The sequence below is a fragment of the Notechis scutatus genome, chromosome 2, assembly GCF_049901735.1.
Source record: "Notechis scutatus isolate UNSWTSFEM ecotype Mainland chromosome 2, rNotScu1.2, whole genome shotgun sequence".
Lineage (NCBI taxonomy): Eukaryota > Metazoa > Chordata > Lepidosauria > Squamata > Elapidae > Notechis > Notechis scutatus.
Genome location: NC_142010.1, coordinates 267,460,908 through 267,521,855, shown reverse-complemented (window position 1 = coordinate 267,521,855; position 60,948 = coordinate 267,460,908). Strand labels below are relative to the sequence as shown.

At 50.2% G+C, this 60,948-nt stretch overlaps 2 protein-coding genes across 3 annotated transcripts; one reads left to right on the top strand and one right to left on the bottom strand.

Moving 5' to 3' along the window:
- The first annotated feature begins 4,717 nt into the window (after positions 1-4,717).
- On the top strand, positions 4,718-17,871 carry SPATA31F1 (SPATA31 subfamily F member 1). The gene is made up of 2 exons (XM_087953945.1): positions 4,718-4,933; positions 6,466-17,871. Exons 1-2 carry the CDS (start codon positions 4,718-4,720, stop codon positions 17,869-17,871), a joined length of 11,622 nt encoding a protein of 3,873 aa, XP_087810071.1.
- Positions 17,872-20,691: 2,820 nt separating this feature from the next.
- Positions 20,692-36,072, bottom strand: LOC148132634 (uncharacterized). 2 transcript variants are annotated; one of them, XM_087954110.1, is made up of 7 exons: positions 36,007-36,072; positions 34,517-34,694; positions 33,153-33,233; positions 32,949-33,032; positions 25,665-25,772; positions 23,783-23,864; positions 20,692-20,875 (listed from the first exon to the last, which is right to left on the bottom strand). In XM_087954110.1, exons 1-7 carry the CDS (start codon positions 36,054-36,056, stop codon positions 20,844-20,846), a joined length of 615 nt encoding a protein of 204 aa, XP_087810236.1. In that variant the 5' UTR covers positions 36,057-36,072; the 3' UTR covers positions 20,692-20,843. The 2 variants fall into 2 exon arrangements, with proteins under 2 accessions (XP_087810236.1, XP_087810237.1); XM_087954111.1 differs by having other exon boundaries at positions 25,713-25,772.
- Positions 36,073-60,948: the final 24,876 nt, after the last annotated feature.

Sequence of the window (60,948 nt, the reverse complement as noted above, 5' to 3'; positions counted from 1 at the left end):
ACAACACAATCATTTTAGAATCACGGAGACAAGAAACTGCTGCTGTGCTTGTCAACACGCACGAGCAGAATCCAACCCCCTTTTGCTTTTAATGCGGCTCTTCCTCCCTTGGACCCACCTGGCCCCTCCTCTGAAGAAGACAGGTGTGCTCTCCGTCTTTGGCACAAATGCCCCCATGGATCCCCCTGGCCCGGGCAGAGGCTGCCAGTGCAGAAGGGGGAGGGCTGCTGGCAGGGGAAGGCAGCGCCTATCAGATGGCGAGGGGGCCTTGGTGCTCTCTGAGCTAGGTAACATCATCAGTGCTAATACTATCCCCTGATGAAGTTACCTAGATGGGTCATGAAACATCTGCAAGGAAACCGCCAAGCTCAGAGGGCCCCCGGGACCCCCTCATGTCAACCCTGAGCTACAAATATTTTCCTTTATTTAGATGGGGCGATGCCGGGCTTAGTGTTGCAGGCAGCAGTGGGATTCCAATTTTTTTTTTTTAAACAAGTTTTATTAATTTTTTCAAAACACACAAATCATCATTATCCATTACATGTTTAAACCTTTTTCCATTATAAATTTAACAAGTCAGATAAACTATAATTCTATTTTAAACCATTTCCATATAAACATACAAAAACCTCTTATCCAATTTCTCTTTATTTCTCTTTACTCTTATTCAATTTTATTATTATTATTTCATCTATTTCTTTCTGACTTAGTTACCATTATTCTCATTCTATATTTCTGCAAGGTTTTATTAATTCTCCCAAAAAAAAAAAAAAACATATACACACAACACATAAAACATAAAAAAATCTTTTGGAAAGTAACTTGGACCCAGGTATTTCTTTCTTCATGGACTTCAATTATATTCATGCTCATCTTACCTATCATTACTTATTTTATTTACCATTCTAAATCTTCTATATTAACTTCTCCACATATTTCACTCTTCTTAATTCTATCTTAATTAATCATCTTAATTTGAATCATTATATTTGTATCTTTTGTCCACTCTTTATTGTCCCTTTGTCTCATTCCTTTTAAAAAAAAAAAAAGAAGTTTCTCCTGAAATCACTAATCAGAGTATGATGCCTTTCTATCTCCCCCTAAATTAATCAAATAAACCTTTAAAATAGCACCCAATACCCAATCCGATTTTGCTTGGTACATTCTATCTAAATAGTACATCCAGAATAATTAAATACATAGTTAAACAATAGATCTGAATATTAAAAACAAATACTATAATAGAAATTTTATAATAACATCAATGCCATAATCTTATTAAACTCTTTAATTAAACCTCAATATTCTGAACCTCCCCTCATATTATTAAATTCTAAAACCAATCATTATTAAACATTTCACCATTTTAATCTCTTATCAACTCTTAAACCATTTAAGTTTTCTATTTCTAATACAATACTACAATATCATCTTATGTACCTTGCAAAATCTTTTGAAAAAATACTTTATCCTTTATCCCTAAAAAGATTCCTTTTTTCCCATTTAATTTCAAAACTTTGTAGCTTTTCTCCACTTTTTCCCTTCCTTTCTTCTCCCAACAAACCTTTCTACCCCCACTTCTTCTAGCCTCTGCCTTACTGGCTTCCCTTCTCTGTCGTGCTCCTTTTCCCTTTTGTTTACTATCATTATATTGATTTTGCACCTTATTTTTCCCTTTCTTAAGTGTTTTTTAAATCTTAAGTCCTTAGTTTCTCTTCCTTTCCCTCTTACTTCTTTCTTGGTCGATTTCTGAGATTTATTAAAAATGGCTTCCTTTCCTTCTTCTTCTTCTGCTGTTTTCATCTGTTGTAATGTTTGTTGATAGTTAATAAGCGCCATTTCTAAAAAAAAAGGAAGGCTTCTTTCAAACCAGCTTTACCATTTTTTTTGCTTGTTCATAATCTTTTCTCAGTTCCTCAATAGAAGGAGCCATTATAAATCTTTTCTTTTCTTTTCCCTTCTTTCTTCTTACAACAACCAGAATATTCCAAAGAAAAATAAAACAGTCCCAAAGTTATCAATCAGTCCAAACCAAGGCAGAGTTCTCACTTTCTCCTCCTGGGGTAGTATCAATCAGAGACAAAGAAAGTCCAAATCTGTTTCTTAAAGTCTTATTGCAATATATTTTAGTCTTCAAATCCTTAAGGCATCTCCTCCAACAATCTTAGCATACAAATATTTTTTTTTAGTCCTCTCTTCCCACTCATCGCTTAAAGCCAGTTTTCACCTAAAAAATAGGTTTCTTAATATTCACTTATTTATTCCATAGGAAAAGAGGGTAAGCTTTCCTTTCAGCACCATCAAACTGCCGCTTTTTCCTCTTCTAGAAGGTATCATTCAGAAAGTCATACTTTTCAGGAATTTTGTTAAATATGTCTTAGAGTCCTAGGAACCAAGAAAAACTTTCTCTTTTCAAAACTTTCTCCACTTCCTCCTGCGCATTCTTACCTGGCTGCCAGCTTCTTTGTGGCGGCCATTACGGACCCCGCCGCTGCACCGTCCTGGGAAAAGGGGTTCTGCCGGCCGGGAGGGGGTCTGCAACACCCCAAACCCTTCTCTGATCCCCCCTACCTTCAGCTGCCCCTGCAGGGGCCTAGCTCCGCACCCGTCCAGATCGGAGCCCCAAAAGCGGCTAGCGCAGCAGGATCGCGCAGCCGCGAATCCCTGCCGCTCGCTAACCGACAAACCGGAAGTGGTGGGATTCCAATTTTTTGACAACTGGTTCTGTGGGCGTGGCTAGGTGGGTGTGGCCATGTGACTGGCTTCTTTTTTTGGCAGCACTCCCACCCCCCACATTTTTGGGGCCTTCTGGGCCTCAGGGAAGCCTCCTGGATGAAGCGGTAACACAGCGAGGGGAATCCCGGCACAGCTGATCGTCAGAACAGCTGATCGTCGGGAGGGGGAAAAAAAGAAGAAATACCTTAAGGAGCGACCGGGAGGGGGAGAATGCAGTCAGCGACGTTGGGCATGCGCGATAAGGACTGACTGGGCGGGGAGGGGTGGGGTGGGGAGGGGAGGGGAGGGGCCAGCCAGGGGCATGATTTGTCAGTTCTCCCAACTGCGCAGAATCATAACAACCGATTCTATAGAACTGGTCTGAACCGGTAGAATCTAACCCCTGGTTGTAAGGGTCGATTTGGCTGCCTTATTAGAGCCAGGGCCCAAAACGGTGTCAGGACTGGAGGTCTCCTCTTCCTGGCCTTACCTTAAGGAGGAATCTCCAGTCAACCAGAGCCACCATCCCAGAATAGCCGGCTTTCTGGAGACCTCAATCACCCACCACAGAAGGACTTTAACCAAAGGCTCCTCCCTCTGGGATGATTCGAAAGGCTGAATTTGAACCCCAGGCCCTCTCTGATCCGAGGATTCTAAGAAGCCCCTTCGGCAGGGCCTGTTAATGGTATGAAGCTGCTTTTCTAAGTTAGGGGATTTGCCCACATGTGGACCAAGGGGGCATTCAAATTCTGGGCAATGTGCTCTTATCTGGCCTGGTCAATCTTTGCTGCTTCCAAGTTTCAGGTGAGGTCTGTAGGTGAGTAGAAGATGTGTTTATTCTCCTTCTCATCTCTGTTGGCCTTAAGTGATGTAAATCAGGGGTGTCCCAACTATGGCAACTTTAAGACCCACGGACTTCATCTCCCAGAATTCCCCAGCCATCCATGCTGAACCTTCCATAAGTCCAGGAGACAGTTTAGTAGACCTCAAGTTTGCCTTTACTTTGAGTTTGGATTTCCCTCTGTAAGGCTTTCAACCTCTAGTTCAGGGGTATCCAACCTTGGCAACTTTAAGACTTTTGGACTTCAAATATATATATATAATTTGTGCAAATATATACACTTAATCTATACATTGCTTATCTTAAATTCCTTCATTTTCCATCTGTCTTATTTGTAAATATGCACAAGAGATAGAATTGTATGAGACTGATGTCACAGAACTGTTAATGTAATGATTACCTTTTGTTTTTAAAAGACATAAAAGACTAATAAAGTTTATTTAAAAAAAAAAAGACTCGTGGAATTCAATTCCCAGAATCCCCCAGCTTCAATTCTGGGAATTGTAGTCCACAAATCTTAAAGTTGCCAAGGTTGGACACCCCTGACTTAATTCTGCGAATCAGGTGTGTTTCACTCATCAGCTCTCTTCCTGTCTTTAGCCAGTTCTCCAGCTCCAAACCTGCTCTGAAGTTGAGATGGAGGTAGATGTGAGGAAGCTGAGACGAGACTCACCCAGTGGTTACACCACGCTCTGAGTCCTAGCGGGCACGCTGTGCCAACCTTGGCTCTTCAGGAGGGACCTGCTGATCACGGCTGGCTAAGGATCGGCTCTGCACACGCCTGGAGCCCCTTCTCTTCCCGCCAGGGTGGTGTCCTCCACAAGCCATGTCTTCTGCTGCAGAGAACCCAGCTGCTTCCAAAGGTTCCTTCGGATTGTTGGTTCTAGAAACGAATGGAAAACAAATCCTTTGTGATGCAGTGTGGAATGCTCTTCGTGGCCAACGCAGGAGGAGAGGCATGGTGGAGAAGGGAGGCCCCCCAACACTCGAGGCAGTGGTGGGATTCAAATAATTTAACAACCGGTTCTCTGCCCTGAGGATTTCTTCCAACAACCGGTTCACCAAACTGCTCAGAAACTTAACAACCGGTTCGTTCCAACCGGTGCAAACTGGCTGAATCCCACCACTGGCTCGAGGGGTCTTCAGTTCGGGGTTGCAAAGATGGCTCCGCCTCCCCCCAGCTGCGTCCTTCTCCCCCTGGACGGCTGCTTCGCCGTGTGCAGCACCATCACTCTGGCTGTGCTTCTCTTCCTCGCTAAGAGGAGCCCGGGAGGACGCTCGGCCTGGGACAAAGGTTTTCTCCGGGCGTGGAAAAGAATTTTGCCTTTGGCCACGGAAGTGGAAGCCACCAGGGATCTCCCCCCCTGGACATGGCCGGTGAGTCCCTCGGCCCCCTTTAGGGCTGCCCCACTGAGCAGGCCCCGGGAGGGGGCCTTCCAGCATCGGCCTGGCTGTGTGGAGGAGATGCTGCAGCACGAGGCCTTAACAATGTCAAGGAATGGTACCCACCCCTGGGGAGAAAGGCCCGGCCAGCTGACTTTATTTGTAAGGGCTGATAGTAGCCAATTTCAGGTATGGAGTATTGGCTTGCATTCAGAGCGGGGGAATTAGAATTGAGGGCTTAGTAGCCCCTGCCACATGTTACGGTTTAACACTGCGGAAAAATAGCCAGCACTTCAGAGAGAGAGGGTGGGGGAGGGAGGGAGGGAGGGAGAATATGACAACGACAATAACAATAACAGAGTTGGAAGGGACCTCGGAGGTCTTCTAGTCCAACCCCCTGCTAAAGCAGGAGACCCTATGCCATTTCAGACAATAACATCTTTTTGAAAACTTTTAGTGATGGAGCCCCCACAACTTCTGGAGTCCAGCTGTTCCACTGGTGAATTGTTCTCCTTAATTCCAGATGACTTCCCACCTTGATGAGTTTCCATCCATTGCTTCTCGTCCTGCCTTCCGATGTTTTGGAGAAGAGCTTGACCCCTCCCCCTTCTTTGGGGCAGCCCCTCAGATATTGGAAGGCTGCCATCATGTCGCCCCTCATTCTTCTCTTCCTTAAACAAGGCGTACCCAATCCCTGCATCTGTTCCTCATATCTTTTAGTCCCCCTAATCATTTTGGTTGCTCTTCTCTGCACTCTTTCCACAGTCTCAACATTTTTTTAATATTGTGAGGGAGGGAGGAGGGAGGGAGGGAGGGAGGGAGGAGCCTCCTGTTCCTGGAGAAAATCTATCTAGGTGGCCACCCAAAGTCAACCCCAACTTAGTGGATCATCATCATCATCACAATCATCATTCCAGTGACCAGGATTGAGAAGGGTTTTCCACAAACACCCAGCCAGGGAAAGGAGAACATCCTGGTCAGCCTCCTCCCAGGGAGTAACTGCCTTTTCTCCTGTCTTCCTGGTAGGATCATGATCTGGAAAGCAGAGGTCCACCCCACGAGGCAGTGATTCACCGAGAGGAAGGTAAGCCAAGCCAACCCAAGCCAGCGCACCCTAAAAGTGCCAGAATTGCCCGATCTGGCAGGGAGATTCTGTTACGACGTTTATATTAGAGGCCCACCAGCCTTGCCCGGACTCCAGACACGCCATCTTCTGCAGGGCCTTAGAGCTGATGGAGGCTGCTGAGACCATCCCCACGGCTGAACCAAAGGACACGCTTCCTGCACCAGGCCTGGAGGTTCTCCAGAAAGGCTAAGAGTTTCTTAGCTGGGGGGAGGGTTGAGCCCAGGAGGTGACGTTCCTGGAGAAGCCAAACATGGGCGGTATTTACCTAGTTTGGGTCACGAATTGTCTTCAAGAAAACAACTAAGCCCAGAGAGCACCAAAGACCTCCTCCAACGGCATTTTCTTTGCCTGCGGGCACAGTTTGTGACACTGCAAGCCGTTGTGATACAACATCAGGCAGGAGCTACAATATCTCTCTAGCATTTCTTGTGGACCAAATTCCCTAAGGGACCTCTTAATCCTCTTCTTCCCTTGGGCAGGTACCACTGGCCGGGAAGAAGAGCCACAGCTCCGCCAGTCAACCTGGAAAGAGAGCGGTTGCCCTGCCACCACCATCCGCAGACTTCTGTGTGACAATGCCAGCTGTGTCTTATGCGCACATGCAGCCAGGGAGGCGGAGAAGGTGGTGCATATCCAAAGACTGGAGCCTGAGAACCTTGTGCTACGCAAACCATCCCTCCCCACCACCTCTTATGTGGAGCGCTCCAGCCTGCCCGCGGTTTCTGGTTTGCAGGGCAGCCCCATCTCCTCCCGGAGCAGGAATGAACCCCCTGAGATGGGGCCCCTCAAATACAGCCCAGCAGCCTCCCCTTTACTCAGGAAGAGGCAACGCTTTCCCAGAGATAGACCCCAGGAGAGGAAGCCTCTCCCTTCCCACTCTCCAGGTACAGACACCTTCCCAAAACATCACCCCAGGTGTCCTCACCTCCGGATGGCCAGTCGAGGGAAGAATAATTTTCGCACCCTTGATGAGCAGGAGGAAGATGAGCCCAGCAGTTCTTCAAGCGGGTCTGAACCGCCTTACCCCAGCAAGGCAGGATACGGCCCCTTTTCTGGGGTCTCCAGGGTTTACCGCCAGAAGGACCATCCGCTTTGGGGACACCAGAAAACCTTCCACCGCCATGAAGATGACGGGTCCTCCAGTGATCAGGATGCCTCTTCTAGCAGCGGAGAAGACCAGAGGGACAGGCCGCGTCTCCTTTCTGAAGAGGATTTTCTGACCGCCTCTCTGACTTCAGCTGGACCCGGCAGCTCCAAGAAGATGGTATTTGTGGCTATCGAGCTTCCGTTTGTATCTGAAGCGGTTCTGGAGAAGTTGGAACGACATTTGGTGGTGAAGAGGATGCAGAGCGCGATGGGGCTGCCCGTGGTCCTCCTCAGGTCCCTCAAGGCCTTTTTGCCATTTGCCCCCAGTCCCCTTATTCGGTGGCCCCTGAAGAGAGAAGTGGTGGTGGTGACCAGGCCTCAGGTCCTCCCATTTAAGAGTGTGGCCACCAGAAGGAGACTGGAGGAGCATGTGAGAAAGAGGGCTCACCTCAAGCACTGGCAGCTGCCCAGGAAGATCCAAGGGGCCCTCACGCACATGCAGACTGACTTTCACCCCGCTGTTCCTGGGGAGGGAGGGTCTGGTGGAGAAAAGCCTCCAAGCTCAACAAAGCGTCCCCATTTAGCCTCATCCCCAACTAGAGACGCAACCTTGGACGATCTTCCCCGTTCCAAGCCCAGATTCCGGGTTCACATCAGGAAGAAATTATTTCAAATTGCCCAGGAGGCCTTTCCTAAACGAGTGGAGGAGTCCCAGAAAATGAGCGCCTCAGAGGAGAAGAAAGTCGCCCTCCCAAAACTGATTGGATTATCCCAGAGGAGCCCCCAGGCCCGTGGGGGGCCGAGCCTGGGTCTTCGGAGGAAGGCGGACAGCGTGGAGATGAACATTAAGTGCAAGCGCATCCAACTCTTATGGCAGCTGCCTATTTTCTACTCCCAGTCCATGTCCAAGATGGCGCCCTTCAATCTGCCAGTGACTCCACCTCAGGGGTTTTGCCCCTCTGAGTTTGGCCACACACAGACCCCTTTTTTGCCCAGCTCTCAGCGGCAGCTCCTGGACTCCCATGTGCTCCGGAAGAAGGTCCAGCACCAGTGGGGGCAGCCCAAGCTTCTGCAACAATCCCTGGGGCTCTTCCTCTCAGCTGCACCGCCAGCGGCCCCCGTCAGCCCTGCCACCGCAAAGGGTCCCCGAGTGGACGTGAAAGTGGCCCCGAGAAGCACGTTGCCCTTTGTCCCCTCGGAAGCCAACAGGCAGCTGGAGGACCACATCAAGAGGAAGATCGTCGAGAGGCAGTGGGGTGGTCCCCAAAGGGTGATGAAGTCTCTCCAGATGTTCATGCCAATGCCCCCCAGTGGGGCGAAGGTGGCCAGTGGGAGCGAGAAGGAGAAGGCTGAAAAGAGGTCACCGTCTGGGAAGGACCCAGGTCTCGGCAAGCTCCCCCATGTCCTTCAGAAACACGTGGCCCAAAAAGCTCTTGAGATACACCTGGGAGGGGCTGGTCCATTTTCCACACTGCTTCAGGAAGCTTCTCTCCAAGACAGAGGAGGCGCCCTTCCCAGAGTTATCTCCCCTGGGTCAAGGACTTTGCAGCTGCGGCCCAAGGAGCTCCCCTTCATGGAGATGGTGGCCCTGGAGCATGTTGAACTCAGCATCAGGCACAAAGACTTGGCTCACAAGTGGGGGCTGGTCACTTGGTACCAAAAGTCCCTCTCTCACCTGTTCACAGGTGTTGAATTTCAGGTCCCCCCTCCTCCCTTACCCAGAAGGGCCCTTGGGTTGGACATCAGCTCCTCAGACACAGCCTTCATCAGCCGAGGGACCCGAGGAGACCTTGAGTGGCATGTGAGAAGGAAGAAAATGCAGCACACGTGGGGGCTGGCAAGTCTCGTCAAGAAATCCCTGCAGTTATTTTTGCCAGCTGCCCCCCACTGGCACGTTGCAGGGCACACCCAGGTGACGACCCTCCCAGCCGAGATCACTTTCCTCGGAGGTGCCAACATACACGAGCTGGAGAGGAACGTGCTGAAAAGAATCGTGCTGCAGAGATGGCACCTGCCCAGGAGGCTCCAGGAGCCAGTGAAGGTGCTTGGCTCAGAGAGGGCAACAGGCCCAAGTCAAGAGACGAAGAAGCCGAGGACGACTGTTCCTTCCCCACATCAGCCTGAGGCCTTCCACCTGCCGCCAGAGGGGAAGGCCCTGAAGGCGGTGAAGATCTGCCTGGAGAGGAAGCACATGGAGATAAAGTTGGGGGTGATGCCTACCGTGGCCAGATTCTCTTGGCAGCACGCAACCCTCACACCCAGGCAGCCCCTGCCCAAGCTGATCCCTCCTGGCTGTAGCTTCCTCCAGCCCAGACGCTCTCTCTTGCCCTTTGAACACCCAGAAGACGTGGTCCAGATTGAGCAGACCCTGAAGCACAAACGGTTGATGTTCCTCTGGGGACTGAGCACCCGACACCTCGAAGCCCTTGGAGGAATGATGCCAAAGGCACCCGGGCAGCCTCTCCAACCCAGGCTGGCCGACCGCTTGGTGTTCTCGGAGGCGAAGGCCCCCTTCCTCCAGGAGGAGGTCAGAGGAGCCCTGGAAGGACACGTCCGTAGGAAGTGGCTGCAGCACGCGTGGGGGCTGCCAGAGGTGATCCAGAGGTCTCTCCGGGGCTTCATGGAAGGAGCTCCCTCACCAGGTGCCCAGCAAAGTGGGACTGAAGTGCAGGTTCTGCACAAGGACTTGACTTTCCTCCCTCGAGATTCCCGCCGATCCCTGGAGCTCCACATCCATAGAAGGAAGTATCAGCACCAGTGGGGTTTGCCCAGGAGGGTGCTGGAAGCGATGAAGGGGCTGGGGGCTGAGTCCATCCTTGGTCCTCAGCCCAAGGAAATGCAAGAGGCAGGTCAGAGTCAGCTGGGCTTGGGGAAGGCCCCCCGGCCCCCATCTCCAGGGGTGGTGTCCCCACCCCAGACTCTGTTCTTTAGGGGTGAAGTGGAGAAAAAGATCCAGATGCTCTTCCTTAAAAAGTGTGTGGAAGTGCACACGGGGGTCTTCCCAGGGGTGGCCAGGCAGTCCTGGCAGCACCTCCCTCCTTCCAGAGCCCCCCTCCCCAAGCCAGCTTCCCCAAGCGCCTGGACCCCACAGCCACGCAGAAGGTTCCTGCCCTTCGTGCTGGACGCTGGCCGGTTGGAGTTAGCCATTTTGCGCCACCGCTTGAGCTCCCTTTGGGGCCTGGGAAAGGTCTACGCGGGAGGCATAGCTGCCCTGCAGCCCAAACTGCCCTCCAGCCACAGAAGACCCAGAGGAGGAGAAGAACTCTGCGAGGAGCAGGCCCTCTCTTTCCAAGTGGAGGTCCGAGAGGCCCTGGAATTGCACGTCAGGAAGAAGAGGCTGGAGCATGAATGGGGCTTCCCCAGAGTCATTCAGAAATCCCTGCAGGGCTTCATGGAAAGAGCTCCTGCCCAACTCAGCCTCCAGAAGATGGGCAGCTACGCCCACATCCGATGCCAGGTCCCGGCCTTCCTTCCTCCAAGCACCTGCACCCACCTGGAATCCCACCTCCAGAGGAGGTATCTACAGCGACAATGGCATTTGCCAGCAAAAGCTCTGGAGTCCCTTAAGCTTCTGCATCCTCGGCTTGAGTTAAGCCCACCTGACTTGAGGAGCAGTGAGGATGGGGATATTTTCCCCTACTGTTGTGGCCAGGGGGTGGTTTCTGAGCACCCCACTCGGGATCTTGGATATTTCCAACCAGGAAGGGACATGGAAACTGCTGGCTCAGTGGAGGGCACCCCACAGCAGGCTGAGGTTCTGTCTAAAATAGACTCCAAAGATGTGGATCAACTTCAAATCTACTTGGGTAAGAAGAACGTGGAGGTCCAATTGGAAGCCATCCCAAATATTGCTGACCTTGCCTGGACCCAGAGCTCTTCAAGCCAACGCCTCCCCAAGCAGATCCCTCCTGGCCTTGGAGTATGGCAGCCCCGATCCTCCTCCCTGTCCTTCTTCCGTGCAGGGGAGATGGAGCGGATCGAAATGGCCATTCGCTGCAACCATCTCGTATCCTTGTGGAGCTTGGGAATGAGCTACGTGGATGTTCTGAGTGCTTTGCCGTTCACGCCGTTCTCCAAGCCTTTCAGACTGAGAAGGACCAGCATTGAATTCTCGGAGGTCCAAACGTTATTCCTCCAGGAGCAGGAAAGGCAAAGTCTAGAAAATCACATTGTGAAGAAGAAGATCCACCACACTTGGGGCTTCCCGGTTCTTGTCCAAAAATCGGTGAAGGCCTTCATGCAAGAACTTCCCATGCCACTCACCCTGCAAGTGAACCTAATTGAGGTCCATGTGATTCACCGGGAGCCATCTTTCCTTCCCCAAGTTGTCTCCAGGTGCTTGGAGTTCCATGTTCGGAAGATGAACTTCCAGCGGAAATGGGGGATACCCAGGAGGGCATTAAAATCCCTCTGGATGCTCAGCCCAACAGGTGAAGATACAGAGCTGCCGAGGCCACCAACGTCTCATCTTGATCAAACCTGGAGGAATGTCCCCAGAGGTCCTAGCTTGGAGGCTGCTTCAGTAGGTTGGCCTGGAGGAGCACGGAGCAGAGAACGGGACCTCAGGAGGGGTGTTTTAGGTCATTTGGACCCTCCAAACCTGAGGAGGCTACAGCTTCATCTGGCTAAGAAGCATTTGGAGATCCACCATGGGACTCTTCCAACCATTGCCAAAGCCTCCCTTCAACTTGCAGATGTCTATTCAAAGCAGCCCCTTCCTAAGCCGATCCTTTCTGGCCAGGGGCTGCTACGGCCTCGCAACCTCTCCCCCCTTACTGTGTCTCCGGAAGACAAGGATCACTTGGAGTGGGTGGTCCAGAGAAACCATTTTGCTTTCTTGTGGGGGATAGGCCTGAGATACAAGGGGCCCCTTGCTGGAATGATGCCCAAATTTACCTCTCCATCCCCCAGGCACAGGCTGGCGCAGACGGATTTCTCCGAGACGCAGGTGTTCTTCCTCCAGACGGAGGACAGAGAAGTCCTGGAAGACCACATTAAGAAGAAAAGGATACAGCACATGTGGAGCTGCCCAGTTCTTGTCCAAAGGTCCATGGAGCTCTTCATGTTGAGTGCTCCTTTGTGCCTCAGCACCCATAAGTTAGAGCCCAACACCCGTATTTTGCTACATGAGGCGCACTTCCTACCCCCCAAGACCCAAACCCACTTGGAGCACCACATCCAGAGGCGGAAACTGGTACAGAAGTGGGGGCTGCCGAAAAAGATCCGGAAGTCTTTCAAGATCTTCCTCCCAAGAGCCCCGATTGAGGATCCCAAGGAACCTCTGGAGGGACCAAAGAATCAGAAGGGGAAGCAGCTGCCACCAGAATCGCTTCCAAAGGTGGCCTCCTCAGTCCCCTCTTCAAGGCCAACCAAGCAGCAGACCTTCCGTTTCCAGGGGGTGGAGACGCCATACCTACCAGACCAGGAAAAGGAGGTCCTGGAGCATCATATCAAGAAGAAGAGACTGCAGCACCAGTGGGGGCTTCCTGTTGTCATCCAGAGATCTCTGCAAGCGTTTGCACCTTCTCCCCTTGGACCAGCCCTCCCTCCAAAGAAGGCAGGTCAAGACATGAAAGTCCAGGTTCAGGGGCCACTTTTCCTCCCTCTGCATTCCCGGGAGAATTTGGAGGGTAGCCTGAAGCGGATGATCACCCGTCAGCAATGGAGACTTCCAAAGAAAGTCCACTACTCTCTACGGGCGTTCTCTTCTGCCACCCCAGCCCGAAGGCCACAGGCTGGTCAGAAAAAGGCCAAGAAAGACCACTTCAAAGCACACCTCAGGAAAAAGTCAGCAGAAATTAGCTCCCAGTCCAGGGCAGTCCCTGACATTTTGCTTCCTGAGTCTCTTTACAGTGAAAGGGGCCCCACAAGGACCACTCAGCCACCAGGGTCAACCTCAGCCATAAATGGCAAAGGACCGAACCAGAGAACTCCTCAAGCCGAGGCCAAAGACCTTCTGGAATGCCACATCCTACACAAGAAGATTTGTCACGAGTGGGGCTTGCCACGAATTGTGCAGAAATCTCTCTCGGCTTTCTGCCCACCTCTTCATAAGCCACGAGACGACCAGGGATCAGCTGGGGAGCACCTGGAGACCATGAGGGAAGATAGTGCCACCACTGAGGAGAGCATCCTCCAAGAAGATGAAAGCCAACAGGCGACAAAGGAAGAGGTGAGTGAGACTCCCCAAGACTCCAAAAGAGACAGCACCAAGGCCACGGAAAGAGAAAAACTGGCCCTCGCTGGTGGAATGCCAGGGGCTTCAGAAGAAATCATCTCCACTAGTGGGGAATCGCAGGAGAACAAAGAAGAAAGCGACAGACCCTTGCAAGGCACCGAAAAAGAAAACAGGTTCACTTCCAAGACTCCACAGCACCTCACAAAAACCAGCCCTGATGTTGGAAGTCCTCCATCCACAACAACGACCATTACTAGTCCACAGAGTCCACGAGCCTCAGAAGAAGCCAACACCACAAGCGAGAGGCCGGAGACATCTAAAGGAACAACTGTGTTGAGTGAAAATCTGCAAGCTGCAGAAGGAGCAAATGTGGCTGGATTGCAGTTTGATGATTCAGTGGCTAATGAGACTCCACGGTCTGCAGAGGCAAAAGGCCCATCAGGCCCAGGGAATGGGAGTGTGGCCTTTGAGACCCCACAGGCTACAGAAGAAAGAGGGGTAGTGGAGACCACGTTGGGGGGAGATACTGCAGCAGAGAATGGAAGATACTCCCCAGGCGCTGGTTCTCTACAGATGGAAGGAATCCATGGGGCTGCAGAAGAGGAAGGCTCCACTGTCCATGGTCTACAAGTTGGACCAGAAGACGTTACTTCGGACAGCCTCTATGCCACCAAAGAATCCACTGAGGAATTATGCATCAATAGTCCACAGACAGCTGAAGAAACATCCATTACCAGCAAAGGTTCCCAAGCCACAGAAGAAGTGGTTGAGTTACAGAGCGCAGAAGAAGTTGTTGAGGTGCCACCGGCCACAGGAGAAATGGCCAGAGCCAGAAAACTCCCACAAGATGAAGAAGATAATGAGAACGTGACGTCTCCTAAAGCAGAGACCACATGGAGTTCTGTCTCTGAGATTTCACTGCCTGCAGAAGGAGAGAGAGCCAGGGCAGAGAGCAGAGAGGGTGGGGAGGCAAAGGATGTTGCAGTCCCAGCCGCCGCTGAAGAGAGGGACTTTCTCGAGGGGCAACATGGGGAGAAGTCCCAGTCCATCAAGGATATGAGCCTTGCTGACGGCAGGAGGCCATCAACTACTGAGAACATCGTGGCTGTCAACGTGGAGGCAAATGTCCCAGATCAGACACTTCCAACCACGGAGGGAGGCGGGAGCCCACACATTCCACTGGAGGGGACCTCCTCTGGATCACTAGCTCCAGGAGCTATGGAGGAAGCAAACGCCCCCGATGAAGCTGCTTGGTTCCAAGATGAAGGAAACATAGTGGTTGGGGACTCACCAGACCCACCTCCAGACGGATCTCCAGACCTGAACCTGAAGGGGCAAAGTCTACATGCTAGAGAAGAAAAGAGCATCAGTCTTGGGGAAACCTCCCGTGGACAAAGTCCAGAGGAGGAGGAGGAGGAGAAGGAAACAAATCTTTCAAGGGAAAGTTCAGAGGCTGCATCCAAAGAAGCCATCACTTCAGACGGTCCATCAGGCAAAGAGGAAGGAAATACAGAGAAGGGACCCCTCTTAGCAGAAGAAGAGGGGAGAATCTCCGAGCGGCGTCTGCAGTGGGTCACGGCTGCAGAGAGACCTCCAGGAGAAGGGGGAACACAAGACGGAAGTGTGAGCTGCCCGGTCACAGGTAGACTGAGCCCCATGGCGGAGAGCCCCTCAGCTGCAGAGAGAAAGAGGGGGGATGGCAAGACCTGGGCACAGGACACAACGGGTCACACAGGAACCCCCTTTGGAGGAGAAGCGCCTGAACACACCCAAGAGTCCTTCAGGGACTTCCTGCCCCAGTCCAGATTTCATAGCCACCATAAATCAACCAGAGTGCATTTTCTGACAGCGGCAGAACCGGATTCTCACTCACGCCCAGAGAAGAGCTCACCAAACTACCGGTCTGAAGTGCGGCTCCAATTGGCGCCTGGAGGAAGAATTGGCTCCTGGGTGTCTACCGAGGAGCCCTCTCGTTCCTCTTCAAATCCTCTTCCTGTCGTGGAGGCATCGGAGGGAGGAAGCAGCCAGGAGATACAACTTGAAGAAGGCAACGCCAGAATCTCCCGCCCCAACGGAAGATCTTCATCACGTGATGAACCAGAGCTGACGGTTCCACCCGTCCCCTTGCAGGAGGGAATCCCAAGGCAAGACTGGCTCACTTTTTCTGAGCCAGAAGATTATGGAAGCCCATCACCGCTTCCTCCTCAATCCAGCTCTGACCAGTTTGATGCCAGCCCTAGAGACAACCAGGCTTCTGACACCTCAGAGTTCATCTCTTGGGAGGGCGATGCAGAATCTGTGCCGAGCAGTTCCATTGAGCAGTTGATCTGGGATAAAGAGAGCTTCTCACGGCAGCTGGAACGCGGCATGCAAAGAATGGCAAGACGCAGCGCATCGCCATCGGGACTGAGACCATCAGGAATGCAGCTGGTGGCCTGCTCTCCCTGTGAGTGTGGCGCCACAGTTTGTGAAAGAGAGGGAGATCAGAAGTGGGAGCAGCAAGAGGGAGCTTCCCCCGTGGCCAGAGATGCAGGAACCAGGTCCGTGGCATCTCTGGAAGACAACGAGACCCAGAGAAAGACCCATCGCGCAGGAAGCATTGTACAGGGTCTTCTCCCAGAGCAGGAGAAGCTTCTCAGACCTTCTGAAGTGGCAACCAACTCTCTGCTCAGGTCCCACGTCGTCCAGAGAGCCTTGGGTTCCTTCCTACTTCCTGCCTGTGTCATCTCCTCCTATTCCACCTGTGAGGACGTGGAGGTTCGACTCATCCGGCAGGCAGGCCGAAAGCACCGGCAGCGGTTGAGTGGCCAAATACCTGAGGAAAAGCCAGTTCTTGAGAAAGAGAGTGAGTCCCCACCAGAACGAGGGCATGGTGTTGGAGGTGGGAGACCACCCAGGTCTGCAGCTCCACATACTGGAGAGCCTAAGGATTGTGCTTACAGGAACTCGCGGCGGCTACCTGCACCTCCTCCATCCCCTAACCTGAGTACAACCAGTCTGGACCAGCAGGAGCACGAAGGTTCTCAGAGAACGGGCGAGACTTCAAGCGAGGGATCTGAACTCTCCCAGCTGTCAAGCAAGAGGTTCTCAGCTGTATCTTCTCTGGATGCAGGTAGTGAATTGCCAGCTCCCCCATCCGACTGGCTTCGGTCAGAAACAGGAGCAGAGAGCGGGGGTGAGGGTGGCAGTAGTCTGGTCCTCAGAGATGTCCCTCAGACACCCCACCAGCAGTCAACGCAACAAACTCCGACCTCTTTAGAGGACCAGTCCCAGTTCAGCACAGAAAGTGAGTGGGACAGAGTAGGGGACTGGGCTACTGAAGACATGGATAGTGAAAGCCTCACCATGGAGGAGGAGGAGGAGGAGGAGAACAGCCACCTGCCCATGGAGGAGAGGCCCTCCGAAGGGTCTTCACTGAAGGCTGAAGCCAGCTCAAGACCACCGAGTAAGAGTGCTTCATCCAGCCCCAGGAAGGCTAAGAGCAAAGGTCTCTCTATCATCGGCTCGATTCTGGAGAGGAAGCTCTCTTTGAAAGAGGGGATGGAGTGTTGGCTGCACAGCCAGGGCTGCCGGCTGACCACCTGGACAGAGGAGAAGAGACACGGAGTCCCCAGGGAAGAACAGGCGGCCGAAGGAAGAGCTGGTTTCTCTGAACACGTTCCAGAAGGAGATCCTGCGGAGAGCGGGAGGGACCCCCACCCTGCACTTCAGAGTAGAAAAACAGACTCTTCCAGGGTGGGTGGGACTCAGGTTCCCCAAAGACAGAGATTTCTAGCTGGGCGCCCAGGCTCCCACCACGGAGGCGACTCTTCCACAGGCTCCTTCTCCACGCGTTGTCAAGCGAGCGAGTCCTCCTCGGAGGACGACACCCAGGAGGAGATCTGGGGTCCGGAAGGAGCTTTGGCCTGGGACAGGATTGGGCTCAAGACCTCGACATCCACGGCCAGAAAGAGGCGGACTCCCAAGATCCAAGGCCTAGAAGGAGCAGCTGAGTGGGGGGATGGCGGCAGGACGTGGGGGCCCAGCAGAAGGAAAAGGAGGCTTGGCAAGAGGGACACCAGTGGCCGTGGGGAGGGCTCCTCCAGCAGCAGCGGGGAAGAGGGCCCCATCAGCGGCAGCGGAGGGCAGCTGGCCACTCCGGCTCAAGGGGGGCCAGCCAAAATGGGAGAGGGGAGGCTATGCAGGAGAAGGGAGGAGCCCCCTGTCTTGGAGAGGACCACGCATCCGCCCCTCCCTCAAGCAGAGCAGGACAACGGGGCTGGGCGGCCCACCCCTTGGAGGTCCCCCCAAAGCAGGGAGGGCTCCCCAGAAAGGGGCCTTTCCAGGCTGAGCCCCCAAGAAGGTCAGGTTGCAGGCAGGGAGGGGGCTCCCCTTGAGGGCCCACCAGAAGGCTGTGGGGTTTCTGGGGCCACAGCCCCCCCAGCCAGGCCAACGCACCCCCTTCCCCAAAGGGAGCAGTTCCGCAACCTGAAAGACAGGATCCGGTCGAGGCGGAAGGAGCTCTGGAGCTCCCCGGAGAGCCAGGACGAGAAGCCAGGATAGCTTTTCTTTGGAGCAGTTGTGGGTGTGTAAATAGTTTGTGTCATTTTTAAAAAATAAACCATTAAACTTTTTAATGTGGGCTTCGAAATGAGGCTGAGATGGCCGTGCGTGTTGCATTTCGCCTCGTGATGGCCTCTCCAGATGTTTGGCATTTTACCTTGGGGGGGTCTCCTCCCCCCCCCTTTGCATCTCCCCTCCGCTTCTTTGTCCCTGGAAGTTGCCACTGATGTCCTCTCAAAGGGGGAAGAAACCTCTTTTCCATCCACCCCCGCTGAGTTTCCAAGCTTCTCCCAACCGCTCCTCATCCTGTGTGCCTCGGGGACCCCCAATACTTTATTTATTTTTTATTTTTATTTTATTTATTTATTTTATTTTGATTTGCCAATTGTTTACAAGATAATGAGTATAAGTTTATACATAGTAGTGAATACATGAAATGGGTACATATAAGAAAAATAAAAGAAGAATAAGAGAAACAATAGGACAGGGACGGTAGGCACGTTGGTGCGCTTTTATGCACGCCCCCACAGACCTCTTAGGAAAGGGGTGAGGTCAATAGTAGACAGTCTAAGGTTAAAGTTTTGGGGGTTTGGGGAAGAAACTACAGAGTCGGGTAGAGTATTCCAGACATTGACCACTCTATTGCTGAAGTCGTATTTCCTGCAATCAAGTTTGGTGCGGTTAACTTTGAGTTTGTATCTATTGTGTGCTCTTGTGTTGTTATGGTTGAAGCTGAAGTATTCATTGACAGGTAGGACATTGCAATGTATGATTTTATATACCATGCTTAAGTCAGACCGAAGACGGCGTAATTCAAGGTTTTCTAGTTCTAGAATTTTAAGTCTGGTGGCATAAGGTATTCTACAACGAGTAGAGGAGTGGAGAATACCTGAGAATCTCCACACTTTCCCATTTTCCACACTTTCACACTTTCCTCAGCCCCCCCTCCCACTTGGGAGTTACCCTAAACAGGGGGGCAGCAATAGCCAGAGCCCTTAGACTTATATACCGCTTCACGGTCCTTTTTCCAGCCCTCTCTAAGCGGTTTAGAGAATCAGCCTCTTGCCCCCAACAATCTGGGTCCTCATTTGACCCACCTGGGAAGGCTGAGTCAACCTTGAACCGATGAGAATTGGACTCCTGGCTGTGGGAATGCAGAGTAAGCCTGAAACACTGCATTCTGACCACTGTGCCCCCAAGGCTCAGGGGAAGGGAAAAGAGAGGAAAGGAAAGAAGGAAAAGAGAGAGAGAGAGAGAAAGGACGGAAGGAAAGAAGGAAAATATTGCAATAGCACTTAGACCTATACCACTTCACCATGCTTCACAGCCCTCTCTAAGCGGGTTACAGAGTCAGCATCTTGACCCAACAATCTGGTTCCTCATTTTACCAACCTCGGAAGGATGGAAGGCTGAGCTAACCTTGAGCTGGTCAGGGCCAAACTGCAGACAGTGGGCAGAGTCAGCCTGCAATCCTGCATTCTGACCACTGCACCACGATAATTCAATAACAAAATAACAGAGTTGGAAGGGAAATTCTCCTCAATTCCAGGTCGCTTCACTCCTTGATGCGTTTCCATCCATTGCTCCTTGTCCGGCCCTCAGGAGCTTTGGGGAATAGGTGGACCCCCACTCTTTGTAGCAGCCCCTCAAATATTGGAAGGCAAAGTCCTTCTTTGCTCCAGACTGGACATTCCCAATTCCTGCAGCTGTTCTTCCTATGTTTTAGCCCCCAGTCTGCAAGGCAATGCTTTGGACCCCCCTGCCTGCCCATGCAGGGTGTGGTGCCCCCTTCCTTCTGGAAGGACCCCCTCCTCTTCCGGGCTGAGACCGGCGAGCTGAGACCCCTGCAGTGGAGGATTTGGGGAGCCACCCACCGTGTCATCCTTGGAGGCGGCTCCACAACCGCCTTGGCAGGAGGTTTTTCCAAGGAGGAGAGGGAAGGTGGGAAGAGCTTCTGCGAGAGGGAGGGAGCATCAGAGGAAACGCTTTTGGGGGCTTCAAAATAAGAATGCCGCTTTTATGTTTCTCCTCCTGTAAAGCCCTGCCGGCGGGTGTGACGGAGCCTCCCAATCCAAGCTTTTGATCTCATGAAGCCCCCCCCTCTCCCGCCACCTGATTGTGTGCACCAAGCCAGTCTGTGCAGAGGCCACCACAACCGTGGCCAGAGAGAGCCCACCGGCCCCTGGAGAAGTGGCCAAAAGGGGCTCATTGGGCTGGAAGCCTCTGAGGAGGCAAAGTTGCCCACTCGCTGGCCATAGAAGTGAGACCCCGGGGTCCCTGAAGTGTAATTTCTAAATTCAGGGCCCAGCATCTAGGGAGGAGCACACCTTGCTTCATTGGCCATTCCCTCCCTTCCCTCCCCCTCTTTCTCTCTCTCTCCCCCTCTCTCTCTCCCCTCTCTTTCTCTCTCCTCTCTCTTGCCCCCTTCCCCTCCCCTCCCCTCTTTCTCTCTCCCACCCCTCTCCTTCTCTCTCCCCCTCTCTTGCCTCCTGCCTTGCTTGGGGTGGTCCTGCCCAGGCAGGTGGGGGGTCCAGGAAGAGGGTCTTGCCTGCGTTGTCCTCAACCCAGAGGGGATCCTGCCCCAGACAAGCCCTCCTGGCCCTTTTGGCTTCATTCTGCTCCTCGGCACAGAGACTGCGCTGCATTTTGCACACCTGGGCAGCCTGTGATTGTGTCTCTTGGGTGCATCTCCATCTTGAGGGACATCCTGATGATCTCTTGAATCCCCCCATGAAGCCCTGGGCCAATGGCCACTCAGCTGTGAATCTCTGGAAAAGTGCAAATACAGCCCCAAGGCCCCCAGAGAAGATGCCAAGGACGTTCATCTCAGTGGATTTATTGGGTTGGGCAGGGAGGGCCACAGCTCAGCCTTGGGCCGTCTCACAGCCATCTTGGGGTCTGGAGGTGGGCGGGTGGGTGGGGAGTGGAGCGGAGAAGAGGCGGTGAAAGGAACCATGTTTCTCCTTCGGTGGTCACAGGGAGCTTCTGTCCAGAGGGCGGGAAGCTGCGGAGAAGAACGAGCGAGTCAGCCTCCAAGAAAGAGACACAACACCCCCACTTGTGGGCTTTAATGAGGACCAGCAACATGCTGGATGCAGGTAGTTCTCCAGTTATGACTGGCGCTATATGGGTAGTACTGGTGGCCACTTTATTATCCCACTGTAAGGGGAAAGTGTAAACCGTGTGAGACTGGCCTTTGACATCAATACTGGCCAGCATTTATCCCAGGACTACGCAAAGGTGGCTTGTGCCTCCTGCGTACAAAGGCACAAATAAACTTGGCTCAAGCAGATTGTGGGGGTCTCTACTCTCCAGTTGCGTCATGGAGAATTGTTCAGCTCTCTAAGGATCCCCCCAGGAAAAGACTAAGAGCTGGGGCTGTAATTCGACACAGAAATCTGTGCAAGAAAAATCCACAGGGGGTGTGCCATTAAAAGAAGCTGGTGCTTTCCAAGATATAATTTTCAGCCATATGTCTCAACATCCAGAGCGGTGTTTCCAGAGGTGGGTCTTCAGCCGGTTCTGAACAGTTCTGGAGATCCGATAGCGGAAATTTTGAGTCGTTTGGTAGAACCGGCCAATCCCACCTCTGACTGGCCCCACCAACCCCATCTCTTCTCTGCCTCCCATCGAGTCCCAGCTGATCGGCTGGGTCTCCTTCGGTTGCCCTGCACAGGAGAACGGAGCTGGAAAGCAGGCTAGTGGGATGGGGAGGGAAGGGGGATTTTGCAGTATATCCTTCCCCTGCCACACCCGCCAAGCCACACCCACAGAACTGGTAGTAAAAAATTTTGAATCCCACCCCTGCACATTTCCCAATCTCAGCAACTTTAAGATGGGTGGACTTCAACTCCCAGAATTCCCCCCCACCAGCTAAGCTGGGATTTGAAGTCCACCCCTTTAGCTAAGCTGCCATGGGAATTCTGGGAGTTGACGTCCACCCATCTTAAAGTTGCTGAGATTGGGAAGTGCTGCTCTGGGATCACAAATGTCACCGTGTTTGTGAGTGGGATGTGTGTGTAAACCAGGGGTCTCCAACCTGGGCCATTTTAAGACTTGTGGACTTCAACTCCCAGAATTCCTCAGCCAACCGTGGCCACTTTAAGACTTGTGGACTTCAACTCCCAGAATTCCTCAGCCAGCCTTGGCCACTTTAAGACTTGTGGACTTCAACTCCCAGAATTCCTCAGCCAACCGTGGCCACTTTAAGACTTGTGGACTTCAACTCCCAGAATTCCTCAGCCAACCTTGGCCACTTTAAGACTTGTGGACTTCAACTCCCAGAATTCCTCAGCCAACCGTGGCCACTTTAAGACTTGTGGACTTCAACTCCCAGAATTCCTCAGCCAACCGTGGCCACTTTAAGACTTGTGGACTTCAACTCCCAGAATTCCTCAGCCAACCGTGGCCACTTTAAGACTTGTGGACTTCAACTCCCAGCATTCCTCAGCCAACCGTGGCCACTTTAAGACTTGTGGACTTCAACTCCCAGAATTCCTCAGTCAACCTTGACCGCTTTAAGACTTGTGGACTTCAACTCCCAGAATTCCTCAGCCAACCTTGGCCGCTTTAACACTTACGGACTTCAACTCCCAGAATTCCTCAGCCAACCTTGGCCGCTTTAAGACTTGTGGGCTTCAACTCCCAGAATTCCTCAGCCAACCTTGGCCGCTTTAAGACTTGTGGGCTTCAACTCCCAGAATTCCTCAGCCAACCTTGGCCGCTTTAAGACTTGTGGACTTCAACTCCCAGAATTCCTCAGCCAACCGTGGCCACTTTAAGACTTGTGGGCTTCAACTCCCAGAATTCCTCAGACAACCTTGGCCGCTTTAAGACTTGTGGGCTTCAACTCCCAGAATTCCTCAGACAACCTTGGCCGCTTTAAGACTTGTGGGCTTCAACTCCCAGAATTCCTCAGACAACCTTGGCCGCTTTAAGACTTGCGGGCTTCAACTCCCAGAATTCCTCAGCCAACCTTGGCCGCTTTAAGACTTGCGGACTTCAACTCCCAGAATTCCTCAGCCAACCTTGGCCACTTTAAGACTTGTGGACTTCAACTCCCAGAATTCCTCAGCCAACCGTGGCCACTTTAAGACTTGTGGACTTCAACTCCCAGAATTCCTCAGTCAACCTTGACCACTTTAAGACTTGTGGACTTCAACTCCCAGAATTCCTCAGCCAACCGTGGCCACTTTAAGACTTGTGGGCTTCAACTCCCAGAATTCCTCAGACAACCTTGGCCGCTTTAAGACTTGTGGGCTTCAACTCCCAGAATTCCTCAGACAACCTTGGCCGCTTTAAGACTTGTGGGCTTCAACTCCCAGAATTCCTCAGACAACCTTGGCCGCTTTAAGACTTGTGGGCTTCAACTCCCAGAATTCCTCAGCCAACCTTGCCGCTTTAAGACTTGCGGACTTCAACTCCCAGAATTCCTCAGCCAACCTTGGCCACTTTAAGACTTGTGGACTTCAACTCCCAGAATTCCTCAGCCAACCTTGGCCACTTTAAGACTTGCGGACTTCAACTCCCAGAATTCCTCAGCCAACCTTGGCCACTTTAAGACTTGTGGACTTCAACTCCCAGAATTCCTCAGCCAACCTTGACCACTTTAAGACTTGTGGACTTCAACTCCCAGAATTCCTCAGCCAACCTTGACCACTTTAAGACTTGTGGACTTCAACTCCCAGAATTCCTCAGCCAACCGTGGCCACTTTAAGACTTGTGGACTTCAACTCCCAGAATTCCTCAGCCAACCTTGACCACTTTAAGACTTGTGGACTTCAACTCCCAGAATTCCTCAGCCAGCAAAGCTGGCTGAGGAATTCTGGGAGTTGAAGTCCGCAAGTCTTAAAGTGGCCCAGGTTGGAGACCCCTGGTGTAAACCCTCGTGGGCCCCACAGGGAGAACTCACAAGCATGTTCCACTTTGCAAACATTTCTCTGCAGGATTCCTTGGGGAGTCATGCACGTCCGGGCACGGTCTTCCATTGTGTCCTGAAAAATAAAAGAGGGACTGAGCAGGTTGGGGTGGGGTTTCGACTCCCACCACCTCTCGGAAAGACACCCCAACCAGTGGTGGGATTCAAATAATTTAACCGCCGGTTTGCCCAGGGTCAGGTTGGCCCTCGTGGGAGGTGTCGCCTGTCCCCACCATCCAGCTCCGCCACACACGCAGGCCGAGCCTCCCACAACAGCCAACCTGACCCTGGGCGAACTGGTTGTTAAAATTCCCCCCCCCCATTATTGAAATGGATCTTCGGCACTGCGCTGCTCTGGAGAAATGGGAAACGGAGTGGCCGGTACGAGGGGAGGAGGAGGAGGAGGAGCATGGAGAAGAACGAGGGGAAGCGGCTTCCTCCTTCTCTTGCGCTGGCAGCTCCATTGCCAGTTTCTCTGTCGCGGTGCCATGCGGTGGAGCTTGCCCCACCCACCGCCGCCCAGATGCCCTCGCTTGCCCCAAGCCTTTCTTTGCCTACCTGAGTTCCACGTCCATCCCGTTTCTCTGTGGCATTCCTCGCCATCATAGGCAGGGAAACCAGTTTGTGGAACTAAAAAAAAAAAAAGTTCAATTCAATCAATTCCAGCTTCACGGGATCTTTTTTTTTTTTCACGAGAAGTTGGAATTGATTGACGGAATTTTGTTTTCGTCACACAAACTTTTCTTTCCCTGCACATGACAGTGAGAAACAACGCGGAGATGGAAGTCGGGTAGGCAAGGAAACGCTTGGGAGAAGTGAGGGCACCTGGGTGCCAGGTGTTGAAACAGGCCCACCCCTCTTTCAGAAGTTGGCCAGGCCCCCTGGAGGGAAGGCCGGAATCTACCGGCACTTAAACGCGGCGGCATGCCAGGCCTGGGCAGGAAGGGGCAGCTAGCATGGGGGTTGCAGGCAGGACACCTGCTCGCTTCAGGACCCTCCCCAACCTTCTAGGGCTCTGCCGATGCTTTGGCCTTGGGCTGTTGCCTTATGCGCAGGACCCCCGGGCCAGGCCAAGGCACTGCGGGCCGGAGGGGTTGAAATGGATGCCATTCAGCCGGTTCGCCAAACTCCACCAAAAAATTAGGTGCCGGTTCTAATGAACCGGTGTGAACCGGCTGAATCCCACCACTGACCCCCCCCCAACCCATCCAGGGATCTGCCTCTACCTCAAGAGCAAGAGGGAGGGGGCTGAAAGCCCATTATTCCTCAAGGTGGATGGAATGGGGGGGGAGAGAGAGAGAGAGAGAGAAAGAGAGAGAAGTCAGGAAAGGAATGTTTCATCCCCAATAAGATAATAAGGTAATCGTCGGCTTACAATCATTCGTTTAGTGACCATTCCAAGTTACAACAGCACTGGACTTAGGATTGTTCTTCACATTTACGACCATCGGAGCACCCAATCCTATCCGTGGTCACGTGATCCAAATTCAGATGCCTGGCAACTGGCAGGTACTTATGACAGTTGCAGCCTCCCGGGAGATCCCGTGATCCCCGTTTGCAACCTTCCCAGCAACTCCTGACAGGTGAAGTCAGTTGGGGAAGCCAGATTCACTTAACAACAATGTGGTTAACAATCGTGGCAAGAAAGGTCGTAAAATGGGGTGCAACTCACTTAACACGTCTTGCTTAACAGTGGAAATTTGGGGCTCAATTGCAGTCGTAAGGCGAGGACTTCCAGTGTTCAAGCAGAGGCAGAGACCCCAGCAGCCCCACCGCCACCCGAGGCAGGGAAGGACCCCAGGCCACCCCCTCAAACCTATGCCAAAAAGCCCCCTCCCCGGTGGTCTCAGCCACTATCTTTGCAACTTTTACCCACCCTCCCTCCAGCGCCACCCAGTGGAGGCCCCGGGTGCTGCAGCCTTACGCTCCGTCGGTGAGCCCTATCCGGCGTCTTTATCTTGACCAGCTCCGCCGATGGGATCTCCTAGGAGGAAGAGCCAAAAGGGAGGAAGAGTTGGTGAGAGGCACCTGGGCAGCCTGCAGCCGGACCTCTCAAGACCAAACCCGGGTTGTTCAAACACATCCGAGCAGGGAGGAGGACAGCAGGTGTGAGCCGTAAACCACGACCTGCCTTTGCCCAAATCGGGTCTGAGCTGGAAAGGTGGATTAAGAGCTCTTACACCTAAGTAAGCAGGGACCATCCTTTGTCTAGAATGGGACTATGAAGGATCTCCTGCTTGAGCAGGGGGTTGGACTAGAAGACCTCCAGGGTCCTTTCCAATTCCTACCCTATCCTATTCGATTCCTTATTCCCTGTTCTATTCTATTCTATTCTATTCTATTCTATTCTATTCTATTCTATTCTATTCTATTCTACTCTACTCTACTCTACTCCACTCCACTCCACCCACTCCACTCCACTCCATTCTATTCTAGTCCAGTCCAGTCCACTCCACTCCACTCCATTCCACTCCATGCTTTCTATTCTATTCTATTCTATTCTATTCTATTCTATTCTATTCTATTCTATTCTATTCTATTCTTCTATTCTATTTTCCCTTTCCTTCCTTCCTTCCTTTATTCTCTTCTCTTCTCTTCTTCTATTCTATTCTATTCTATTCTATTCTATTCTATTCTATTCTATTCTATTCTATTCTATTCTATTCTATTCTACTCTACTCTATTCTATTCTATTCTATTCTATTCTATTCTATTCTATTCTATTCTATTCTTTCCTATCCTATCCTATTCCACATTTCTATTCTGTTCTGTTCTATTTCCTCTTCTCTTCTCTTCTTCTCTTCTCTTCTCTTCTCTTCTCTTCTTCTTCTCTTCTCTTCTCTTCTCTTCTCTTCCTTCCCTTCCCTTCCCTTCCCTTCCCTTCCCTTCCCCTTCCCTTCTATTCCACATTGCTATTCTATCTGTTCTGTTCTATTCTGTTCCTCTTTTCTCTTTTTCCTATTCCATCCCACCCTTTCAAGACAAATGCCTGCTGAATATCGTCTTAAACACCTCCAGTGATGGAGCGCCCACCACCTCTGGAGAATGCTTGTGGCCAGGCCTGCCTGCTGGAGTGGCATGGCGGCGGCATTGAGCTCTGCCTGATGCCCTCAAGTCCTTTCTAGCTCTCCAAGGGCCAGAGCTTCAGCCCCTGAACCCCAGCGGAAGACCAGAGCCCTCAGCCCAGGGGACCTTCTCCCTCCGCTGGCTGGGGCTGTGCCTTGTGGTGCCTGGGCTTCATGTCTTAGAAGGTTTTGAGTCAGTGGAACAAACGGGCTGCTGGCGGCTCCTTTCCACAGTGACACGTTATGCCCAACCTCTCTCGCTCAAGTGGGGGGAAGCCATGGCGTTCAGCCAAGCATTACCTGAGCAGCTCAAGTGTTTGGTTTAGTAACCCCTTATTTCTATGTGCGAGTGGGCCTCACACTGTGAAGCGTAAGCTGGAGCTGACTGAAAGAGCTCAAGGCGGTGCAGCTCAGGGGTTTCCAGAAGGGAATCAGCGGGCTGGAAGGGACCTTGGAGGTCTTCTAGTCCAACCCCTGGCCCTGACCAAGGCAGGAGTCCTCATCCTTCCCCAGACAGAGGTTTGTCCAATCTTTTCTTGAAGGGGTGGAGCACCACAACTCCATGAGGCAAGCCGTTCCATTGAGTCATCCATCCATCCATCCATCCATCCATCCACCCACCTTCTATCTTGTCTGTCTGTCTATCATATGCATCGTATCTGTCTCATAAAATCCTAGGGCTGGAAGGGATCTTGGAGGCCTTCTAGTCCAACCCCCTGACCAAAACAGGAGTCCTCACCCAATCTCGGATAAAAGGTTGTCCAATCTTTCCTTGAAAATCTCCCGCAAGAGGTTTCCAACTCCCGGAGGCAAGAGGCTCAACTGATGGATCGTTCTCACTCTCAGTTCCTGCAAATTATCTCCTCTAAATTAACTCTCTTGACCTGGACGTTTCCCAAGGGGGTCCCAGCATCCAACCAGCATGAACCCCAACGGATGGTCCCTTCCCTGAATCCCAACTGCTGGAGGGAAGACCAGCAAGGAGAGGAACGGCCTCAGGGTGGGACAGGGCTGTTGTGCCCAAGCAACCTGAAGAGGACTGGCTCTAGGGCAGCAGCTGAACCAGGAGGCAGCCTGGCCTGGAGAAGGAAATTCTGAGATCTCCGCCCAAGGTGGACAAGGAGAAGTTCTCCAGGTCAGAACTGACTGGCAATTTCCAGCAGGGCTGGGGTGAGCGGTCTGTGTATATTACAACAGGGGTCTCCAACCTTGGCCACTTTAAGCCTGGAGGACTTCAACTCCCAGAATTCCCCAGCCAGCCAAGCTGAGGTTGAAGTTCTCCAGGCTTAAAGTTACCCAAGTTGGAGACCCCTGTGTTACAACACTATTGGAGTGGGTTCACCACTCATCCGTGGGTTCCTCTAAGGCAGGGCTTCTCAACCTTGGTGACTTTCAGAGGGGCAGACTTCAGCTCCCAGAATTACCATGGCTACTGGCTGGGGAATTCTGGGAGTTGAAAGTCCGCCAGTCTTATGAAAGTGGCCAAGGTTGGAGACCCCTGCTCCAAAGCGAGAGCGGAGCTTTCTTGGATTTTGCTAATTAGCCAAAGGGGAGAGGGGGGAGGGAACCAGAAAGGCAATCTACACAGAATGTCTGCCCATGAATTCTGCCTCATTTTCTTGACTTCTTTTTTCCTCCTGCTCTCTACAGGAAGATGGAGCTTCACGTGGAGCCCGGCTGCATTTGCTGCCTGCAAAGAATAATTGCACTTCATGCTTAATTCACTCCTAAAAAAAACACGGTGCGAATACTAATTAGAGGAAGAGCGTCGCAGGCACCAGGCTCCCCACGAGGGCGTCTGTCTGCCTTGCTGAAACAGCGATGACTCAAGGCGGCCTTTGTTTCCGTGGTCTCCTGTGCTCGGAAACGTGGCTCTGGCCACGTTGCATGCCCTGCCATATAAAAGACCAGGCGGTGCGCTCGGTGCTCGTTCATGAGTGAATGAAAATCCACCCACTGCCTGTCCAAAACGGTTACAATGCAGTGGTCCCAGTGGTGGGATTCAAATTGTTTTACTACCGGTTCTGTGGGCGTGGCTTGGTGGGCGTGGCAGGGGAAGGATATACTGCAAAATCCCCATTCCCTCCCCATCCCACTAACCTGCTTTCCAGCTCTGTTCTCCTGTGCAGGGCAACCAAAGGAGACCCAGCCGATCAGCTGGGACTCGATGGGAGGCAGAGAAGAGATGGGATTGGCGGGGCCAGTCAGAGGCGGGATTGGCCGGTTCTCCAAACTACTCAAAATTTCCACTACCGGTTCTGTAGAACCGGTCAGAACCATCTGAATGCCACCTCTGACTGTCCATCTTCTCCTGTGTGTGACTTGACATTCAGCTTTTGTTGATTGTTGTTGACAACCTTGGTTGGTTGGCTGTTGATCTTAATTGAGAGACACGTAACATGCGCTGAAGACTTCCCCGACCCAAGAACCCAGGAGGAAGGGGCAGACACAACCCCCCTCAAGCCTCAAGCAACAGAAGCCAATGCAGGGAAGAAACGGGCAGGACCCGATGAAAAACATTGGTCTGAAATGGGATAGGATCTCCTGCTCGAACAGGGGGTTGGTCTAGAAGACCTCTAAAGTCCCTTTGACCTCTATTCTGATTGGCTGAATGTCCTGCTCAGGCAGTAAACGCTACACCATTTCAGACAAATGGCTGTCCAGCCTCTTCTTGAAAAACCCCAGTGATGGAGGAGGGAGGGGATAGGAAGGAAAGGAAAGGAAGGGAAGGGAAGGGAAAGAAGGAAGGAAAGCAGAATACGGAATAACAGAGTTGGAAGGGGCCTTGGAGGTCTTCTAGCCCAACCCCCTGTTCAGGCAGGAGATCCTATCCCATTTCAGACAAATGGCTGTCCAGCCTCTTCTTGAAACCCCCCAGTGATGGAGCACCTATAGTACTAAAGAAGCTTAACTCTTGGTCTAGCTAAACAATTACTGATTAACTTCAATAAATTCTAGATAAATGTCACCTCTCTCTCTCCAAAAGAAAGAAAAGGAAAGATCCAGCACAGATTTCTGGCATCAATTCCCAGGAAGGATGGAGAGCAGATCATAAAAAGGTCACTCAGCCCTTGAAGACAATATGGTAATTGCTGGATAACCCTCAGAACAAATTTGCAGGCTTGTCTCGCTTTTGATTAACTCTCTTCATACATCATGGGAAAGCTGCCTTTATGCTGTATCTTGGCTTAAAGTAGAGCTTTTGATAAAGTGCTTCTGATTTGCAAAGCAAGGTAAGTGTTGGGCTGGATGACATGACAGCTAAATGAAAACACAGCTGGCCCGAATAGCTTGCCGAGAGAATGCGCGGTTTGTTAGTGGGCCCTCCGTCAAACGGCAGAGATCCATCAAGGGGGTTTCCCGGGGATCGGCCCCTTCCCTTTAGTAATTCTGTTTTTTATGGCTTGAATAATGAAGTGCAAAGAAGGAATATTAATTTGCCAGATACAAGACGGAGTGAGTTCATGTGCCAGAAAAAGAGAAATTAAATTAAACAGAATCAAAACCATATTGATAGAGAAACAGGCTGAGCATAATAAAATGAAATTGTATAAATGCAAATTAGGCACTTAGGGACACAGAAATGAAATACATAGTTGGGACAGAACTGTCAGGCTTGGTAGCTTTTAACAGTTCTCAGAATAATAGCGGTTGTTAAATGGAACAAGAGCCAGCCGGGCGATGCCACAGCAAAGAAGCCCAATGTAATTCTAGGCTGCATCTACAAAGATACACTGTCATATCGACACTGTGGGAAGGAATTGCTCCACTGACTTCTCCCGCATTTGCTCAGACCCCGTCTTGAGTTCCATGTCTTTTTCTGGGCATGAAGGACAGGAGGGAAAATTCAAACAGGTTCAGAGAAAGGTGGAAATGGAACAGGAACTAAGCTGCATGAAGGACGACCCTAGAGGGGCATGACAACTCTCCGCTCTGCCACCTTCGTCTTGGCGCCTTGCTGGCATCCTGCCATCAAAGGCTGGGAGAAGAAGGGGGACACGGGGAGGGGAAACAAACGGGCGACCAACCTGTTTGTGTACGTGATGGGAAATTGGGAGGAGAGAATGACAACTTGGTGAAGAGCAGGAGAGTTTGGAAGCGGTTTGGGCCAGCACCCAAGGCCAACGTGCTCCCCGAGAAAGGATGTGAATTACCCTAAACATCTCAGGGTCCTCAAAACCCCTCGGTGGACTCCTATCAGCTGAAGACAGACAGGCTGGGATGCGGGGAAACTTTCTGTATCTTTTGAGCCCAGGAAATTTAGTTCTAGCCTGACTCGACTGCAACGAACATCTTTTAGGGAAAGAACCTACCACTTCAACCAGACGGAGTCGAGGGTCTTTCTTTTTTAAGGGATCAGATTGGGGCAGGCCTGACAGTAACCCTGTTCAAAGTGACGTTGCATGGAATAAGGTCAGGGCGGGTTTTGCCTTGTTCCAGAGGACAGGACATAAAAGAACGCAAAGTCAAACTCTACCTTGAATGTTACCAGAATTGGAGCCCATGGAGAAAGAGGAATCAATCCCCTGCTTTGTGTGTGTAGGTCTCTGTGTGTTGCTCTCTCTGTGCGTGCCTGTATGTCTGCATTTGTGTTCCCCTTTATTGGATGCATTTAGGAGGTGGCTAAACAGCCGTATATCAGGGATGCTGGAATTTGTATCCCTGTGTTTCAGGATATGCTGCAGTTTGCAAAGGATGGACAGTCTCGCTCAGCAGCTGCCTGAAAGAGAGGCCCCTCCCCAAATACACCCCTGCTTAGATGCCACCTGGGCAGATGTCTTTACTGAAATGCCGGCTCTCTTCTTTCCTTTCTCCCTTCTGGCTTTGGAGGGCAGCTGTCCATCTAGCCCCCAACCGCACGGCAGCTAACTCCCTCCTTACAGCACACGGAATATCATTGTAGATGACCTGGCTGGACCCAAGGGAGGGAGGCCTCAAGCACGTCATCAGTCTTGAGTCCGTAACAGATCTAAGTCCAGCTCTCCTAGAATTCCATTGACTCTTATCTACCACCAATTTGCCTTAACCCTTCAAGGGGCGTACATAAGCGCACCATCGTGCCTACCGTCCCTGTCCTATTGTCCCCAATTATTCGTGCCTATTTCCTGTATTTATTCTTATGTTTATTCTTATCTCTATTTCTTGTAAGCGACTGACAAATCAAATCAAATGAAAATAAAATAAAATAAATAAATAAGCAGTCCAGATTCCCACAGGGAGCTAGCATGGCTTGTCCTCATGTGTTCATGATTAATTTTCCCATGTTCTTCTTTTGTTGTATTTGTGTTTTGGTCTGTGACCGCAAATAAAGTATTATTCTTATTCTTATTCTTATTCTTATTCTTATTCTTTTTCTTATTCTTTTTCTTATTCTTATTCTTATTCTTATTCTTATTCTTTCTTATTCTTATTCTTATTCTTATTCTTATTCTTATTCTTATTCTTATTCTTTTTCTTTTCTTATTCTTATTCTTATTCTTATTCTTTTTCTTATTCTTATTCTTATTCTTCTTATTCTTATTCTTTTCTTATTCTTATTCTTATTCTTATTCTTATTCTTATTCTTATTCTTATTCTTATTCTTATTCTTTTCTTATTCTTATTCTTATTCTTTTCTTTTCTTATTCTTATTCTTATTCTTATTCTTTCTTTTCTTATTCTTATTCTTATTCTTATTCTTTCTTTTCTTATTCTTATTCTATTCTTATTCTTATTCTTATTCTTTTCTTATTCTTATTCTTATTCTATTCTATTCTTTTCTTTTTTATTCATTCTTATTCTTATTCTTTTTATTCTTATTCTTATTCTTATTCTTATTCTTATTCTTTTCTTATTCTTATTCTTATTCTTATTCTTATTCTTATTCTTATTCTTATTCTTATTCTTATTCTTATTCTTAATTCTTAATTCTTATTCTTATTCTCATGTGAGCAGCCTTGGTCCCCAATTTCCTGCTCCCGACCACCGTTGCCCTCTTGGGGGCCTTTCACGCTGAGCCGCTCAAGGAGGACTCAAGAGCAGAGCCCAAAGTGGGAACGGATGGTCTCCCTGGGGGAGGAGGCCGGGGTCTCCCCTTATGAGCTCCCTCCACTTACCAGGATGTTCTTCTCGGTGCCCAGCCTGGACTTCCCCGAAGCCACCTCGGCCCTGGCCATACTTGGTGACTGAGCTGTGCTGAGCTGGAGAGGGAAGGAGGAGGACATGAGGGAAGGAGTGGACGCTGGGCAGGGGGAATCCGCCCTTGCAGGACGAGGGTGAGAAGGGCTCTGGAGGGCCCAACCTGCAGGGGGGGGCCCTACCTGCTCGCTGACTCCTTGTTGCCTCAGCTGCTGCTCCCGAAGGGCCTTCCTCTCCTGCATGGCTTTGGCCAACTTCTTCTTCTACGGAAGGAGATAGAAGGGGCTTAGTAACCTTGGTGGGGGGGGGGGGGCTCCCTCTTGACCAAAGAGACCCCCGGCCTCCTTTCAGGACCAGGCTGAGCCAGCGGCAGCAGTGGAGGAGCAACTACAGGTAGTTCTTGACTTACAACAGTTCATTTAGTTCAGAGTTGCAATGGCCCTGAACAAAGTGACCTATGACCATTTTCCACACAACCATTGCAAGTGTCCCCGCTGTCACGCGATCAAAATTCAGAGGTTTGGCAACTGACTCGCCTTTATGATGGTTGCAGTGTCCCAGGGGTCACGTGATCCCCTTTTGTGACCTTCTGGCAATCAAAGTCAATGGGGAAGCCAGATTCACTTAACAACTGTGTTAATAACTTAACAATTCATCAACTTCTTTTAAGAACCCCATAATCCCTTGCGGGGTACAGTCAGGGCAACTGAATGGGAGCTAGCAGGGTGTTTACTGGCCGGATGCCCTTCCTGTCACCAATGCGGAGTTTCGTTCAGCAGATGCATTCTCAGATGCACGCCCAGAGAGAGAAATACCTGCCTCTACCTAGGATCCAACTCACAGCCTCCTGATTGTGAGGCAAGAGCTGCACCTCTAGGCCATGTACCAGAGGAAGGATTCAGCCGGTTCTGGAGAACCGGTAGCGGAAATTTTGAGTCGTTCAGAGAACCGGCCAATCCTGCCTCTGACTGGCCCCGCCAATCTCATCTCTTCTCTGCCTCCCATCGAGTCCCAGTTGATCGGCTGGGTCTCCTTTGGTTGCCCTGCCCAGGAGAACGGAGCTGGAAAGCAGGTTAGTGGGGTGGGGAGGAATGGGGATTTTGCAGTTTACCCTTCCCCTGCCACGCCCACCAAGCCACGCCCACAGAGCCAGTAGTAAAAAAAGTTGGAATCCCACCACTGTAACGTACTGCTCCACTAACTTAATAATTGCAGTGATACAATTAACAACTGTGGCAAGAAAGGTCGCAAAATGGGACAAAACTCCCTTAACAAATGTTCCACTTAGCAACAGTAACTGAGTTCAGTTGTGGTCGTAAGTCAAGGGCTACCTGAATTGGGACCTGGGATAGAATTAGGGGTGCGACGACCTTGCCCCCACCTCGCCTCGGTTCCCATGTCCTGCCAGCCTTGATTCTTGCCACCACACCGGCTCCCTCAGCCTTCCGGCCCGGCCTGGCAGACGCCATCCTGCCCTTCGCTGGGGCGTGGTTGGCCAAGGTGGGAAGGCTGAAGGGCCGCCCCCCCGTGCCCTGCCCCCACTCACCAGGTAGATGTTGTACTTCAGCAGCCGCTTCCGGGCATCCGAGACACTTGAGCCCAACTCCCTCAGCTTGGTCTTCATGTCAACCATCAGGTGGGCCGGAGGGTCCTGGTGGCCCTGGAGCTTGGTGACTTCGGGCAGAAGGGGCCCCAAGGCGGCGTACAAAGCGGAAATGAAGTTCCTGCAATTGGGACACCAGGAGAAAGTCCTGCAAGGGCCGAAGGCAGCCCAGGGAAGGCCCAGAGCGGCTGGGTAGAAAGGCCCTCCTCTCCTTCTGTCCCACTGACCCCTGACTCTGTTCCAACCTGGGTCTTCTCTGAGCACCTGCCGGACACACCCCTCCCCTGGGGCACAGGGAGGCAGTCTAGGGAGATTCTCAGCCATCCTCCAGGTCACAGGTGTCCCACAGGTGCTTTTTTCTTAAGAGGCAATTGGACTTTCTGATTTTTCTTTGGAAGACGTTTTGCTTCTCATCCAAGAAGCTTCTTCAACTCTGACTGGATGGTGGGGAAGGGAAGGATTGATACTCCTTGCAGGCAGCCAGTCATTTGCATTTTTTAAGAGAGTCATTGAGGCCACTTGGAGGTTTCTCTGTGTCCTCAGGGTCACCTGAGTGGTGCAACAGCCTCTACCTGTCTTCAACAGGGAAGGGGACACAGGGCAGAAAAACATCCTGCAGCCAAGGCGGCTCCACACCCATTTGCACCACTCAGGTGATCCTGAGGACACAGATGAACCTCCAGGTGGCCTCAACGACCTTTGAAGATGTTTTGCTTTTCACTCAAGAAGCTTCTTCAGTTCTGAAGAGAAGCAAAACACTTTCTCAAGGACCACCACGTTGGCCTTTTAACCAATAAAATAAAAAAAATAATAATAAAAAAAAAAAAAAAAAAAAATAAATATATTAAAAAAAATAAAAAATAATTTTAAAAAAAAAAAAAAAAATAAAAAAAAAAAAAAAAAACAAACCCCGGGAATTAAGCAAAATTTATAGAAAAAAAAAAAAAAAAAAAAAAAAAAAAAAAAAAAAAAATAAAAAAAAAAAAAATAAAAAAAAAAAAAAATAAAAAAAAGACAAAAAAAAAAAAAAAAAAAAAAAAAAAAAAAAAAAAAAACAAAAAAAAAAAAAAAAAACAAAAAAAAAAAAAAAAAAAAAACAAAAAAAAAAAAAAAAAAAAACAAACCCCAAAAACAAAACAAAAAAAAAACAAAAAAACAAACGTCCTTGGGACAACCAGGACCTGGATGATGGAGCATCTGCAAAGAGGAGACCTGGGAGAAAACACTTTGCTTGCTGTTCAAGGAAGAAGGGGGCCAGATGACGGTCACCATGCCTCCAAAGAGATCTCACGGGAATCCATGTTTGCAGTGGCCTCGAGACTCACCCACCGCCGGCTGGCCTTGGAGAGCCCATCCCACCTTAGCTGACCTCTGGGGCGGTCCTGCCTTCACCCCTGCAGCCGAGAGCCCCTCGTGCGAGGGGAGGCACTTACATGGTCTCCTCATCCAGTTCCTCATCGCCATAGTTGATGTGGTCACTCATGGAACATCGAGGCTCTGCTGGGGGGTGGGTGGGAGAGATGTGGGGAGAGTGAGACTGGTGGCTCCGAGGGCTTGGGGGGGGGGAGATAAGAGTTGGGGGGCTGGGGATACAGCTCCCCAAGAGCAGACCACCCACCCTGTGGGAGGAGATTGACATTAGAAGAGATTCCCTGTTTGACTGATTGATTGATTCATTACAGGTAGTCCTTGACTTACGGCCACAATGGAATCCAAAACTTCCGTTGCTAAGTGAGAAAGGTGTACAGGGAATTTTGCCCTGTTTTACAACCTTTCCAGCCACAGTTGTTAAGTGGATCACTGCAGCGGTCAAGTTAGAGCTGTTAAGTGAAATTGGGCTTTTCCCCCAAGGACTTCGCTTGCCAGACGATCACAAAAGTTGATCACCTAACCCTGGGATGCCACAACTGTTATAAATACGAGTCAGTTGCCAAGCGGCTGAATTTTGATCAGGTGACCCTGTGGGGATGCTGCAATGGTCATAAGTGGGAGAAATGGTTATAAGTCGCTTTTGTCAACTCCAAAATATTTCTCTGGTCTTTTAGAGTTGACAGCAGAAAGCAGTGCATTCCTTAAATGCCTCAGATAATGGCTAGGTGGCCGAAGCTTCTGGCACACAAGATTATCACTGGAGAGCATGATTGATGATTCTTGGCTATGGATGTGTCCCATTGGAGAAGATACATCCAGGGGGGGGGGGGGGGGGAGACCAGGGTCAAGGGGGAAATGAACGGTGTGTCATAGAGTCCCTCATTCAAATCACGAGCCTCTAGCTGCATCTCTCAGAGTTTAAAAAAAAGATTTATTAGGGTGAACATGCCGATGTTACCTGGGTGCAGCTGACTCTGAGACACATCGTTCATTCCCCCTTCACCCTGGTCTTCCCCCACCCCCTGGATGTATCTTCTCCAATGGGACACCTCCATAGCCAAGAGTCATCAATCATCCTCTCCAGTAATAATGTTGTGCGCCAGAAGCTTCGGCCGCCTAGCAATTTATCTATGAGAGCATCTAAGGAATGCACTGCTTCCCCCCCCCACTCCCTTTCTGATGGCAACTTTAAAAGACCAGAGGAATATTTTGGAGTTGACAACTTTTTTTCAGTGCCGTTTTAACTTTGAGTGGCCACTAAATGATCCGTTGTAAGTTGAGGACTCCCTATAGTTCATTCAAGCGTAGAGGCTGCCCAAGCCCAAATGAGGAAGAGCCCAGAAAAGAAACTTTTGAAGAACAAACATATCCCCTCTTTCCCCGATGGCTGCCCAACCTGCAGGGAGCCGGCTCATTCCCCTTCTAGGCCGTCCGGTCTCTTCTTGGAAGCCTCCAGGGATGAAGCCCCCACAACTTCCGAAGGCAACTTCTGGTCCATTGGCTGAATGTTCTCACTGTCAGAAAGTTCCTCCTTATTTCCAGGTTGAATCTCTCTCTCCTTGACCAGTCTCCATCCATTGTTCCTTGTCTGGCCTTCGGGGGCTTTGGAGAATAGCTTGACCCCCTTCCTCCTCCTCTCTGGGGCAGCCCCTCCTCAACTATTGGAAGGCTGCTCACCTGTCTCCCCTGGTCCTTCTCTTCCCTGGACTTCACCCCTTGGCAGCTGCCCTGAAGGAGCCCCAAATGCCAGGCCTGGGCTCCAGACCAGCTGCCTTGTGCCCCCACGGCCCCCTCCAGGGCCCTCCGTCCTGGGGATCCACCCCATGGGGGGTTCTTACCTTGGGAGACCCGGGGAGCCAGAGCCTCTGCTGTCCATGGCCTTGGCGGCTGAAACCTGGGAAGGAGAGAGAGAAGCTGGGTGAACGTGCAGCTGAAGGGGCAGGGGGAGGCTGGGCCTGGTTCTCAGGGGCCCAGAAAGGGCCTGCACCCGGGCCCAGGCACCCGGGGTGGGGAGTGGAAGGGTGGCTCCATCAGCCCCCCCACAATTCCTAATGTTGAAGTCTCTCGCAATCTGGGAGGCTTCCAGCCAGGTTTTATGCAGAGGCAAAATCTCTTCTGGGCTTTTATTCCATCAGAAACAGTGGGTCACCGTCCCTTCCTTCCTTCCTTCCTTCCTTCCTTCCTTCCTTCCTCCTTCCTTCCTTCCTTCCTTTTCTCCCTCTTTCCTTCCTTCCTTCCTTTCCTCCCTCCCTCCTTCCTTCTTTTTCTCACTCTTTCCTTCCTTCCATCCTTCCTTCCTTTTTCCTTCCTTCCTTCCTTTTCTCCCTCTTCCCTTCCTTCCCTTCCTTCCCTCCCTCCTTCCACCCCTTTCTCCTGCTTTCCTCCCTCCCTCCTTCCTTCCTTCCTTCCCTCCTTCCACCCCTTTCCTCCCTCCCTCCTTCCTTCTTTTTCTCACTCTTTCCTTCCCTTCCTTCCTCCCTCCTTCCTTCCTTTTCTCCCTCTTCCCTTTCTTCCCTTCTTTTCCTCCTCCTTCCACCCCTTTCTCCCTCCCTCCTTCCTTCCTTCCACCCTTTCCTCCCTCCCTCCTTCCTTCTTTTCTCCCTCTTCCCTTCCTTCCCTCCCTTCCTCCCTCCTTCCACCCTTTCTCCCTCCCCTCCCTCCCTCCCTCCCTCCTTCCTTCCTTCCTTCCTTCCTTCCTTCCATCCTTTCCCCCTTCTCCCTCCTTCCTTCTTTTCTCTTCCCTTCCTTCCTTCCTTCCCTCCCTCCTTCCTTCCTTCCATCCCTCCTCCTTTCCTCCCTTTCTCCTCCCTTCCTCCCTCTTTCCTTCTTTTCTCCTCTTTCCTTCTTTCCTTCCTTTTCCCTCCTCTCCTCCCTCCCTCCTTTCCTCCCTTTTTCCTGCTTTCCTCCCTCCCTCCCTCCTTTCCTCCCTTTTCCTCCTTCCTCCCTCCCTCCCTCCCTCCCTCCCTCCTTCCTTCCCTCCCTCCTTCCTTTCCTCCCTTTCTCCTCCCTTCTTCCCTCCTTCCTTCTTTTTCTCACTCCTTCCTTCCTTCCTTCCTTCCTTCCTTCCTTCCTTCCTTCCTTCCTTCCTTCCTTCCTCCTTCCCTCTCTTTCTCCATCCTTCCTTCCCTCCCTCCCTTCCTCCTTTCCTCCCTTTCTCCTCCCTTCCTTCCCTCCCTCCCTCCCTCCTTTCCTCCCTTTCTCCTTTCTTCCCTCCCTCCCTCATTTCCCCCTTCTCCTTCCTTCCCTCCCTCCCTCCCTCCTCCTTTCCCCCTTCTCCTTCCTTCCTTCTCTCCCTCCCTCCCTCCTTTCCCCTTCTCCTTCCTTCCCTCCCTCCCTCCTTTCCTCCCTTTCTCCTTCCTTCCTTCCTTCCCTCCCTCCCTCCCTCCCTCCTTTCCCCCCTTCTCCTTTTCTTTGGGGGAGCGATGGGAGCTGCAGGTTCAACTCTCCCTCAACCTAAACGATTTTGATTCCGTTTTCAAATGATCCGCAGGGCAGAGCGAGCGCGAAGAAAAGAGCCGCCTCTTGTCTGGCACCAGCAGAGGGCAGTGCAGGAGAAGGTTCCTCAGGGCTGGAAGGCCACCCAGGTAGCCCATCCCAGAAGCACCTGGGAGGCCTCGGAGCAGGCCAAGGGATGCTGCCTTGGGCCCCTGCCCTGCCTAAAAGTTTTGGGAAGTATTGAGGGGGGGCACCTCCTTCCACCCTTCTGGGAAAACTGGGCCCACACTTCTCCACACCACCCATTTTCCAACTTCTCCACAACCACCACCTTCTCCTCCTCCACCTCCACCTCCACCACCACCTTGGGATGGGTGGAAGGAGACAGGGAATGAAATGGGAGATACAATCTCCAGCTCAAACAGACTCACCACCGGCCATAGTGGCCACCAGCATTTTGACTGGGGTGGGGTGGGAAGTCCCATGAGAAGTTCCTCTCGCCAGAGGCCCCCTCCCCTTCGCTGTCCTTCTCGTTCCTATTGATTTGTGACGTTCTACTTGTTTTGCGTAGCCAGCACCAGCCCACCGGCCTCCAGGGTATCTCTCAGGGCAAACCATGGTTCGTTTCTGATCCTGCCTTCAGCTCCTCCCCTCTTCTACCCCCCCTCCCCACAAACCAGAGCTCCAACCTGGGTTGGGTAGCTTGTGAACATTATAGACAAACCATATGGTGGCCAAACCTGGGTGGATGAAGGAACGCTACTCCTGGCTGAGGGACAGGAGGCCTCCAGTGACCCACCTCAAGGGAAAGGACCCTGATTCCTATGAGCAGCCCAGTGCTATATCTGGCTGAGGTCCACCTGAGCCTCTCTCCCGCTTCCTCCTTCTTCCTTGGAGTAGCTGTTACTTCCTGGTTGCTAGGCAGTGGTGTCAAGGCTGAGTGATGAGGTCACAAGGGAAGGAGGACATCATGGAACTGGCAGGTGTGAGGTCCCTTGGTCCCTTGGTCTCCAGGCTCTTGCAGGTGTGCTGGTAGCAGAAGTTGCCGGATCACTTAGAAGAGTCTGGAAACCGGGAATCTTGAAGGCATCTCTTGATCTTCAGATAGGTTGGGATATCAATGCCGTCCTTGCCCTCCTCCTTTTGGCAGGCAAAGGTTACCACGAACATTTTGGAGAGAAAGGCACAACAGCAGCTTAAGGCATCATCCACCTGAGAGGGGAAACCAGTGACTTGAGGGTGAAAGGAATCGACTGCTTTGATTACGGTCAGACCGGATCACAGCAGAGCTTGGGGTGATGATGCCCAGAGACTCTAGCATCTCCTGGGGTGGCTGGGAGCCCACCGTGCCCTCCAGTGCTTCCAAGGTGGCACAAAGACCCATAAGGTTGGACTGGATTGAACCAGGCAAGCGGGCTCTCTGCAGCACCAGGAACCCTTCACCTTGTGGTTGTCGGTTGAGCCATGGGCAAAAGTCTCCTGGTGGCTCGTCTTCCCTAGGAAAGCCCCAGAAGCTTGCAAGGCGGATGAGCCAAGCCAAGCCAAGTCACTGCTTGGGCTGGGGTAGCCTAGCCAAGACCCTCACCTAATGTGACCCACCCCTGACCCACCACAAGACCTCACCTGACGTGCCCCTCACCTGATGTGACCTTCCCATCACAAGACCTACTGACCATATGAAGCCCTTATAAGTAGAAGAACACCAACACGGACACCCCTTAAATCCACTGAAAACGTTGCGTAGCTTGTCCCAAAGGTGCTTTTTTCAGGAGGCAACTGGACTTTCTTGTTTTTTCTTTGAAGACATTTCACTCCTCATCCAAGAAGCTTCTTCAGCTCTGACTGGATGATGGAGAATGGAAGGATTGATACTCCTTGCAGACAGCTGGTCATTTGCATCCTTATATACAGTAGTTGAGGCCACTTGGAGGTTTGTCTGTGTCCTGAGGGTCACCTGAGTATTGCAAATGGTTCCTGCAGTCTGCAATTTTTCCTCTGGGAATCCATTCCTATTCCCACACCATTCAAGTGCTTCAGTGGCCCTCTAAAAGGATGAAAATAACCAGCTGCCTGCAAGGAATATAAATCCTTCCATTCCCCACCATCCAATCAGAGCTGAAGAAGCTTCTTGGATGAGAAGTGAAATGTCTTCAAAAGGAAAAATGAGAAAGTCCAATTGCCTCTTGAAAAAACACCTTTGGGACAACCACGACCCGGAGGACTGAGAATCTCTACAGACGTTGCGTAGTCTGGTAACGCAACATTCGGAAGCTTGGAGAAGCTTCCTCCATTCTCATCCTCCACCCGAGCTACAGATCCTCGCCACTATCGCAAACTTGCCAGCCTTGCCAGGGTGAATAGAAGTGGGGAGAAGTTGTGGTGTTCAGTCCCTCAGGGCTACAAGCCTGTGGCACTCAGCCAGGCTTCCTGCCGACTCCAAGAACGGAAGCTGGGAAGAGCCTGTCTGCTTTCAACACCGCCGTGTTTTCAAACAAAACCTTCCGGATGTTTACAAGGACAAGCTGCAATCTGCCTCGCCCTCTCCTGCGGTGGGCGACTTTCTCCATCCCAGGCGCCCTCGGGCTCCAGCAGGTGCTTCATGGCTTTGTGGCTGCGTCCCAAGCAGCTGTGGGAGTACGGCACAATTTAAGATGCGGCATTAAGAGCTCCACAGCTCCCATAAGTGCATTCCAGCTTTGATTTGTGGTTGTGAGTAAGCCCACAGCTGGTTTGTAGCCTGGGTGGTGATCCAAGGAGAACGGGGTGATCTCTGGGTTTCTCCAATTTCCACTTTGCAGAAAAAAGATGGAGAGCCGGGTAGAAGAAAGAAGAAAGATTAGTGGGGGGTATACTATCGTTTTGGACCGGTTTGGCCAAACTGGTAGTAAAAAAAGGCCCATGATCAGCTGAGGGGAGGAAAGGACAATGAGCTGAGTGGAAAAAGAAGAGAAAAATGCAGGATTTCTCTTCTTTATCCTGCAGGTCTCAGCTGGCGTGGGGAAAGCTGCGCCCTGGTGCCAGGCAAAGCACGCCCACCAAGCCATGCCAACCAAGCCACGGCCACCCAACTGATGGTAAAACAATTTGAATCCCACCACTGAGGAAGATGGTTGGAAGAGGCAGCTTGGAAGCTTGAAGAGGAGTAGACTTCAACTCCCAGAATTCCCCAGCCAGCCAACGCAATCCTAAGTTGCATTAACAGAGGGATACAATCGAGATCAAGGGAGGTACTAATACCACTCTATAAAGCCCTAGTAAGGCCACACCTAGATTACGGCATCCTGTTTTGGTCACCACACTATAAAAAAGAGGTTGAGACTCTAGAAAGAGGGCAGAGAAGAGCAACCAGGACGATTAGGAGACTGCAGGCTGAACCATACAACAAACGGTTGCAGGAACTGGGCCTGGCTAGTCTAGGGAAGAGAAGGACCAGGGGAGACATGATAGTGGTCTTCCAATATTTGAGGGGCTGCCCCAGAGAGGAGGAGGGGGGTCAAGCTATTCTCCAAAGCCCCTGAGGGCCAGAAAAGGAACAATGGATGGAAACTGAACAAGGTGAGATTCAACCTGGAAATAAGGAGGAATTTTCTGACAGTGAGAACATTCAGCCAATGGAACAGAAGTTGCCTTCAGAAGTTGTGGGAGCTTCATCCCTGGAGGCTTTCAAGAAGACACTGGACTGCCATCTGTCAGAAATGGTATAGGATCTCCCGCTTGGGCGGGGGGTTGGATTAGATGACCTACAAGGTCCCTTCCAACTCTGATTATCTGTTATCTGTTATTTTTGTTTTAGAGTTCAGTGGTTTATGCCAACTCGTTTTCTGAGGTCGGTCCCCAAGATGTCGTGTAAATGCAAGTGGCAGAATCCCAGGGTGGGAAGGGACCTTGGAGGTCATCTAGCCCAACCCTCTGCCCAAGGCAGGAGTCCTTATACCATCCCATACAAAGGGTTGTCCAATCTTTTCTTGAGAACCTCCAGTGTTGGAGCACCCACAACATCTGTAGATATGATGTTCCACCCATTGATTGTTCTCACTGTCAAGAAATTTCTTCTTGGTTGTAGGTTGGTGATCTAATGATTTCCCACCCATTACTTGTCCTGCCCTCAAGTGCTTTGGAGAATAAATGGACCCCTCTGTTTTCTGTAACACCGCCCCCCCCCAGTATTAGGGAGGGGGGGGGAAGGAAAGAAGGAAGGAAAAATAGGCCTGGAAGGGACCTTGGAGGTCTTCTAATCCAACCCCCTGCCCAACCATCCTGGACAAGTGGTTGTCCAATCTTTTCTTCAAAACCCACAATTACAAGCTGTTCCACTGATCAATCATTCCCACTCTCAGGAAATTCCTCCTTATCTCCAGGTTGACCTCCCTCTGAGGAACTTCCACCGGTTGCTTCTTAAGCCACCCTCGCTTGCTTCGTCTTCAATGAACGTAGGTGTCATCCCTGAAGCTGACCTGACTGAAGCCATTGGGGACCCTCAGTGTTGCTACACTGGAGCTGGGGGGGGAATAGAGATAGCTGGGGGTTTGTAGCCAAAACAAAACACTTTCTCTTGAGACCCAAGGACATTCTCACACCTGGTCAGAGAGAGGAGTGACGTTACCAGGCAACCAGGCAGCAACCTGATTGGACCATATGGCTGATTGTTTGGGGAAGGGGGGAAAACTTTTAATGAGGTGAAATCCACAGGAACCTTCAGAGTCAGTTTTCACCAGAACTGTGCCAATAGGATCTATCCAATAAAAGTATTTTTTGAGGGATCTACTAGCCTCGGCGTTTTGTTTGCTATGGGATTATTATTACTACAGGCTCCCTTCCCTGCCCTTAAGTCAAGATAGGTGGAGTTGGAAAAGTGACCACCTGGGCACAGAGATTGCCCAGTCTCTCTTTCCCTCTTTTCTGCTCCAAGACAAGCCCACTAGTCTTTCTCCCATGGGCCGGCCGGAGAGCAAGCATCTGCAGGTTGTGGTCAAAAATTCAGCATGGTGTGGTGCTGTCAGTCCTTCAAGATAGACCAGACTAGGAATCTAAAGACAGGAAGGTTGATGCTACCTTTATTGCAAAGGTATAAGGACAGACTCTTGCAAATCTGAATGGGCTTCTCTCCTCTTTCCTTTTATCTTCTGGAGAAGTAGTGAGCGGCTCGGCCGAGACATCTTCTCACGTTACATCCCTGCCTTGGACTCAAGTTTCTTTTATCCGGCTGTTGTCTTGGTAATGGCTCTTCCTCCTGTTCCTCAAGGCCACTTGCACTTCCCACTTTCAGATGCACATAAAGTGGCCCCCTCCAGTTTCGAGCCTCCGTGGCGCAGTGGTTAGAGTGCAGTACTGCAGGCTACTTCTGCTGCCTGCCGGCTGCCTGCAATTTGGCATTTCGAATCCCAGCAGGCTCAAAGTTGACTCAGCCTCCCATCCTTTCAAGGTGGGTAAAATGAGGGCCCAGATTGATGGGGGCAAGAGGCTCACCCTATAAACTGCTTAGAGAGGGCTGTAAAAGCACGGTGAAGCAGGATATAAGTCTGAGTGCAGAGGGACGGAGGGAGGGAGGGAGGAAGGAAAGAAGGAAGGTGTCAGCATTCCAGAAAACCTCCACTTCAACCAATAACTCCGAGACAGGCATCTTCTCAAAAGTTCTTTTTTAATTGAATAGTTAACTGGCACAACTGGGGAATCCTGAATCTGAAAGCTCCGGGCTTCCTTGCAATAAGTAAAAACTACAAATCCACCCTCTGCGCCCATCATTGCATCACATGCTCCTATCCATCCCAACTTGAGACTTCCCCTCACTTATGTGCAAAATAACATGACCTTGAATTAGAAAAAAAAAGTTATTATGTCTAACTGCATATACGCCAAGAAATTCCCCCCTCCCATTTTCCCAGGCTCAAAATGTGGTGGTGTGGGAGCACCTGGTCTCAATAGGGCTTCCACAGCTGACAGAAGGAAGGAAGGGAAGGGAAGGGAAGGCCGTGGTGGTGCAGTGGTCAGAATGCAGGATTGCAGGCTGACTCTGCATTCCCACTGCCAGCAGTTCGATCCTGACCAGCCTTCCTGCCTGCAATTTGGCAGTTCAATTCTCACCAAGCTCCAGGTTGACTCAGCCTCCCATCCTTTCGAGGTGGGTAAAATGAGGACACGGATTGTTGGGGGCAAGAGGCTGACTCTGTAAACTACTTAGAGAGGATTGTAAGGCACTGTGAAGTGGCATATAAGTGCTATTGCAATTTGATCCCACCATCTTAGCCATCCTCTCGACCCTTCTGATAGCCTCCCTATAGGCATTCCTGGCAGGGTTCCAAGGAAAAGCCTTGAGGGGACCAAGCCTTGAGTTGACTCAAAGAAGCAAAACGAGGGGCGATCATGAACGGGGCGATCATGAAGGTAGCCCTAATGAAGGAGGCTCCGGGAGGATCAGCCCCGCCTGACGACCAACGGCCGTGAAGTCTCATCCCTTGAGAATTTGTTGCACAACCTCCCGGATCTTCTCCTCTGATTCCACCTCCAATCCCCAAAGTGTTCACTCACCCACGACTTCGGTGGCCTCCTGCCAGGTGGTTTCCTCAGATAATCGTCCAGGTTCCTGATTTCAGAGGGGAAGATAAACAGGTCAGTCACAGATTGACAGGGAACAGGGAGTTTCCCGCATAACATCTGGAACGGAGAAGTGGAGTAAATCGGGGCGGAGAATCTTAGGGTTGAACCGAGATTTGGAGACCAGCGAGTTCAGCCCGTTGCTCGGCCAAGATCTCGGATCGAATCCCCCTCAACGGGTTGGCCTCCTGCCTTCCTTGAGGCCTCCAGAGAAATAAATGAGAGGACACCTTATGACCGCAATGGAGCCCCAAATTTAAGCTGCTAAGCGAGACATTTGCTAAGGGAGTTTTGCCCCATTTTATGACTTTTCTTGCCACGTTTGTTAAGTGAATCACTGCACTTGTTAACTTAGTTAAGTCAATCTTGCTTCCCCATTGACTTTGCAGGTGTGAGTTTTTGCAAAAAGTGATCACGGGACCTTCGGATACAGCAACCGTCATAAGTATGAGCCATTGGCCAAGGGTCTGAATTTTGACCGTAGGGATGCTGCAGCAGTTGTAAGTGGTCATAAGTCACCTCTTTTCAGTACCATTGTAAGTTCAAAAAGGTCACTAAATGAACTATTGTTAAGTCAAGGACCAACTGTATTATCTATATTCCCCACCCTGAGTTACTGATAATGTAATTACGTCTAATAATTGAATAATCAATTAACAGATTAACCGAATTGGAAGGGACCTTGTATGTCATCTAGTCCAAACCTCTCTGGCCAAGAGCTCACCACATCTTTTGGCCATTGGTTGCACTCTCAAACTATGCTTATCGACGTTGACATGGCCCTTTTTCAAAATTATTTCTTAATTCATTATTTCTTAATTAAGGACATAGAGAAGAATGGAGGCTGCTCTTTATGGCACCCGCTTGATACAACTCTCCTTCAGTCTAGCATTCTTAATAAATCACATAACTACCTAGATGAAGAATCATGATTAAGATTTGTGACTTTTAATAATCAAACAAGCAGATCAGACAGATCCAACAAAACCACTTCCAGGAATGCAGCTGCCCCGAAAAATATGGAGCCTCCCACAGGAATGGGGTTCAAAAATATTAGCAAAAGTTTCTCTGCCCGGTTGCTAGATGGGCGTGGCCATGGTGGGCGTGGCCTAGTCGGCCTCCTGCACCACGGGGGGGCATTGTTGCTCTCCCGGGCTCCGGAGGTTTTCCTTGAGCCTCCAGGAGGGTGAAAATGGCCTCCTCAGGCTCTGGAGGCCGGAAATGGGACCATTTCTGGTGTTCAAATTCGGGGCCTGCCTTCGAGCCTCCACATGGGCCCTGCACTTACCTGCCTCCAAAACGGGCCACGTGGGGAGTCCTGGGAGGGGCAGGCGGGTCCAGCCAGGAGTGGGATTTGGGGGCTCTCCAAAAGCATTATTGGAGGGTTAGCTTCCTTAGAGGTCGAATTATAACATCCATCCCATTGTGATCCTATGGCTCCACGATTATGGTGGTTTTATTATGGCTTTACCTTAACTTAATATTTTGCCTCCTATATTGTACTGTCCACATATCTTATATACATGTATTTGCCCCTGGTTTATTTAAATTAAATTTGTATATCAGTGATTGCATGACCACTGTAGATGCCATATGTGAAAGAAAGAAAGAAAGAAAGAAAGAAAGAAAGAAAGAAAGAAAGAAAGAAAGAAAGAAGGAAGGAAGGAAGGAAGGAAGGAAGGAAGGAAGGAAGGAAGGAAGGAGAAAGAAAGAAAGAAGAAAGATAGAAAGATAGAAAGGTAGAAGGGTAGAAAGGTAGAAAGATGAAAGGAAGGAAGAAGGAAGGAAGGAAGAAGGAAGGAAGGAAGGAAGAATGGAAGGAAGGAAGGAAGGAAGGAAGGAAGGAAGGAAGGAAGAAAGAAAGAAAGAAAGAAAGAAAGAAAGAAAGAAAGAAAGAAAGAAAGAAAGAAAGAAAGAAGAAAGAAAGAAAGAAAGAAAGAAAGAAAGAAAGTAAGTCACTTAACTGGACCCCTAGCTTGGGAATCAACCTGTAATGGGAGATTTGGTCAAATGTTTACCTGAAATCAAGAAGCATTTAGGGCATTTCCTTAATCTATTGAGGAAGGTACCTCTCAAACCAGGCTGTGCAAGACGAGACTTGTTCCTACTCAGTCCAGGCTGTCTTGTAGTAAATGCTTCATGGTTCCCAGATTGTTTCCAGTCAGTTTCTGTACAATCTCTGGCCGGCATTTCTCACGCGGTCAAAAGAAACCACCCTGATGCCAGGTCTGGCTGTCCCTGAAACGAGGGCAATTCCTTCCACCCTCCTGGCGTGGATGGATGGCACGTGGCGCCTCATTTCATTGGCTGCTTCCTGGGCCCATTCATTTGGAGAAGCCCAACAAATATACCATGGATGCCACTGGCATCATGAGCAGAGGAAAACTATGAGCAAATCCAAACTCCAAGGATCACAGAGCTCAGAAGTGACACCATCCAATTAGTGGTTAAGGCACCAGCCTGGACACTGGGAGACCGTGAATTCTAGTTCCTTTTTAGGCAAGAAAGCTGGCTGGGTGACTTTGGGCTAATCACCAGGAAACTGTGAGTTCTAGTCTTGCCTTAGACATGAAGGCCAGCTTGGTGACTTTGGCCCAGTCCCTCTCTCTTTGGCCCAATCTACCTCACAGGGTGGTTGTTGTGGGGAAAACAGGAGGGGGAGGGTGTTAGATGGGGTAGATCGGTTCCCACAGCGAGACCAAAGTGAACAGTCAGCTCTTTATTGTAGTATACAATCTAGTACAGGACCTGCGAGCCGCGCGGCTTTTCTTATAGAGCTGGCCGGCGGCTCGGAGGCCAATGACAGCGCTTTGAATCTCCCGCGATCGGCTCAGCCAATCGCGGGAGGTTCTTAGCACACCAATCACAGTTGTTTAGTTAGCCAATCAGGTTGCGGTCCATGTGGACCAATCAGAACTCAGGATTTGGAGAATGTTAATATAGAACAGAAGGTGTATTAGATACGTCCGCTGCCTTGTGTTGTTTATAAAAAAGCGGGATACAAATAAATAAACAAATTATAGAGACAGGCATAGCGTGTAGCCAGCAGCAAGCAGATGTGCCAAGGTCTGGGGCCACTCACGTTTCATTTTTTCTGTAAGATGCTCAGAACTGCTTCGAGGTGCCCACTTTTAGCCTGGCAGTCCTGGGGGGGGGGGGGGGAGGCCCAAAGGGATGGGCTGAGCAGCGTTTGGGGTCCAAAGTGAGGCTCTGAACTTGATAACATCCATGGGGATGTCCTCTCAAAAATGGCCCAGGATGTCCTGATGGGGCATTTGTGCTGCAGTGCCATCTTCATGCAGGGTTTGCCCATCTACCAATATCCATGGTTGACCAACTTTTGGCCACTTGGTCACTGCATTCACATCTGTTCAACCATCTTCCTGGAGCAGCTGGATTCCCCCCCGCCGGATCTGCACAATGCAGGGAACGGTAAATGAAGCAAGCAAGCTGGGTCACATAGTATTATAAATTACACACACACACACACACACACACACACACACACACACAAACACACATGTAGAAAGTTCTGCAATTGCGATTACTAGCTGTTTATTGATTGGTTTGCCTTTGGCGAAGACACAACAGTGAGATTTGCTTGAGGGAACTTCATTTAATCGCAACAGCCAATCTTACTGATTTAAGAAGGAAAGACAATTTTCCTCATCACTCTACAGGGCACATACAAAAAGAGGAAAAGGTCAAAGAGCATGAGGCAGACCCAGAAAAAGATGGAGAGGTGTTCTATATTAACATTCTCCAAATCCTGAGTTCTGATTGGTCCACACGGACCGCAATCTGATTGGCTAACTAAACTGTTGTGATTCGTGCGCTAAGAACCTCCCGCGATTGGGTGAGCCGATCGCGGGAGATTGAAAGCCCTGTCATTGGCCGCCGAGCCGCCGGCCGGCTCTATAAGAAAAGTCGCGTGGCTCGCAGGTCCTGTACGAAACTGTATACTTGAATAAAGAGCTGAAGTTCACTATGAGTCTTGCGTCTCAATGAACCCAATCTACCCGATCTAACAAGAGAGAACATCAGTCACACTACAACATCATCAAATATGGCAGCAGCCCTGAAGATTTCCAAAATGGCTCCAGGGTTGACAGATGTTTGAGAAATACCATATTTGAGACCACCAGAAGAGCAAGAACCAGAACTTTGTATGTCTCCTGATATCTGAAGAGGGAGGAGGAGGAGGAGGAGGAGGAGGAGGAGGAGGAGGAGGAGGAGGAGGAGGAGGAGGAGGAGGAGGAGGAAGGGAGACACCTCCAGCCCTGACTGCACAAAAGACAGAATATAAAAATATCAGGTTGGAAAGGACTTTGGTGGTCTTCTATTCCAACCTCCTGTCCATGGCAGAAGATCCTATACCATTCAGTCTCTTCTTGAAGACCTCTAGTGATGGAGGAGTGCATGGGAAGGACTCCAGTTATGGCCATCTCGCTGCGCTAGACTCATCAGGAAAGTTGAGGAGATTCGGGATGAGGCAGAATGAGATCTATGAAACAACCACCAGAAGTCAGAAACTACCCTGGAAGACCAAGGCATTTTAGAGGACCAAGAGAATAAGAGATGGTGCCTCTCATGGGGCTTCATAGCACATTTATCTCCTTTCCTTGAAAAATGAGTCATGTTTTTGGAGAAGATTTCCCCCCCACCCCCCAGCATTCCAGGGTCAGGTGGGAGACCAACCTGGACGTTCAAGAAGGAAAGGAGCTAATGGTTGCTTTCCAGAAGAGGAAACAGTCTCTGCTGGCAATGGGTGACTTGTCATGGAGAGGAACAGAGTTGACAATCTGCAGGCACGACCTGGACTCAGCAACAGTCTTTCTGGAAAGTTTCTGGGTGTCCGAGCGGACAGGACATTAAGCAGGAGCCAGCAGGGTCCTGCAGCTGCCAAAAGAGCTAATGCAATCTTGGGCCGCATCAACAGATAAATTGAATAGGAAGATAGCGAAAGTGATAATATTGTTCTGGGTTGCACACTGGTCAAACTGCATGTAGCATCCTGTCTCTGGTTCTGGCCACCATAATACAAGGATGCGAAAGAGCTGGGGGGGGGAATGCAGAGAAGAGTCATGAAGGAGAAGAGCTTAGTGGCTGAAAATGGATGAAAGAACAGAGTGTGCTCAGCCCAAAGAAGAACACGTGGAGACACAAGAGTGGTCTTCTAATTCTTGGAGAGCTGCTCCAGGCAAGAAGAGATGGGTTTGTTCTCCATAGTGCAGGACAGGATCTGGAGCAGGGATCTCCTGGCTGGCTGGGGAATTCTGGGAGTTGAAGTCCACAAGTCTTCAAGTTGCCAAAGTTGGATGTCTCTGAACTAGAGGGTGAAAGTCCTAAAGGAGCTTTTTCAAGAGGCAATTGGACTTTCTTGAAGATGTTTCACTTCTCATTCCAAGAAACTTCTTCGGTTCTGAAGAAGCTTCTTGGATGAGAAGGTTCAAGCACTGGAGAACTTCAAGAACTGAAGAAGCTTCTTGGATGAGAAGCAAAACGTCTTCAAGGAAAAACAAAGTCCAGTTGCCTTTTGAAAAAGCATCTTTGGGACGACCATGACCTGGATGACTGAGAAGCTCCATAGACACAGGGGTTGGAAGCCTTACAGAGCGAGACACAAATTCAAACAAAAGGGGGAATTCCCTGATTTGACATCTATTAAACAGCGGACCAGCTGTCTCCAGGAGTTATGGATATTTCCATCTCTGGAGGTCTTGAAACAAAGTTTGGACAGGTCTTTATCTGAAGATGTTTGCTCTGGCCTGGAGGACGGCCAAGATTCCTTCCAACTGTATGGAATCTAAGTGTCCAGAGGAACTTCCATATGTGCAACATAGGGTGGAGAAGACTTCCCTGGTGCTCCTGGCCAGGGAAGGCTATTGCTTGACCAGAGGCTTTTGCAAGGATTTCTGTTGGATCTCAAAGGGGTACGATGCAAGCGGACAATGCGCCTCGGCTTTAGCAGTGGCGAGACCCACGTTGCTCCGCGGAGCAGCTGGGAAGCAGTTTTTGGATGGACCCGCATTCAACTGAGTCCCTTTGAAGTTCTGAGTTTGGCCCTCATGGCCAATGAGAATTTAATCCCGAAATCCAACCCTCTGACCGCTACCCCATCTGATGCGTAGGTGCAGCCCTAAACATTGCAACAGATGTCCCGAAGTTCAAAACTCTAACATGAGATTTCCAGGAAAGGCTCCTTCGTTGGAATAACCCTAAACCGCCTTCTAGAAGACCACCCACCCCATCGCCTAATTCCATTTCCATAAGAGGAGGTGGAAAGCCGGCCAAGCCTGGCGCAAGATCCCTTTCATGGGCCAAGTGGTTCTCGGATTCGGAACACTTCTTTAGATATCTATTAAGCAAATCTAAACCTCCACTTCCTAGTTTACTTTTGAAACGGTTGCATTCACCATGGGACTCCATTTCGCTGGAATGTACGCCACCATGATGGCGAAGCTGGAGCAGATAAGGTGACCCAGCCAGCAAGGGGGAATCATCGGTCGCCATGTGGGTGGCCCAACCTCTGCAAGGCCTGGTGGGCTTTAGGGAGGAGATAAGGTGGGAAACTTTTTGTAGACCACCTGAAAAACGGAGAAAAGAAACTCAGGAGAGGCCAGCAGGAGAGCAGGCAGTGGAATCATTTTCATTTCTAGATTACAATCATCTTACAGACATAAATCACTCACACCTGTACAGTAGGCAGTCCAAAATGTGAGTCACCAAAAATGTTACACTTTTTGGAAAAGGAAAGAAGGAAGGAAGACAGAAATTTATAATAAACAGTTAATTTAGGCCACGTTAATTTCCCAGCCACACACCCACCCTCAACTCTGGAATAGATTGTGCAATCTAGGTTGCATCTTAACTTTGGCAACTTTAAGATAGCAATAGCATTTAGACTTATATAGCGCCCCAGGGCACTTTACAGCACACTTTGGAGGTTTTACAATGTAGAAGCATTATTTGAAAATTCCCCCCCCCCCCCAAATCTGGGTCCTCATGTCACCAACCTTGGAAGGATGGAAGGCTGAGCCCACCTTGAGTTGGTCGGGATCAAATAGGGGCGTGCATAAGCGCACCAATGTGCCTACCATCCCTGTCCCATTGTTTCTTTTATTTTTCTTATATGTATCCATGTATTCATAACTATGTTTTTACTTATACCTATTATCTAGTAAGCAATTGACAAACCAAATAAAATAAAAATAAAAAATAAACTGCTGGCAGAGTTTGCCTGCAATACTAATTCTTAACCACTGTGCCACCAGGGAAGATATGTGGACTTCAATTCCCAGAATTCCCCAGCTTGCCACGACGACCGCAGCTTAGAGGACATTCCTCTGGCTGTCGTGGGGAATGCAGTCTGGCCTTGGGGTGGTTTTAAGACTCCATCAAGTTCAGGGCAGAATCGCCACTGAAATCCATGCGCTTGCATTCCTTAATGCCCAGGATTGTGAGATGGTTCTCTCCACCAACTTTGTAGGTTGAGGTCCAGGACAGCAAATGGAAGAAACCTTAAATGCCCAAGTAAGTCTTGGATGGAGCCTGGATCTGTTTCCTTCTGCTGCTTGTTTATACGAAGCCCTAACTGGGAAGGGAGGTCCCCTGTTTGGGGCCTCGTTTGATTGCCAGCTGCCCGGTTCTAAACTGGCTTCGTAGAACAAAGAATAACAGGAAGCACTAGGAAACCTTGGAGGTCTTCAAGTCCAACCCCCTGGCCAAGCAGGAGACCCTCTGTACCATCCCAGACCAATGGCTGTCCAGTCACTTCTGGAAAACTCCAGTGATGGAGCATCCACAACTTCTGGAGTCTCCAGCCATTCTACCGATCAATTGTTCTCAACCAATTTCTCCGGAGTTCTAGGCTGAATCTTGCTTTAAGGATCTTCCACCTGTCGCTTCTTGTCCTGCCCTCAGGGGCTTTGGAGAATAAGTCAATCCCCTTTTCTCTGTGACAGCCCCTCAAGCACTGGAAGACAGTTATCCTGTCTCCCCACTCACCCAAAATCCTTCTCTTGGTTGGACTAGAGCCAACTTGAAGACTTGTGGACTTCAACTCCCAGAATTCCCCAGCCAGCCAGGAGATCCCTGCTCCAGATCTTGTCCTGTCTTCAGGCACTATGGAGAACAAGCCTATCTACAGATTTACAGATATACAGATAATCAGAGTTGGAAGGGACCTTGTAGGTCATCTAGTCCAACCCCCCCACCCAAGGGGGGGCCCTACACCATTTCTGACAAATGGCAGTCCAGTGTCTTCTTGAAAGCCTCCAGTGATGAAGCTCCCACAACTTCCGAGGGCAACTTCTGTTCCATGGGTTGATTGTTCTCACCATCAGAAAGTTTCTCCTTATTTCCAGGTTGAATCTCTCCTTCTTCATTTTCCATCCATTGTTCCTTGTCTGGCCTTCAGGTGCCTTGGAAAATAGCTTGACCCCTTCCTCCCTGTGGCAGCCCCTCAAATATTGGAAGACCTCTATCATGTCTCCCCTGGTCCTTCTCTTTACTAGACTAGCCATGCCCAGTTCCTGCAACCGTTCATTGTATGTTTTAGCCTCCAGTCCCCTCATCATCCTGGTTGCTCTTCTCTGCACTCTTTTTAGAGTCTCAACATCTTTTTTGTAATGTGGTGACCAAAACTGGATGCAGGACTCTATGTGTGGTCTTACTAAGGCTTTATAGAGTGGTATTAGTACTTCCCTTGATCTTGACTGTATCCCTCTGTTAATACAACTTAGGATTGCATTGGCTTTTTTGGCAGCTGCTGCACACGGCTGGCTCCTATTTAGCTGGTTGTCCACTCAGACTCCAAGATCTGTCTCCCAGTTCCTGCTATTGAGCCTGGTTTCACCCAGTCTATATGTGTCCTTTTGGTTTTTCTTGCCTAAGTGCAGGACTTTACTTTTCTCTACATTGAATTTCATTTTGTTAGATATGGCCCAGTGTTCTAGTCTGTCAAGATCCATCTGGATCTTCAGTCTATTTTCTAGGATGTTAGCTGTTCCTGACAGCTTAGTATCATCTGCAAATTTGGTAAGTTCCCCTTCTATTCCTTCATCTGTTGTTAATGAAGATATTGAAGAGTCCTGGGCCTAAGACGGAACCTTGTGGCAGTCCACTGCTTCCTTCCTTCCATGTAGACCCATTAAGGACTACTCGTTGAGTACGATTTGTGGTGCTATCTATTCCAGTTTTTTCTAGCTTACTAAGAAGTAGGTTGTGGTCTACTTTGTCGAATGCCTTGCTGAAATCTAAATATATTATGTCCACAGTATTTTGCTGGTCTACTAATTTAGTCACTGTGTTGCCTATCTCTTCTTGCCTGGAGCAGCTCTCGAAGAATTAGAAGACCACTCTTGTGTCTCCACGTGTTCTTCTTTGGGCTGAGCACACTCTGTTCTTTCATCCATTTTCAGCCACTAAGCTCTTCTCCTTCTTCATGACTCTTCTCTGCATTCCCCCCCAGCTCTTTCGCATCCTTGTATTATGGTGGCCAGAACCAGAGACAGGATGCTACATGCAGTTTGACCAGTGTGTAACACAGAACAATATTATCACTTTCGCTATCTTCCTATTCAATTTATCTGCTGATGCGGCCCAAGATTGCCTGAGCTCTTTTGGCAGCTGCAGGACCCTGCTGGCTCCTGCTTAATGTCCTGTCCGCTCGGACACCCAGAAACTTTCCAGAAGGAATTCTGGGAATTGAAGTCCACGAGTCTTCAAGTGGCCAAGGTTGTTCCCAAGTGTCCCCAATTGTTTAGCCTCCAGACCTCTGGCTAGAAACCAAGGCAGGAAGACCCCCACAACGCTCCCCTTCCCTTTCTCCAGGGGCCGAAGAGCAGAAGCTTGTGGTTTGCGAGAACACTTGACCTCTGCCTCTAATGCCAGAAGCTGCCTTGCAACAAACCAGCCAGCTTTCCAGCGGCTTCCCAAGACACACACGCTTGGTCTCGAGGAAGCTTTTCCAGCAGCTGTCAGGCTAGCCTGCTGGAGGATCACTGCCGGATTCCCGCTTGCAGGGAAAGCAGAACCACTGCTGGGTCTGGAAAGCCCCTTTCCTTGGCATCCCCACTTCTCCTTTTCACAATCTCTCTCTCTCTTCCTCCAGCTCCCCCCTCCCTTAATTTCCCAGTCCTGGGTGGGGGAGATGGATGGGGAGGAGAAGCCGAGAGGAGCAAGAGAGGCTCCGTTTTCTGTTCTGCTGGCTGCGGATTTAGCAATCAGGCTGGGAAAGCAGGAAAAAAAAAAAGAAGAGTTGGGTGGTGCAGCTTGGCTTCTTCCTTCCCCAAATGGCTGCCAGGCTCCCCATTAAACAGAAGCCTGCAGAAAAGCCCGTTAGTGTCCAAGGGAAACGGGAGCCAGGGTCCCCTGGGGCAAGGAGGGGGCATTGCTGGGGGCCACCAAGGCCCGTGGGGGAATCCTTGGCCTGGGTCCAGGCCCTTGAGTTGGGGCAGCAGAGGGCTTTCCCTACAAACCAGGGACACACTATGGGGGTTTGGTGCAACATCTCAGCCACCCTCTCCGTCCACTGGGGCTCCAAGGCAACTGGCAGAGCCAGATTTTTGGATTCTGGAAGGATACGAGGCCAAGAGATGCCCACCAATCTGGAGGTGGCTCCTGGCTCCAAGGGTGTGTGTGTGTGTGTGTGTGTGTGTGTTTCAATGGGTTTGGCCTTGGATCCTTGGCCTGCATCAGTTCCAGAGTAGCTCTAGATCTCCACAGCTCCAGAGCACCAACTGCATGCAGCAGTGAAGATCACGGATGTCCAGACCAATTATGGTGGAAGCCAATTTTCTTCTTTGCCAGGTGAAGGACAGGAGGGACGACTTGCCAGGGCTCTGCTTCCCCTCCGCATGAACCAGCCAGGGAAAAGAAAGTCCTTTCCTTTCCTTCCTTTCCTTCTTTCCTTTCCTTTCCTTTCCTTTCCTTTCCTTTCCTCTCCTCTCCTTCCTTTTCTTTCCTTTCCTTTCCTCCTTTCCTTTCCTTTCCTCTCCTTCTTTCCTTTCCTTTCCTTTCCTTCTTTCCTTTCCTTTCCTTTCCTTCTTTCCTTTCCTTTCCTTTCCTTTCCTTTCCTTTCCTTTCCTTCCTTCTTTCCTTTCCTTTCCTTTCCCTTCCTTCTTTCCTTTCCTTTCCTTCTTTCCTTTCCTTTCCTTTCCTTCTTTCCTTTCCTTTCCTTCTTTCTTTTCCTTTCCTTTCCTTTCCTTTTCCTTCACTTCCTTTCCTTTCCTTCTTTCCTTTCCTTTCCTTTCCTTTCCTTTCCTTTCCTTTCCTTCTTCTTTTCCTTTCCTTTCCTTTCCTTTCCTTTCCTTTCCTTTCCTTTCCTTTCCTTTCCTTCCCTTCCTTTCCTTCTTTCCTTTCCTTTCCTTTCCTTTCCTTTCCTTTCCTTCTTTCCTTTCCTTTCCTTTCCTTTCCTTTCCTTTCCTTTCCTTTCCTTTCCTTTCCTTTCCTTTCCTTTCCTTTCCTTTCCTTCCTTTTCCTTTCCTTTCCTTTCCTTCTTTCCTTTCCTTTTTCCTTTCCTTTCCTTTCCTTTCCTTTCCTTTCCTTTCCTTTCCTTTCCTTTTTCCTTTCCTTTCCTTTCCTTTCCTTCCTTTCCTTCTTTCCTTTCCTTTCCTCCTTTCCTTTCCTTTCCTTCCCTTCCTTCCCTTCCTTCCTTCCCTTCCCTTCCCTGCCATGCACCCCCATTCATTCCAATCTTTGTTGTCAGTCAAACAAAGAGGAAGCAACAATCACCCCCCATTTGTGCAGTTCTGTCAGCACCCAGCTGATGGATGGCCGGGGAAGGAAATGGCAGCTATTGGGAAAAGGGCGCTGGTGTAAGTGGCACTGGCCAGGCAGCGTTTCCCAATTTTGGTAGAATTAACAATGAAATCCAAAATGGCCTTTTCTGGTTCCTACAGCCTAGAAATAATGTCATTGTTTTAAAAGCTTATTTTCCTGGTTCACTAGAGCCAATGGTGGTTGGAGACCCTGGACAAAGCACTTGGGTGCTGAAATGGTGCATGAGACAATTCTGCAGCTTTGGATGGGAGGCAAATCACAACTTTTACAAATGAGCTACTCCTCACACACCCCAACACAGAGGTCTCCAAACTTGGCAACTTTAAAACTTGTGGACTTAACCCTAACCCAGCAGATGGCTGGAGAATTCTGGGAGTTGAAGTCCACAAGTCTTAAAGTTGCCAAGTTTGGAGACCTCTGCCCCAACATCTACTGTCCTGGAAACACGGACTGTGCTGGGAATATATTCCCCTTTCTTTCTCTATGGTCATCTTTCTTGGTCCACATCTTGTCTGGTCCTGGAAGGCCCCAATGAATGGTCCTTGTTGTTGGCTTTGATTGGAGGGAGAGCACTGATTGGCCCACAGTGTCCTCCAGGGTCAGCAGAAATGTTTTGATTGGCAGGTCCATTTCAAAGGCTTGGAAGGGTCTGGAGATGATGCCATGCTCAAGTGACCTGGGTCAGACCAGTGAGGAGAAGGAGGGCTTCATGCTTGGCCAATGGGAGCTCTGGACTCACCTTTTCCCACACAAAGACCCATCCACCCTGGAGCTCTGGCCAGCAGTGCCTGAAAAGCACCCAACTCCATAATTAAGAATCCTGGTTTCTCTTCTCCTGGGGTTGAAGTGTCCTCCTTGCTCTGCTGAAGGTGGATTTTGAGGCTGCTTTGGAAAACTGAGGTTCTGCTCAAGGGGACGAGGTCAACGTGGCCACCACTGTTTCCTCCACATCCTAAAAGGCAGCCACTTGGATCTCAAGGAGGAAATCCATCCTCATCCTCATCGGCGTTAGGAGGAGGGACCTGAAGAAGCTTCTTGGATGAGAAGTGAAACGTCTTCCAAGAAAAACCAGAAAGTCCAGTTGAAAAAGCACTTTGGGATGTAAATAGCACAGTTTGTAGTGGTGACTGGAAGAAGGTTGGGCACAGATCACCCAGGGAAAAAAAATAAGGGTCAACCACGCAGTCCATCAATCAACATGAAGGCTCATCTCTCTGGATAAGTTGACAATGTTGGGGAAAGGTGGAAGGAAAGAGAAGAAGAGGAAGAGGGCCAACAGACAGAGGGGGTCAGATTAGAAGACCCCCAAGGTCCCTTCCAGCCTTATGTCTCAATTGTAGTGCTGATAGGTCAACTATTGGAAGACCTGAAGGACCAATTTGGGGATTGGTCATCCTGGAAAAATAATCTATGTTGTTACTAAGAGTCAACCATGACTTGACGGCACACAGTCCATCAATCAACATGAAGACTCAGCTTTCTGGAGAAGTTGGTAATGCTGGGAAAAGATGGAAGGGAAGAAAAGAAGAGAAGAACCAGCAGACAGCGGGACGGAGTCAACACCACGGGAAGAACTGAGGTAGACAGTTTTTACTTTTTGTTTTCCCAAAGAGAAGGAAGTGACTGCGGCACCTCTTTCCTTTCTTACTGCTAGCGATGAAGGATGGCACACCCAAATTAAACTTTTTTAAAAACTTCTCTGCCAACCATTCACAGATAAACGGAGAGCAGTACAATCGGAGGAGTCCTTGCATATGATTGCTTAATACCCTAAGATTAGTTATGAAGTGTACGCTGGTTCTGCGCCTGCTAAAGCTGCAGTTTCCACGCAGGAAAAAAAAATCCCCCTAAAACAAGCACAGAGTGACCAAGATTGCACCTGTCAGGTGGTGCTCCATTCAAGATTCAAGAAAGAAAAACTTAGGCTCTTTAGATTAGAGCAAATGAATCTTTTACTGAAAATGAAGCGGTAGCATCGAATAGAATTCTGAATCTAAGAAATTAGGCGCGCAGACCACATATACCAAGTGTTGGAAATGTTCCCACCCCTCATAGTTCAAATGAGTCTTCCAATTAAAAGTTGTGAATATGATCATGTGGGCATCTTCAGGTGGTCATGAGGCCTCTGTCCGTTGACCATGACATATTTTGATAAAGTTTTGCAGCTGCGCAGAGAAAAAAAAGCTAAGCGAGGAATAGAAACTTAAGAGCAGGAATTTATACTCCCCCCCCACTCCTCATTTACACAACACAAGAATGTAACAGCTCTCTTCCCAGACATATCCCCTCCCCCCGTTACTTAGGGCAGCCAAAAGATGCAAAGCAGTAGAAAAGATCTTGAAGGCTGACAGCACCCAACTGCGAAGGCTGTTCCAGGCAGAACCACCCAGCTTCAGCTCTTGACCAAAGAAGTCCACTCTGGGGGTGGTAAGGACTCCTGTAAGCATCGGCTGGGCCCAAGAAGACCCGGGGAATGAGGTTTGGCTAAGCTGCTGCCTGTGTTGAGATCCGGGGGTGGGTCACCTCAAGCCCCGGGCCCAAGGAGGCTCTTGAAGAACCCACCGGGTGCCCCTGTCCAGACCCAGCTTCAACCAGCGTCTCTGAGACTCAGCGGTGGGGTTCCCGTCCTGTTTAGAAGCATCCAGGCGGAACCTAAAAACAGCCTTGAAGTTCAGAAGGCTACCCTGAAACTCCCTACAAAACACAGGAAAAATCAGGAAATCTCAGCCTCGTCCTCTGACGTGACAAGACCTCCCCACTTGAGCGGATCTAGAGTCAGGATAGTAGAACAACAGAATTAGAAAGTACCCTGGAGGTCATCTAGTCCATCCTGCTGCTCAGGCAGGAGACCCATTTCAGACAAATGAATGTCTAGTCCAGGGGTGTCCAACCTTGGCAACTTTAAGACTTGTGGACTTCAACTCCCAGAGTTCCTCAGCCAGCAAAGCTGGCTGAGGAACTCTGGGAGTTGAAGTCCACAAGTCTTAAAGTTGCCAAGGTTGGACACCCTGGTCTAGTCTCTTCTTCCAAGCCCCCAGTGATGAACCACCCACAACGGCAGAAGGCAAACTGTTTCATCGATTAATTAACAGAATAACAGAGTGGGAAGGGACTGTAGAGATCTTCTAGTCCAACCCTTGCTTGAGCAGGAGAACATTCACCATTCTGGACAAATGGCTGTCCCACCTCTTCTT

Bases quoted from the DNA above. Each gene is read 5' to 3' on its own strand.
- SPATA31F1 (XM_087953945.1), top strand. From the start codon at position 4,718: ATGGCTCCGCCTCCCCCCAGCTGCGTCCTTCTCCCCCTGGACGGCTGC. The intron at 4,934-6,465 runs GTGAGTCCCTCG...AACATCAGGCAG, and splicing joins TCCCCCCCTGGACATGGCCG to GAGCTACAATATCTCTCTAG.
- LOC148132634 (XM_087954110.1), bottom strand. From the start codon at position 36,056: ATGAGTGACCACATCAACTATGGCGATGAGGAACTGGATGAGGAGACC. The intron at 25,773-32,948 runs GTAAGTGGAGGG...TCTTCCTCCTAG, and splicing joins GCACCGAGAAGAACATCCTG to GAGATCCCATCGGCGGAGCT. The intron at 20,876-23,782 runs GTGAGTTCTCCC...TCTTCTCCGCAG, and splicing joins TTGCAAAGTGGAACATGCTT to CTTCCCGCCCTCTGGACAGA.